General features: G+C 47.0%; 2 protein-coding genes and 1 pseudogene across 2 annotated transcripts; 1 reads left to right on the top strand and 2 right to left on the bottom strand.

The window, feature by feature from the left end:
* Positions 1-2198: 2198 nt before the first annotated feature.
* LOC144093724 (uncharacterized) lies at positions 2199-3505 on the bottom strand. Its single transcript, XM_077627388.1, has 2 exons — positions 3385-3505; positions 2199-2662 (listed from the first exon to the last, which is right to left on the bottom strand). Exons 1-2 carry the CDS (start codon positions 3394-3396, stop codon positions 2321-2323), a joined length of 354 nt encoding a protein of 117 aa, XP_077483514.1. The 5' UTR covers positions 3397-3505; the 3' UTR covers positions 2199-2320.
* A 1992-nt stretch (positions 3506-5497) lies between these two features.
* On the top strand, positions 5498-6994 carry LOC144114965 (uncharacterized; annotated as a pseudogene).
* A 22671-nt stretch (positions 6995-29665) lies between these two features.
* LOC144114958 (uncharacterized) lies at positions 29666-65938 on the bottom strand. Its single transcript, XM_077649031.1, has 4 exons — positions 65843-65938; positions 62891-63055; positions 33924-34425; positions 29666-29772 (listed from the first exon to the last, which is right to left on the bottom strand). Exons 1-3 carry the CDS (start codon positions 65936-65938, stop codon positions 33934-33936), a joined length of 753 nt encoding a protein of 250 aa, XP_077505157.1. The 3' UTR covers positions 29666-29772; positions 33924-33933.
* Between the last annotated feature and the right edge of the window lie 6151 nt (positions 65939-72089).

Raw genomic sequence — 72089 nt, 5'->3', positions numbered from 1 at the left:
AAGTTAATGAAACGATGAGAGTTGTTTTACTTGCCGGATTACTGGACCGCTGGAAAAATCACTGGAAGCATTTGGTGAGGAAAAGAAATAGGCAGCTTACGAAAATGTGAAACTGAGATAAAATTGGAGCGGATGACAAATATTATCTGTGGTTTTAATTCCCCGAACCTTTATTTGACCTACGAGAAGAAGCGTAACTAAGCATTCCGGAGTAATTTGAACCACGTAGCGGTCCGTGACGCACGCGCTGCCACTGCACGGCACGCGAGTCATTTTACATTTCGCTTCTATGTTAATGCGGCTGCCGCGGCTGGAATAGAATCTGCAGCTTAGTGCTCAGCAGCAGAACGCTTCACCCACTGAGCCACCGGGAGTGAAATGTGGAAAAGCATAGTTAAAGGCGTAACTTAGCTCCCTCCGAATTTCATGGATTCCATTCCGTGTTGAGGCAGAGAAGCTAATTATTGTTATGCAGTTTCAGTCCCTAATGCAGCGCAATGTATAATAAGATAACCATAATATGCTTGAAATGAACTGCAGGAAAAATGTGCCCCCCCCCCCCCCCCCCCCCCCCCAAAGAAGGCAGGGCTTTGTCGCTTGGCGCTGGGCATGTGACACAGCGAAATTTTTTAGTTTCGCTTTGAGGCCGAACCAGAAATACCCAAATTCGAAGCTCATTTGTAGACCTCGTTCATAATCTCATTCATGCGTTCGTGTCAACGTGCCGGTATTCGTGCTATGCACAGTCGCGTTCAACGGTACACCTGGATGGCCCACAAATCAAGTTACATCGCGCTACAAGGACGAACTTTGTTCGACATGTGACGTAAGCACAGTGATCCCAAGAGTGAGACAGGACTTATGCGCCTCGATCACGACTTTCTTTTTATGAGGTATCAGGTAAAGCCAGCTAACAGGGGCGATGAAAGTATGTGGGCCACTCATGGCCGGCCTCAGCAGGGCACTCCATATACGCTGTGACATCGACCAATAAGCTCAAGGGATAATTTTGTTCGGGCTTATGGGGAAGAGAGAGAGTGCGTGTGTGTGTGTGTGGGGGGGGGGGGGGGGGAATGCTCCTAGCTTTTTTGTGCTTTAATGTACGACGGGCCTGTCTGGAACCAACCTGTCTTGTTAGAAAGGCGTAGCATTCTTCACAGAATGCCTTTAGGTTTTCGCACGTGCGGTATAATTATTTCAGAAAGGGAATTATTCTCCTGCAACTGTCATAGATGCCTCTCTTTTCAGGGTAACTTACGGCGACACCAATGGTATCGACAATTGCTGAGCGAGACGGAAGTTATTTTTATGGTATGGTATGGTAGGGCTCCGGGTTAATTAGGCCTTCTGGGGTTCTTTAACTGGTGTCAGCATCGCACAACACGCAGGCGCCTTTTGCGTTTCACTTCAACCTAAATACGGCTGCCGCAGCCGGAGTCGAACTCGCGACTTGAGATCAGCCCCCGGAGGCCAATAGCATGATATCACTTCTTGCAGTTCTGTCCGCTCAAGGCATTTTGCATGAGGACAACTTCTGTTTCCTCCTGCTTTCCCTTCCCTCGCCTCCCCGCATCCCTTTTTCATGCATATGAGTTCCTTGCAGTAATATTTCGCGCCATTGGTGTGCCTTCTTTGACAGGTGCTACTGGAATACCGCAATACGCTAATTGATGTGAAATAGATAAGGCCTAACTGTGAACCCACATCTATATGACTATGATTTCAAATCAATACGTACGCAGGCCTTTCTTGCATGTCCTGTCCATCTCCTTTGCTGCCTGACACAGTGGTTCGTTCCCTGCACAAACGCAGTTCAGTAGTTTCATATAAAAAGCCATATCTTCGGTTGCATAAGTGCGGCTGAACACAGAATTTCTTTGCTTCCTAAACTTGTAAAGTACTTGTTAAATTAGACCGGACTGTGGATTTATTTTTAGTTTTCGGCTTATACAGACAAACAGCCTCCGAAGAATATTATGCTCAGTCTGATTTTCTTTTTTTTTTGTGAACGTCTCACAATGGTAAGTATTGGATGTGAGAGCATAAAGCTACCAGACGAAACGACTGTAAATCGGGTATGCCATCTCCCTCTTCACAAAATGACGCGCCATTAACAGCGGCACCTAATGTTTCCAGAGAGGCGAGAAATAAAGAAGGAAAGGATTTGAAATGAGACATGTGCAACGCATTGGGTACAACTTTTCAGTCTTTATTTAAAAGCCGCAGCGTTTGTACAAAATTTACAGAGAGAAGATAACAGGTGCCGGTGTTTGTGGCTTGTCATCTTGCTCCTTGCCGTTAAAAGCACGATATCCAGCACTCAGCCCTTCCAACCGTAACCGCCGTATCCGCCGAAGCCTCCGTACCCTCCGCCGAAGCCGCCACCGAAGCCGCCGTATCCTCCTCCGTATCCTCCTCCGTATCCTCCTCCGTAGTGGCCGCCGACCAGGTGAGCTCCGTGGCTAAGCCTGTTCACGTGGTGCACAGTCTTCACAAGGAAGGAGGGTCCGGGAACGGTCTTGGTGTAGCCCAGGCCATGGCCATAGCCGCCGCCGAAGCCACCGCCATATCCGAGTCCGAAGCCGCCGCCGTAGCCACCGTAGCCACCGTAGCCACCGGCAAGGCAGACACCGGCCAGGCAGCAGACAAGGAGGGCGACAACCTGGAAGAAACCACAGAGCACGGGACATATTAGCAAACTCTGTACACCCGCGACTGCATGCCGTGGTGTGGCCCATTTCATTTTTTAAATATATTTTTGGCTCTTGAGCAACTCTTGTGAATGCGTCACACGAGATATCAGCGCCGGACCACAAGACTGTTAATGTCACATGCTACAACTTCCCTTGGGTAAGCTTGATTATGACTATGCAGACGAGTCAGCCGACCTCTAAACGGGTAATCGGCTGTGGACATTTAACTGGCTGCTGTGCTGCAGCAAGAGCGAGACGTTACTGAACACTGAGTCCAGCCCGTCAGTGACACCCAGGTAACTTGCTTCCCAGCTCCATTCCCAAATCGATTAGATGCAAATCATCAACTTCACGCCCATCCCATGCAATGGTAGATCTTAATACTGAACATATGCACAAAGCTATAGTTTGGCACGAGCACCAGGTCACGTTATTAAATTTAAGCCCTGCAGTCCGAGTGAACAATGACAGCTGAGGAGTCACTGCTTTGCTCACCGAGGACGTGCAAAGGCGCACTATATACGAGCAAGAAAACGATAGAGCAATAAAGGCGGCTCCTGGGCTGCCGGGTGAACGCGCTTGCTAAGTTGGCCAGCGGACACGGCGATAGAGCGGCGGGAAAAGCCGCGCTCTTCGCCGCACCCGAAGCCGGGTCCCGCGCACTCCTGGGCGGCTATAGCTGCGCACTTACCAGGGTCCTCATGGTTCGGCTTGCGCTTAGCTCTGAAGTGCTAAGGATGGAGTGATGCTGTCCGTTTCCTCGGCGCCGCTTATATACCCCGGAGAGGCCGGAAACGCCCGCCCCATTAAAGCGTGTCCCCTCCCTACTCCGTTTTCTCCTCGGACCCAAATTCTGCTCCACTTCTCGCCGCTTCCTACCGTTTCATTGATATGAGCCACTCGTGGACAAGCGCTAATATGAAAAGTAATTTGTCGCTGTGCGGCTGCCGCCGGAGCTAGGAAACCGGTAGGGCGACTTTTTTCTCCCCGGCATTGTATGAAAGGTGCTGGTGTGGCGAAACAAACAGAGACAAAAATTAACGCACCTAATTTCTGCCGGTCACCTTTCTCTCTCCGAGACAAGCATCGATGCTCCACAAAGTGAAGTGCTCAGAGTCACGTGCAAAATCACTCCTGTATTTCCTGCCCCGCTGCCGATGCCTCGGCGGCGGTTTGGCTACCGGCGCTTATCGGCCACAGCTGGCGGCTTCGCTTGGTCGCCCGCGTTCGCACGCGCCGGCCGCTGTCCACCGCTGCGTGGGTTGTTTTCTTTTTTTTCCCCGTGGTCGCGCGGTGTCAACACGACGCAAATGAGCGTTTCGGTGTGGAAGCACAAGATCGGCACAAGCGTTTCGTTTGCTTGTGCCGATCACAGCAACTGTTGCGCATTGCATAAGGCGGCTACACAAAGGCGATTACATTGTTCAGGCTCCTTGTCACATCATTGTCCTCACCAACACGTAGCTTCTTTTGTGTTCTGTGCCAGGCTATTGCTGAGAAAAGTTGCATTGTGTGCGCTTTTCTAGATGTATGCGCTACTCGCAAATGGCAACTTGGCTGTGTTTTCTTTGCTCAGTTTTTTATCCAATTGTGAAGGGGGCGTTGTGTAGGAATATATTTATGGCGGACCAGCTCAGTGATCATGTGATGTTTATGTAAATTGGGCCGAAAACTTCTTGAAATGCTTTTTTTTATTGTTAACAATATATCTGTGTCTTGAACTTGCGTCGTTGACAAAGCGTTCGTTCGGATTGGACTGTACCTAACTAATGGTAGTGGTTCTTGTTGCGCTAGGCGTATAGGAGGAGATACGGACAACGAGGTGAAACTCTTGAGTTCTAGTTTGAGGAAATTTGCATTCACGCTATGCTTCTAGGGCTGCTTACGCTCCGTGAAACCTTGTGGCACGCAACACATTAAGACGGGCAGATTATTTCTCAAGGCCGCTTCAGCTCGCTACACGCGTAACAGACCTCTCAGTTCGCTCACGCGTAGCATTCTCTCGAAAGACGCGGATGCTTCTTTTTAGCGTGCGTATTCAAGGCGCCTCAAGCGTTCATTCCAGTAGCGTTTCATGTCAGCCGCCTCCAAAAATGTTGCCTCTGTTTAACTGCGTTAAGCCGACTACGTGCATCGAGAATTAAGGTTTAATGTAAAAATAAAAATTTCGGCGCACCAATATTTGTCACGGTGCACAAAGTAAAACAATAGATGGCACTTATTTCAGCAGTAATCAAGTTTCCGGCCTCTATGAGAACACGTTATCAGGAGTATGTTTTAATACTTCCCTTAGTTCTTTCAAAGCGGTCTGTCTCCGGTTCATCATAAAGTAAACTACGCTATATTACATGCACCCTAGGGTAGTTTTTGACAGCCCGCGTGGCTGCACCGGGGTAATTTAGAAGAATAAACAACGAATCCGCGAAGGCATCCCGCGCACGCCTACCGCGGGGGCTCGAAGTTTAGGTACTCCCAGTCTGGGTGTGGGGCGTTGAAGTCACCTCCGACTAAAATCGGACCCTTAAAGCCGTACTCGCGTAAATGCAATGCTAGAAAAACAGCTACCAATATCAATATGTTTATTTTACAGACTGAGCTAGTGGGTTTCATGACTATAAAGCTGCTTGTGCAGCTTGACTGAGCCTAGGTAACCCCTACATGCCGTAGCACACGAGTGGCGTAGAAAAATGTCCAAATGTCACAAGTTGAATAGTTGCCTTTAATAGGGCGGCGCGGTGGCTCAGTAATTTCTGCTTCCGGCCACGGTCGTGAAAGGACGCAGGATGGCTGGCTTTTCGTGAGCTATGATAACGGCCGATGCTGGCCGCGGAACATCGTTTTTGGGCGGTTTGAAAAACTACAGGATTGTTCTGCCGCCCCTGCCTACCGGAGAAGGACTGAAAACAGTGGCTGTTCTTCTCTGCGACACCGCTGGAAGGCCTTACAGGATTGAGGGTTGCGCCAGCCGATGGAAGAAGCCGGCGTCATCGAACAGCTGGGCAGTATCGGAGCATACCAGATGTCGCACGTCTGGTTAGTAAACTTCCGCAGCGAAGAGGCCAAGAAAAAATGGCCTGGCTTAGCTAAGGTTAAGCCTAAGATGCGAAGCATAATAGATTTGTGAAAAGGATTCGGTATCGCCTGCCCGTAAGTCAGGCTTGTCTCTTCGTTGTTTAGCAATCTCCTGGAGGAGCGGGAGTTAGCCTTGGTGGTCGCGGCCGCGCGGCGACCGCGCGAGTTGAGCCCCGTCTCTCCTCAGCTGGCGTGACGTCAGACCACGTGCTCGGCTGCAGCGCCCCTAGCGGGAGGAGCGGGAGTTAGCCTTGGTGGTCGCGGCCGCGCGGCGACCGCGCGAGTTGAGCCCCGTCTCTCCTCGGCTGTCGTGACGTCAGACAACGTGCTCGGCTGCAGCGCCCCTAGCGGGAGGAGCGGGAGTTAGCCTTGGTGGTCGCGGCCGCGCCAGGCTGGGCTATGGTTGAGCTAAGTAGTGTCCCTATTATGCTTCGCATAAAACCTGCTCGACGCTGGGCATAACACTATTAAAGGGAAGCCTTGCGTAGTTTTTGACCCTGAAAGGCACGAAAGGCGGCTGAAGGTGCACTGGTGCGCCTTCACCGTAAGCAACGAAACTCTGAGGCGGGCGTTCACTGAGTACGGCGAAGTGAAAGAAGTCTCGAGCGATAGATGGAAGACCGGCGGGTTTGAAAACGCTCACTCGACTACTCGAGTTGTGCGGCTAACCAGGGTTCTACGAGAAGGTGCAAGCCTCGAGCGCCTACCCCATCAGACGCGTATCGGGAAAGGGACACTGTTAGTCGTCGTGCCTGGGCGTGCGCCGATACGTCTCCGCTGCCGCAACACAGGCCACATTAGGCGTGACTGCAAGGTGCCCAGGTGCAGCCAGTGCCACGCGTACGGGCACGAAGTCGTACGCTCGTGCGGCTGGACGAGGAACACTCGGCGAAAACAGTGAGCAGCGTATGGACGAGGATGAAGCTGAGCAGGCCGCCTCCAACCCAGTGGTCGAGACCCTAACGGCTGCATTGAAGCGCGACGACAAGGAAAACGACACGCCATCGACTGCTGATCCAACGCTCAGCCCACCCGAGTCGGCAGTCACGAACAAGGTTACCGAGCAACCGCAGGATATCCCACGCCCCGCTGAAAAAGGCAACGGGGAATCCATGGAGGTCGACCCTGCTGCTGCTAAACGGCGCCGCGAAGACGTCGATGCAATGAGCCCGGAGCAAAGGCAACGTCTGCTACAAATCCAACGGTATGCCGGCGAGGTGAAAAAGTAGCATGTCACCAGCGGGTAACGATCGTCGTCGCTTCCTCGCGACGACAACTCAAAGTCCTAATAATGGCAGGACGACACTACACGGCGCGACGTTGTGCGTACAAACGTAAGCGCCGTACTGGTGGCCTGGTCTTGCTAAGCGATGGCGGCTTTGAAAAGACACCTCGTCGTAGCCACGATCAATGTCAGACGTCTTTCATTCAGGAGGACGCAAAATCATCTGTTACGACTCGTGACTAAGCAGGTATTATTTATTGTAGAAACCAAAATCGAGAGTCAAGACCAGACCGACATTATGGTGCGTCCGTTCAGCAGCCGATACGATTTTTGCGTGTCTCATGCGGTGGGTACTTCGGCAGGGTGCATGCTTTTGATCCGCCAGTCTCTGGGAGCGATTGTGGAAAGAGTCCAGACTTGCATTTTCGGTCTTTGGATTCTCTGTGACATGACATTTGCTGGTTTAAAATGGCGCGTCATCTGTGTTTACGCGCACACTAACGTGGAAGAGAGGCGAAAGCCTTTTGAGACAGTTGGAAACTATTGTGATAGAGACCATCTGGTCGTCTGTCATGGCGATTTCAACTGAGTAATCAAGGCACGCGGCAAGACTAGTTCGACTTCCTCTAGAGATGCGAGTACTGCCTGTTTGAGTGACGTAACTGATCTCTGTCATCTCGAAGATGTGGGCGATTGTTTCGGGTGTGGTTCTGGTGTTCGTTTTACCCATTTCCAGGGAAGGAGTCACGCACGTTTGGATCGGGCGTACGTATGTGCCGAACTGATACCATTCTGCGGTGAATACCTCGTACAACCAGTGCCGTTTAGTGACCATCGTCCTGTTGTCTTCCATGTAGGAAAAATAGAAGGGACGAAAAGCAAATTCGAGTGGGAAAACTAGAAACTTAATGAAAATCTGCTGAAAGATGATATCTTTACAGAACGTGCAGCGTCGGCGAAACGCGAACTGCAAATCGAGGACAATTAACTTTTAGGAGTGAAGTTGGGAAGATTTAAGCAGGCAACGAAAATGACAGCCAATGAACGATCGCGCGATACAGAGTAAAAACAAAGAGTGAAGGAAAATAGGCTTAGAGATGGCTTGAGCTTTTTGACAGCGCAAGAGGGCAAGCAGCCAGAAGCATGCATCGAATAAATTCGCTCCGTTAAGAGGAAACTAGAGGCAATAGATACGGAGCGGTATCAAGGAGCGATCCTGAGGGTGAGGGCACAACGCTTGATAGCGGGCGAAATGTCCACGAAACGTGCTCTCAGCTTGGAAAAGAGGCATGCCCACAAGAATTACATACTGAAAATAGAGTAGAACGGAGCAATTTACTCCGATTGAGCAAATATAGAGAGGGCCTTTTATGAATATTATAGCGGGGATTTTTGGTTACACGAAAATAAGAACCGAAGACTTTAAAACCCATTTCCTGTCTTTAATGCTGATGCTCAGTGATGAAACGAAAAAACGGTTAGAAGTGGCTATTTCATCCGAAGAAGTGCGGAAAGAAATAAAAGGCCTCCGCCCTGGAAAGTCTCCACGACCAGATGGGCTAGTAGCATCGCTCTATAAGGCATTCGAGAATGATTTTGTGCAAGTTTTGGCTACGTTGTTCAATGAGGCTTATGACAAGGATATGCTTCCCCCGTCATTTCCAACAGCCCACACAATTTTAATACCAAAAAGCGGTGATGAAACTAGACTGTGACAAGTTACCGCTTACCGACCAATATAACTGACGAATGTACATTTTAAGATCTTCATGAAAATTCTGGCTAAACGACTGCAAACTGTTATGCAAGAATTAGTAGGGCCACATCATACCTGTGTATTAAAGGCCACACTATATATACCAACATTCCCACAGCCCGGTCTGTGCTCGAGTGTTGCGACGATAAAAGCATCGCAATGCTCCAGCTTGACCTAGAGAAAGCCTTTGATAGGGTGCCAAATTACCTCTCGTTCGCTCTGTTAGAGCACGTGAATCTAGGATCAGTCATTTTCCAGGGCATAACCATGGCGTACAGGTGATGCAGGACGCGGTTGATAGTGAATAACGGGGTGGGTGCGCGCATCCGAGTGCAATGCTCTGAGCGTCAAGATTGCCCCCTGTCACCATTGGTATTTTGTCTGTATATTGAACCCTTTTGTTTGAGCATAATTCAAAGCAGCAGTGTTCATAGTTTCCGTCTGCACGCGGCGGAGGTTCCCGTTCTTACGTATGCAGATGACATTGCGGTATTTTGTGCCGACTACGAAAGCGTTCGTGCTGTGGTTGAAACAGTGAAAAACTTTTGTTCTGTGAACTGGGCTAAATGTTTGGGGTTGTGGCACAGCGACTGGCCCACATCCCCAACAATTTTCGTGAACATGCCTTGGACAGTAACCCCCATAAGGTATTTAGGAGTGCCGCTGGAGAATTGTAGCGACAGTGTGCCATATTGGAAACGCGAAGTTGCTGAAGTCCGTGAGAAGGCCGAAAGGCTAAAAGGCTTCAGTTGGTCTATTTTCGCGCGTACTACAATATGTAACATAATTTTTGTAACAAAGCTTTGGTATGTTATGCAAGCAATTCATTGTTCTCGAGTCAATGTGCAGAGGTTGCACCGGGTTTTTGTGGTTTTTGTATGGGGAAGCACCTGGGAGCGGACACGGCGAACCATTCTGTTTCATCGTGTCCGCTCTGGAGGAGTAGGTTTGACGGATTTGTATTTGGGCCAGTTTTTGAATCAATTTATGTTCTTTCGGGACGTGAATGACCCCTTTCTGCGAACTGTTTGTCAAGTTAGGCTGGGTAGGGTCTTGCCAAATTTAGTTGTTAGTTCGGGGACTATACAAGGGGGCATTTTCGGCTTCCTTAGAGAGGTGTACGTGGCAGGTCGCGTCTTGCAAAAGAGATTTTCAATGGAATATTTTTCAGCTGTATCGCGAAAGGAACTTTATAAGGACCTTTGTGATGTCTTTCTTCCGGTCCCATTGTGCAGGTCTTTGTACTGTGCAGGTTCATGGCAGACAGTTCTAAAACGAGTGAAAAGTATGGCTGTACCAGGTGGAGTTCAAAGTTTCTTTTTTAAGCTCCATACGAACACTCTTGAAGTCCAGACGTATCTAGAAGAGGAGGTTTTTTTTTTGTGCCTTGGGGAAATCACTGTTTCATATGCCGAAACCCGGAAACTATTGAACACGTCTTCTTAGATTTTTGGGAAGACTTTTTCTTTTGGGACATTCTACAGCGCACGATTAAAAAGGGCTTACCCGTGGATGCTTTTGGAATCATATTTTTGCCTCTTGACAATGAAGACAGGGTTCCTTTCGACATGATCATGATATTGGGCGTGCACAGTATTTGGCGATCCAGAATGGCAGTCAGACATGCAAACATTGACGCGAGTCCGATAAGAGAGTATTTTCGTGAATCTGTTGGAAGAGTTATTGAAGGCCACAAGATACAAGACCCAATGCTTAAGTGGTTTCCGAGAATAGAAGCTTTGTTATACATGCGCTAGTTTTAATGTGTTCTCGTAACCCCAAGTGCTGGTGACGTTGTTTTTGCATCTGTGTTGTGTTGTTCGCGTGGATTAGTTTGTAAACGACGTTCTGAAGTCGGCAATAGTAGAAAATAAAGCCGCGGTGACTCAGTGGTTATGGCACTCGGCTGCTGACGCGAAAGACGCGTGTTCGATCCCGGCCGCGGCCGTCGAATTTCGGTGGAGGCGAATTTCCAGAAGCCCGTGTACTGTGCGATGTCAGTGCACGTTAAGGAACCCCAGGCGGTCGAGAATATCCGCAGCCCTCCACTACGGCGTCTCTCATAGCCTGAGTCGCTTTAGGACGTTAAACCCCCATAATACATAATAAACTGTAAGCATATTTCAGAAGTATGCGCATTGACGTCAATTAATCTTTTGCTGAATACACAGAAAAAATAAACAAAACATAGACACTGTGATGAAGAAATAGGCGAAAATATAAATAGCAATGAAGTAAACGTCCAACCATCTATAAACGAAAACAGGAAGTCATATTGCGGGAAAATCTATAAGCGTACCTGTATTTTGTTATACCCCACAAACCTGGCTCACCCCAATTCACAGTGTGCCCACACGAGATAATGCTAAGCGTTGCAGATCGACAATGGAGGCGGCCCAACAATGGTCAAGCGGTCATATATACCGCGTCAAAGGGAGACAGGGGCCACGGTATGCTCTCACACGTGATAGCGACTGCGCAGTGCATGCTATACGTGAAGTATGCTGTCCTAGGTGGCGTGTTAACGTTTTTCAATACAGACGAACTAATCTTGTAGAGCTGACGGTCACGTACGGATACCAGGAGTTGTGTTTTTGGCGACTATACCCGCACCGATAGACTTGACTAGAAATATAATTGCGTGAACTTTGACGGCTTTACTTTTTAATGACAACTTCCGCACTTGTTCTCAGCTTCAGAAGCAGCACTGGCAGCGGCCACTTCTTGAATTAAGGTCTTCAGGCAGTTAAACAAACGCGGTGGTGAAGTGGCTTCCGTACGTCAAGTCAATCATCCATGCGTAGCGTGCAAGGCCCGTGCAATTGACCGGGACTGGAACAGAACGACCGTGCCAGCCGACTCTGAGACTTATCAGGGTCAAGTTTAACCGACAATCTCTCTTTCGCTCGTGTGGAGTCGCTATCTTTCTTCGCACATGGCCATTATAGCGACGTTTGCTCTGATGACTTGTTTTCTGAACGCTGGTAATTCTCAAGTGCCGGCCAAACAATTTTCACTTTACGCTACGTGTTCAGACTTTATAAAAAGCCAATCTTGTTAGCACAGGCATATTTTCTTCTCAGCCACGGGTTCGTTAAAGGAAGCACACATTGTTTCTTTGTTTCCAGCAAATTTCGAATCAAACGCGCTTGGCAGAAAAATGAAAACAAAGAAAAAAACTACTTCGTTAAGTGAGCAAATTTACGAGATGTGGGAATTCGTTTTTCGTGTTTAAGGGGTGTGGTGACGGGGATTAACGTCCCAAGTGCGGTAGAAGCTTTTACCTGCTGGAAAGCATTGTTTCCCTACCGCAAGTACACCCCGGCTCGCAACTGAACTATCAGAGCCGGTACAAAAGGATACAGGTCAGGACGAGCATTGCTCTAACTAATCGGTGAAGCGCTGACTTCGGCTTCAGTATGTGTCTTTATGAAATAGTTCCTAAAAACGAGACTCGGTGGGCGCAATAAACGCAGTCAGGTGAAACATGTGTCGCCACGTTGAAAATCGCGCCTAGAAAGGCGGCGAAAGCTGCAAAATGTCGACAGTGGTACCGTTTTAACAATGTCTGACCAAGGTCACTGTGTTTCATCGGTGCATTGATTTATTGTGGTGCAAAAATTGCCACCGGCGTCTTATAAAGCAAACGCAGCACAACTAGGTCAAACTTTTGTTTTTAGTAAAAAATGGCTTATGTGGCTCTTTCTAGGTGTGCTTACAATTGTGCGGCACCAATAGACACATTCCGTGATGAAAAAACTGCATTTCAAATTTTTCTGCTACTCGATTCAAACTTATAAAGTTTACCCCGAAAAGAACTTCATGGTCACGGATTTGAAGTGAACCATAGAGTAGCCTAGCCGCTGGAATCCGCGCCAAAAACACAGTGTAGCCGCACAACACCTTATTTGCAACATCCGCCGCTGATGGCGATACCAGTGTTTAATTTTCTTGCCATTTTATGTCTTAGGAAAGGTCTGTATTCACAAAAAGTAACACATTTGCCGTTACTTGGCTGTAATCTATCGGTGCACATCAACTTCAATTAGTCCTCAGCGTCCGTTTAATTTAATATCCTACGGAGATGAACCGGGCAAATTTTTCTGAACTCAGGCGATTACTCTAAAACATACATTTTGTTTGCATTTGCGGTCTTCGCTATCCTACTCTGTATATTTTATTCGCTTTCATCGAAACGTGTTCTGACCCCTTTATCAGGAAAACACGTCACTGGTGCTCCACTAACTTGTGATGCACTTCAATGCATGCAGGAGGTATATTTTTTTATTCCAGGGTTCAAGCAACGCTTCAAGCGCGTAGTTAAAACTGCATTTATTGGCTACGGTAGAACGTACCGTATTGACACTGCACTTGCCATAATCTTAGAGACTTTGAAGTACTAGCTTTATTTTTATAGCGAGAGATACACTGGGCTACCAGTCAAGCATTTCGCGGTACATGGGAGAGGAAAGTTGTGCGCATGCGCCGTTACCATGTCAGCCGAAGAGGAGCAAAGTGCGGCGTGCGCTTCGCCGTCGCCGGCCACGCTCCCGCTCCACCGTCAAAGCCGAGCGTGACGTCACGCGGATGAGCAATTGTGCGCATGCGCCGAAACCATGGTATTCAGAGAGATCCCACAGCTGTGCCGCGTTCTTCGTCGCCGCCTCGCCGCACTCCGCTCTATCACCCGAACCCCGCGTCGCATGTGCAGGATTGCGTATAAAAGGCGGAGATGTATTGGGCGTCTGTATCACAACGTTTGACATGCATGCAGAGAAGGAGAGTCTAGCCGCTGCTAAACGGCGGTATAGAAAAACGCTGGAGTCTGTGTGTACGTGAAACAAGGTATCACCGCTGTCAGACATCTTCCTTCGATCGCGGTGAACAGTGGTGAAGCCTCCTGTGTTTGGCTTCTGGAAAGCGGCCTTTTCATCCAAGGAGTCTACGTGGCAGCGGGAACATCTGTCAAGCAGACGATTGATGGGGTTTCCTCGTGTATACCAGCCTGCGGCACGGTTTCACAGTTCTGCGTAACTTTGGGTGATTTCAACAGGAAACAGGAGTCTCTTAGTCAGTGTATGAAAGAAAAGTTTGACTTTAATTTAGCTTCGGACCCTCACGTCCAGACTACACAATGGGGAACTACTATAGAGCTTGTATAATAAAGAGGCTCTACCAAATCGAAATACTGTATCGACAAAATTGAGACCGCTACATGCTACTTCGCATATCATCGGGCAGTCTCGTCTCTGTCAAGCAAAATGAATAAAAGATGTGTATACCCAATGTCTCACATTGCTAAACATACAGTGACCACAACAAGCTCAGCCAGGGAAACGACCTCTAGCTGCGTGTATCCTGGCATAGCCGAGCTAAGCCACTGCTAATTTTTTTAACTTCAGCGCCAACTTGAGCGGCAGTTTTCTACTTCAGTTTGCCAGATAATGAACTGATCTCCCGTTGACTGAAATATATGATGTAAACCGCACAAAAATGCTCCATTGGAAATCAACTTTCTGGAGCACTGATTCTTTTTCTTTTAAGCAAGCCATTCAAGCGATGCGCTTGTAGTCATTAAACTGCATCCTTTATGTTGATTGTATTCATCCCTCTTTCTGCAAGTTTGGACATGGCAAATGAATGAGTGAGGTGCGTAGCTTGGACACTAATTTATTTATTTATTTCCAGAAACCCCCAATGGCCCTCACTAGGAGGGTATTACATAGGGGGGTGGCAAAAACGGAAACATGAAAAACTGAACAGTGAACAAAACTAGAAAAGCAGAACCGCTGAACAGGTAACAAATATCAAAATGTGGCGGAAGAACCCGCAAAAAGAACATAATGGCAACAAATAAACCATGCGAAACATAAAAATCAAAACTCATTAGGGTGAACTGAACAGAACTAGTAGAATTAGATATCACTTTCGCTTTTTAAAAGTTCATGAAACACTGTCGGATTAATTTCATTTGCAATTGTAGAAGACAGCCTGTTCCAGTCAATAATAGTTTTGGGAAGGAAAGATTCAGCAAAATCTAAAGTATGGCATGTGATATATACGTTGGATTTTGAAACGATGGTCACGACATAGGAAGGCTACTGACGATGACAAAAAAAATCGTCACTAATCAAGGTATGATGAAAAATTTTGTGAAAAAGTGCTAAGCGAGCAAGTTTGCGACGATGGGAAAGGTTATCAAGTTTAGGACGAGCTTTTAGTGACGTGACACTAGTGAAACGTTGGTAATCTGAAAAAATTAAACTAGCAGCACGGTTTTTTAGGGATGTGATGTTATCTAAGAGGTAGGCTTTGTCCACGTCCCTTGTGGCTGAAGCGTACTCAATTTTAGGTATAATAAGGTAGTGCAGGCAATTTTTCGCAGCGGCGCAGGAGAATGCCGAAGGTTGTCTTTCAGGAGGCTAAGAGATGACCATAGTTAAAAAACATTCCAGCAAGCATGCCGCGAACAGCGGTAGATTTTGGAGTCATATATACAGCTCTCTCCAGAGACCCCTCGGCAAGGCCGCATCTACTTGGTGCCACCATTCCAACCCGGCGATATAAAGTTGAACGCTCCTGCACCGAAGAGAGTCAAGAACTTTCATTTGTCCGCGTTTGTGCGACCGTTCCCAACGAAGGAAGAACACAGGAGCAATGTCCATCGCGGATGTAAGCAGCCGACAAGAGATGCTTGCAGGGGGGTGAGTGCGTGACCGAAGCGGGAAGCGAAATCCCTCCACTTATATGCCTGTAACTCCATAATAAGTTTTTTTTTGTAATTATTCCGGCCGCGCATTCGTTTGGTGGCGCCACGCAACGGCCGAAGTGAAACCAAAATTTGCAAAACTAAAGCTGGAAAGAACGTGCGGTAAGCAACACGAAGGGAATTTCATTTCGGGGTCATCGGAAGCTTGCCGCTCTTTTTTACCCAAGGCAGATGTTCAAGTCATTCAGCGTTTAGTTCAAAAAAGTAAAGGTCAGAAGCAAGATTAAAGAAGAGATTGATGCCAGGTCGATGACGCAACTGCCACATAAAAAAAAGAACACTTTTTCAAACCGAAGTAGGGGATGTGAAACTGTGCTTGAAAGATAGCCTACCATAACTGTGCTTGAGTTTGAGAAAGTATAATTTCAGGATTATTATCGGGGCTTGGAAACATTTCTTGTTTTCGAACTACATTTTTGTTAATATTAGCAAGAGCAACCCCGTAACTTACAAAATCACTGAAAACCGTTGACGTTTCTTTCTCATCACTTCGTTCCAAAAAGGGACGCAGAGAGGGGGGTAGGAATAATGCTGTTCTCAAACAAAAGTCGGAGCAAAAAGCGCAATACACTGCCACTTCCGTTAGACCGAATCACTAAAAATACTGGATTTCCAAACATGCGCGGCCGAAGAATGCTTCTGAGCACGACAGCTGCGAAAACATGAGAAAACAAGGGGAGTAGAGGCAGAGAATGATTTTACGTGGCAATTGGAGGAGAGGAGGAGTCTGTGTCGCGGGTGGAGCCCGTGGGGGAGGGGGGCGGGGGGAAGCTGCAGTGCGCACACCAAAGCGGCCGCTACGCTGCCTCGCTTCGTGTGCGCGCAGGAATGGAGGCGCCAAGTAGAAAGAAAAAAGACGACGACTGCGCTTTCGCTTTCTGTGAGATACGTGGAGGGGAAGAAAAGAGATATGTCTCGCTCGTGAGGCCGACGAGAGCGCTTTTGACCGGCAACTCCACCCACCCGTGCGTCCAATGCACTTGTGCAACCAAGTAGCAAAAAGTAAAACGCGTGAAAAAAATGCGGCAGAAATCAAGGAAAAGCTGCGGAGGGGGGAGGGGGGAGGAGGCCCGGAGAACAAAAAAATGCACCAAATGCCTGCGTCATGTTTATATAGAGCATCGCGCCAGCAAAGTCTTGGATGGCCAGCAATTTCCGCGCCCGCGCGCGCCCCGCAACGCATTCTGTCGGCCGGCGGCAGTCTTGTCCCAGTGTGAACCGGACCGTCATAGTTTTAGATAGTTAATTTGGGCGTAACGACCCGCAGCAGCCCACCGAAGCGTGGCGGGCGCCTGCGGATTAATCTTGAATTTAGATCACCCCTGCGGGAGCCCCAAGACTCCCTCGTGTCGAAATCTCACGCGCCACCAGCACGTGCGGTAATTCGCCTCGAGCCCGCTTCCGGCCGCTCGCCTGCCGACCATTAACCGCCGGTGGCCAACCGTTGCTGCGAGGTTATTTGCGCCGCGCTCTCCGGTTGCCGCGGTGGGACCACGGGAGGGAGAATCCGAGGCTCGGAGAGTGGCTTGGCACGCGTGCAGCGGCGGTGTAAACACTTAACTGACGTCCTCGTACAAAACCGCAGGAAAGAACATTAGTAGGAGAGAAAGTCACTGTGGTAACAAGTGAGAGGAAATGAAGATAAAAATTAATTTCCATTGTGAAACCAGCGACACGGAGCGATCTGCGCCGCAGTGCACGCTCAACGAATATTTTCGGCTTGAAGCAGCGCAGTCATTATACGAGGTAGTTTAGCGTACATCTTTACTCGTTTCAGGACGGTTACGGTTTATAACGCGAATTATCTAGCGTCAGCCGGCTTGTAATCGCAAAGAAATGGAGACTTATTAGAGCTGATTTATTAGAGCTGGTGCACTAATATAGCACCGCAACCGTGGCCTAGTGATTAGTGCATCCGCATCATATTCGAGAGACGCTGGGAGATGCGGGTGAAGCCGGGTATGCTGGGTATGCTGGGTGGGAGGGGCTGGGCTACCGGTGTCTGGAGGTGAATTTTCACCAGTGGGCTACGGGGACGGTGCCCATCGCGGCATGACATTTGAGCGACAATCGTCGGAGCTCCGCACTAGAACCCACATCTTGGTGACAGATCCCTACAAACCCTGATCCTAACCTGCACTCACAGTTATTTTTTTTCCTAACGAATGCCATGATACGTACTCCTGGTACGCCAACGGTTCAACACTCTTCCACATCTCATGATGCTGTAACGGTAAACCACCGCACCTAAAAACACCACACGCATCGTTCGAGCCGTTGGAGGCAGCACTATCCAGCAATGATCCGGAATATCAGCGCAACCTCAGTGAGTCGGTGAAGCGCGCAGCGGCAGCCACCGGCGTTCTGAAATAAGAATGCCTGCCACCGACTCTTCAAGCCCTCTATTTCGCTCAGTAACAGTCTTCATTCAATCAATCAATCAATCAATCAATCAATCAATCAATCAATCAATCAATCAATCAATCAATCAATCAATCAATCAATCAATCAATCAATCAATCAGGGATTTAATCTCCACCATCTTCAATCATTACTGGTTATCTTCATCGTTTCAATCCCAGCGATACGAAGAAATCTAGGCATATTAACGTGATAGCATTAAGGGTCCCGGCGTCGTTGGCGGCGAGTGAAAAATCCCGATGGAAGCAAAAAACAAAATTCAGGAACAGGTCAAACAATAATCGTATTGACTCCAAATTTCTCAAAGAGGTTCTTGTAACCAAAGGAAACTAACTGAGCTGTAAAAAAGTGGGTTATTTTTGTTTGGGTGGTTATCGAACTCAGGAACATCAGACTGCGAGAGAGGCACGCTAACCATAGGCCACGAAGGGCCTCTTTTTTCTTTTTGCAGGGAAGTGCAACACTGACAGGCTTCTCGCATTTCTTAACCAGGCCTCATCTCTCGAGACCGTCATGCACAGTCACACCAGCGCCCTGCTATCAATCAGGCCTCCCATCTGAACTCCGGGAACCACACAGATGCATCGAGTAAAGGCAGCCAGACAGGAGGTCGATCCTGCGCAGCATATATAGCCCCCGCATCAAATCAAACTCCTCTCTGACCAGAGGCTTTGATGAACGTGTCAGCTTTGTATCATGTATCATGTGTCAGCGATCTGTATCATGCGGCTCCTCCAAAGTCTAAGCAGTCCCACGAGCACAAAATGATCACATAGAACCTTAGAATCCCCCATGGTAGGCAAAAATATTATTTTATTCGGCGTGACCGCAATGTTCTTAATTTTAGAGAGTTCGTTGAAGTGGGTCCCCAAAAAACAGGGCATCGAGACAAAACACAACACCATAATCAATTGTCTCGGGCTGCTGACACAGGCGACAGTTTACCTACCATGGCGGAAACGTCCCCATAGCATGAAGCCACTTTTTGGCAAGTAAGGTCGACGTGTGAAGTTTAAAAATAGTTTTTGCGGCCGAGAGAACACACATTTGTTGCACCCGCTTTAATACACTGTTGAATCAATCAAGCAAAGCAACTTTATTTCGCAACATTACGAGGCGAAAAGGTTGGCCGGAGAAAAAGCCGCTACACTGCAGGTTGACTGGGATCCAGCCACCCGTCAGCAATGAAAACGAAAATACATTCAACAATTATATAGCACTATGCCAGACATAATAAAAAAGGAACATATCAGAAACAAAACGCGCCGTCATAAGTACATACTGATATACAGAAATTAACCGCACCAACAAATGATCTAAAAGGCGACAGCCATTTTAGCAGATATCACAGTTAGCACATAGTAAAACATACTAAAGCAGTAGAAGGTTCAACAGGCGAGAGAATAGAAAGAGATGTTCGTTATGACATACATGACGAATGCCAACATTCACCGAAACCAAGGAGCATAGGGGATGTCTTTTTTTAAGTTTGTGGTTTTTCATCAATGGAAGCAGTAAAAGTAGAACAAAAGCGCATAGTAAAAAGAAAGCTTAAATGCACATCTTAGAAATAAATGGTAGTGTGTTAGAAATACCGCACATAATACAATTATGGAATCTTATTCCATACACTTATACACAAACAAGTGTTTTTATTCATTTCTATTACGTAAATAAACTTATTATGTATTTTCTTGTTAACGTTGTGATGTCAATATTTAGTGTGTCATGGTTGTTTAACGTTGTTGGCATTGTATGCTGAATTCCCTGTCGGCCGTAGAGTGTGCGCGCAAAACGAACATGCCAAGGTAGTTGACATCGACAAGAATATGTTGTAGAGGTGTGCTCAAGTTTTGTAATGTCTAGAAATGCGTGGAATCTGCCTTGAACAGCTTTGCTATAAGAACATAATAGTGTATAAGTGTACATGTCATGAACTTGAATGCTGAGAGGCGAGATAACGTCTCAGTCAGAACTTTATTCATCTGTTTTCTGGAGAGACTGTATAGGTACGGTAAGGAAATATATATAGTTCCTTAAAGAAAACGCACAAAGGCCACTCTCGTCTATGACCTGTGGTCGCATACAGAATAGGCAAGTGGGAGCTTAATCGCCTGTTAAACACAGCTGCAAGGAAGAGATGGTTTGCCGTTTTAGAAAAGCAAAACCTTAAAACAAGCTTCACAGGGCGCTGCGGGAGACTACGAGGCTAGATTTTTTTTTCCTTAGAACAAGCTGATCGACAAACAAGTGTTGAAGACCAACTCCATAAGACTGTAGGGGGAGAAGTAAATTGTCTCGACGCATATGTTTCCACTGAGAGCCCCACAGACAAGTCGCGAAATTCTATTCATCTCCTGTACTTTTTCCTTGCACAATGCAACACTCGCATAACGTAAATAAGCTTCGATACCAAGAAGATTTTGCATACTTGTGCTCTTGAAAACATAGACATCTCCCTACCTATCCGAGCCAGAGGTTCGTTGCCTGACGGACGAGATTCAACAACCCCAGTCAGGCCCAGTATTGCTATACTGATGCAAGGGAACCCCCAGATACTGTAAGTCTTCGGAGTCCCACCTGATGCCTCCAAAAAGGCTTGGTTTTGTACCTCAGTGTCCTAGCCAAAACCGATTTTTGATTTATCCTGGTAAAAAGCCGCACGCTATCTGCCACGAAACAGCTCGGTCGCATGCAAAACCATTAACTCACTCTTTTTATAAGAACAGAAAGGGGCAACGTCGTCGGCATAAACCAAGATATTCAAGTCGTGATAGCGAAAAGCCAAGAATACATGTGTTTTGATGATACTAGGGCAAAAAGCTTCTAGATATAAAGCAAATAACAAAAGCGATAGCGGGCAGCCCTATCCAACCGATGATTTAAATGGAATAGGTTTCCTAAACTTTTGATTAATGATCGGTCTTGTAGTGGACGCTTTATAACATAGTTCTAAGCCTTTAAGCAAGACATCACCAATGTTTGTACTCTCCTCCTCCTCCTCCTCCTCCTCCTCCTCCTCCTCCTCCTCCTCCTCATCTTCCTCCAAGACTCTAAACAAATAGCCACAACGCGCATTGCTAAAAGCTTTAGCCAGATTAACCTAAATAAGGGCCACTTCGCTAATCCCATTTCACACTGTCTGCAACACCGAACGTGCGATATGCATATGGTTTTATATACTACGGCCTTTGATTCCACGAACTTGGTGCGGCCCTAATAAATCTAATGCCCAGCTACAGATTAGAAGAAAGAACCTGCGCAAATATCTTGTAATCCACGTTGCCAAAGGATATCGGACTATACCATTCAATAGTTTGCAACCGATTTGCATGTATACTTTCCAGAATTAGAATGGTGTGACCAATATAGAACGTGGGGGTGGGGGGGACCCACGTCATAAGCAGCCCTGAAAACTTCCAACAAGGCAGGTTCTAGGTGAGGCTTGAAAGTTTTATAGAACTCACTACTTAGACCATTCGAGCCAGGAGACTTCTGAACCTGTAGAGCAGAAATAGCCGATTTGACCTCGAATAAAGCAATACGCCCCTCAAAAACAGCTCGCTGCTCATCTTCAAGTCGAGGAAACGCTTCTTTGAACTGGCTGAAATCTGACCGACTAATCTGGTTACTACTACTCCCAAAGAGCCTCATGTAATAGTAAAGAAAGCACCAAGAATACCTACCGTCTCAATGCATGTACAGCTTCCATAACCAATTTATTAACCCCATAATCCATAAAAGTACCTAATTAAGGCAACCTGATATTTTTATGGGTTGAGCAGTTATAAATGTGATTTAATACGGTTGTTGTCACTAAGATACGATCCAAGGTCAATTCCTTCCAGTTCATGCAGTTCATTTAGGGTGCGTCTCCATTCACGAAGGTGAAGACGCTTCAGGAATGAGGTCCGTGATGATGCTTTAATATCCAAATTCATAACCTCCTGCTTAAATAGATACCATCTTTGAAAGACTGGGAGACCTGCACGTGCCCCTGTGTTTTTGAAGCAAGCAGCTGCAGCGCACAGAAAATGTTCATCTGAGAGGAGTGAATTATTTAGCTTCCATAGCTCTCCCCGTGGTCGGAGTAAACGCCTAGTGTACCTTCCTCGCTAGGGAGACACCGTGCAGTGGTTGCTGAAAAATATCGGCCTCACCCAATAGGCATGCACGCTAGTTAACGTGCCAGCAGAAACGAAGATCCTGTCAAGTCGAGCATTCGGATAGGATTGGAAATGCGTGAAATGTATACTCTCGCTCTTTAGTCGCCAATGCCGACAGGGTTGTGTTCACAAACTAAGTCAGCGAGAACAGCAGAACTGGGGGCCTAACGTCCATTATACTGTGATCCATTCTCATTGTTACAACCACAACTGAAATCTCGCAGCAGTAAAATTTCCTAGACGCACAGCCTGGACGCAAATCCACTGCTTCCTCAGCTGCCTTCAAGCCATCGGCAACGAGCTTTCCTATGGCGCGAGATCTGTCACCATAGGCCTCGAAGGCTGTTTGGTTCGAGCTGACTAAAGGTGGGCCCACTGAAGACATTGCGGTCGTTGAGTTAGTGAACTGTGTTAGAGACATGTTGAGATGCTTACATGAGTAGTTATGAGTATGCTAGTTTGGAATTAAGTCATTGTGTGAGAGAAAACGCTATCGCGTTCTACTCTTACAGGTTAAGCTTAAGGTCGCCCATACTTTTACAGTTGATATATGAGGGCGGGTGCGCTAGCCACTGGCTGACGTAGTGGCGGCCCCGGATGTTTTTTAGAAGTGCTGGGAGGTGCTAGGTGCTGGTGGGCAGGTGCACTGTGCGCAGCCAGTGGGAGGCTGCCCACCCACCGCACGGTAGGTGCCCTGCGGCGCGCTGCGCGGGTGCCACCAACGCTACATTTTTGAGCGACGAACTTAACAGCTAACGCTGTAAAAAAAAATTCTCAGGTCTCCCTAAAAGTAGCAGCAAATTTCAAAGCTAGCTGGTTGCTTGATCCCAATCCCCTGGGACGTCACTGATGAATAAGCCGGTTAGGCGTTGAGCTGCCACTGAAATTCGCATCGTCTTTGGAAAGTTTATCGCTGACCGAACACGCGCAGCGTAACCAGTTGGCGTTGAACTGACGCTGAAATGTTCTAGTGGCACCATCACGGTTTGCCTCTCTCTTGCGTTCGGCGGCCTCGGCTTCGCGGGCCAACGCATCCTGATCCTGGCGAAGTTGCCTGACCCCTCTCACATCGAAAACTCGCATGCTAGGATCGCAGTTGACGCTTCTGTTCCGCTTCATGGGCTTGCAACTCCGGATCTTCTCGTAGTCGTCGCTCGCGATCGAGGTGACGCTCGCGAAGTTGTTCCGTCGACCCATCTTTGCCACGGTAGCAAACGAACGAGCGAAGGAGAGCCCAAGGCGTCAACTAACACGCCCTACGAGCCGTGGGAAGCTGACGTCATCAAAGCGCACGGCTTCGATTTTTGCCGGGATAAGAAGTAGCGCCCAACGTCCCACAGTTAGCTAGAGAACTTAAAAAATAAACACACTGAAGACGCCACTTCAGAGAGCGCTAGCGTCCGAGGTTTTCCTCCTGTTTTATATTTCATGACGCCAGCGGTCATGGAATCGGCGCTGTCCTTCTGAGCGGCAATCTGGGTCTGACCGTGTCATCGCCTACGCTAGCCGCCTCCTCTCTACATCAGACCGCAATTACTCCATCACGGAACGCGAGTGCTTGACCCTTGTGTGAGCCGTTGGAAAATTTCGCCCGTATTTGCATGGCCGCCCTTTTACGGTTGTCACCGACCCCCATGCGCTCTCCTGGCTCTCAACCATTCTGGCAGTGACTGCACCGCCGACCTGTTCTCGCTCTCTGCTAGTGCTTACGACTCAACTCCTCCCCATCAGACCCTGCTCTGCGCCGGTTTGTGCTGCATCATGACACTCTATATCGCAGAAGCCTGAACCCCGCCGGCCCCTACCTCCTGCTCGTTGTGCGGAAGCACCTGCGCACCGATGTCCTCCACGAGCTCCATGACCTCCCCACTGCTGGACACCTAGGTGTCTCGCGTACTTAACACCCGCGTGCGTCGTCGCTTCTTTTGGCCCCGCCTCTACCAGTCCGTACGCCGCTATGTTCATGCCTGCGACCAGTGACAGCGCCCGAAACGTTCTGCTACTCTCTCAGCGGGTAGACTCGAACCTGTTGATGTGCCCCTTGAACCTTTCTGTCGTGTTGGCTTGGATCTTCTGGGTCCGTTTCCTGAGTCCATCTCCGGAAACAGATGGATTTCCGTTGCCACCGATTATGCCACTCGTTACGCAATCCCGCGGGCCCTCCCCACCAGTACTGCTACTGACGTTGCCGACTTTCTCCTGTACGACCTCATCATCCGTCATGGTGCACCCCGCCAACTTCTCACCTACCGCGGCCGTTGCTTTCTGTCTAAAGTTGTCGACGACATTCTCCGTTCCTGCTCGACTAAACATAAGCTGACCACCACCTATCCTCCCCAAACCAACGGCCTCATAGAGCGCCTCAACCGCACTCTCACGGATATGCTCGCAATGTACGTTTCCCCGAACCATCGGGTCTGGGATATCGCCCTTCCATGCGTGGCTTTCGCCTACAACTCTTCCCGTCATGACACTGCCGGTTACTCACCGTTCTATATTTTGTACGGCCGCGAGCCCCAATTACCTTTGGACACGCTGCTTCCGACATCTACTTCACAGCCTTCAGAATACGCACAAGACGCAATTGCCCGGGCCGACCACGCCCGCCAGCTGGCGCGATCCCGGCTACAAGCATTGCAGGCCTCACAGCAGGACTACGACGACCACCGCCGTCGCATGGTCACTTTCTCCCCTGGAGCCCTCCTCTTGCTTTGGTCGCCATCATACCGCGTGGGGTTTTGCGAAAAACTTTTGTACCGGTACGTTGGCCCATATCGTGTGCTCCGCCAGGTCTCCGCTGTCACCTACGTGATCGCCCCGGCATTCCCCGGGGACCACCTCCCATGCACCTCAGCGTGACGTTGTCCACGTCTCTTGCCTCAAGCCTTACCTCTCTCCATCCCTTGCCACGCCCTAATCTACACCGAGACGGTGTTTTTGTGACCGGGGGCCGTGCAACGGATATTCTTGGTGAAGACGAGGTGAACGAAGTGTCTCGGAGGTGCGCTCTGGGCTTGGGTGCTCTGTGCTCTATGCAGGCCCTGTGCTCTTGACCTGTATGCTGTGCCCGGGGTGTTCTTGCATAGTTCCCGCCTTGGACCACGTAACAATATCATTGTAGCTCCTACGATCGGGCACGGAAAGCGGTTTTACTACGAGCAATTGAGTCTTGAAACATCTAGTCAATTTAGCCTAGCTACTATAGCGTCACTCTGACTGCGTACGAGCGGAAATAATCTTAAGCTGGTGGCTTTCGGACACTTTTTTTCTGGGCATGTAAAGAAACGCGCAGGATAAATCTTCATTCACAGAGATGCGCCATTTGAGGAACGGAGGTTCCTTTTGGGCTGAGCAAAACTTTGTAGTTGAAACTTTTTCCTTATCCTTAGGGATGTAAAACTTTATTAGCCTATATTAACTAAGCAACTTGAGCAATATGATGTAAATTACCCTTCCTTGCGTTATGCAACAATCAACATATAGCTGCTTCATGCGTGCAAGAGGCTCCAGTTTTTTAATCACTTGGCGCACGTTGCGTGCGATACCTTGTATAATTAATAATGAAGGTTTTCATCCCAAAGCAACATCCGTGGTATAAACGAAGTCGTACTTGCGGGATGGGGATTAACCTCGGTACTCAGCAATTCTTCAGCGTGCACAGAAAATTACTGCTCACTTTCTCCGTGCAGGAGCGCTCTTGCGATTCGACTCCATGGTAATACACCTGCCGCGGCATATAATGAGCCGGCAACCTCCTTCTCGGTAGGAAAATGCCGCAGCCGCTTAGCCACCGACGCTGGTACCAGAGAATTATGACAACGCAAGCCTCTTTCGATATTACTTGGCTCCCATGCACTGACAATCACAATATCGAGAAAGGCAACAGCCACGACCTCGGTCATTCAGGAATCATTACTAAGGTTTGAAAGCTTTCATATTCCTTCTCCTCGCAAATTTATTGCCTCATAGGGTCTCCTGGTGCGCTAACATCGCGAGGCTTTTTACAGCGATAGCTGTTAAGTGCCCGTTACTGGGATTCCCGTCGGGTCGGTGTAGTTGTAGCAGTAGTGGTAGTAGTCTGCGTAACCGAGGGGTGTTTTGCCATGGGAACCATAGAGAGGGTGGTTCCCGTGGAAGGAGGACAGTATCGCGAGAGCGGAGGAATTACCAAACAGGTGGTGGTTACCGCGGAAAATGCGTTCACGTTCAATGAAGAGGGTATGACGAAAGCGTAGGAATGCGTAACCGGAGAATGCACGGTACCACGGAAGGAGCAGGGTACAGCGTGAGCGTAGCGAGGCGCAGTCATAGGGTCTGTGCTGCGGGAATCCCCACGAGCGTAGTTTTCCGGAAGGAGGAGGGTATGGCAAGAGCATAAGAATGCGCAACTGGAGAGTGGTTAGCACGGGAGCCGTCCGGAAGGTGGTTACTGTTCAAGGAGGAGGGTGTGGCGAGAGCAGAACGCCCAACCAGAAGATGGGTACCGCGAAAGGAGAGGGGCATGTCGAGAGCGTAGGAGCGCGTAACCGGAGAGTGGTTACCACGAGCCACCCGAGGGGTGGTTACCGTTGGGTGGTTACCGGGCCCTGCGGCCGCTGGTCTCTACGTCGGCAGAACTTTTAATAAATGTGGCTGTGGTCGCCTACTAGGCGACCTCTACAAGACCTCAGAAAAGCCACGCGTAGGCAGTAACAATGGTATCAGGGGTGTTATAAAAGGTGCAGACAGAACTAGAATTGCCGGATTTTTAAAGCGTTTTTTAGGTTCGGCTTACACTTAGGACAAACTTACACAGGCTTGAGATACTGCAGAAAGAAGCCCTGCGCTGCATAGAAAACTTGCAGCTGATGAACCGTACATAACCATTTTTCTCAAAGCGCAAGCTGTTTAAGATAAACGAAATATTTCAATTAAAACTAGCAATCCATACTAATAAAATCTGGAGGACGCTTAAGCTTCGCCTTTAAGAGTGGAAAGCAAACAGCGTGTTCCAGCGCTGCCAGGGAGTCCACGGAACGCCATCGCCCCGTTCGGCGTGACGCCTTGCCCGTTGGAAACACCTTTGAAAGCATTCATCTTTTTCAATTGTTTCAGTTCATTAAATGATCAATTACACACTATAAATTTTATTAATTAGCGTCATCAAGCATTTTTCATTCTGCGCAATTTGACACCTTTGAACACCTCTTTTTCCATTTTTTTTCATTTTTTCATTTTTTAATTTAACAATTAATCACAACGATTTCATTACCTCGTCATCTGCTATCACACAGCAATAAATCATCAATAACTAGAGCCACAAATTACCATTACATGATTTTGTTTACGCAGCCCCCGATTATTTTCGTCATGCGGTACCGACTGGTACGCCGACGGCTTTTCGACCGAACGAGCTGTATATGCTGTCGCGTAATAAAATTACCCGTGATTAGGGTCCCTTTTTTACTTCATATCGGCACAGTAACAAATAATAAGATTTTAGCACTTTACAAATGCCTTCGTGGGGAACTAACTACGGTTCTCCGAAACTTGCTTACCTAATAACTCTATTTCTAAATTAACATCCAAACATTGCGAAATTTGTACACGAGCCTGGTTCCCGTCACAACTTGAGGAATAATTTAAAGAATTACTTTTTTCACTTCGTCTTCCAAAAGAACTTTTGGTGTATTTTGCCGCGTAGAAATATTCATTACCTCCTTGCTTGCTTTTCTTGTAGCGATGAATAAGTATACGCTGGTGTTGCCTACTTTCCTGCCTCATGCATAAATTTTTATTCTTGCGTAGGTTATGCATGATGTATTTACAATTGTGCATCTATGTAAGCCAGCTGAGAAATGTACGGTGGCAGGGCCTCCTCGGGCTACAGCCATTTGCCTTTTGTTCCGTCACCTTGGACCTTGCGTGTCTTAATAAAATTTCAGTCAATTAAACTCAATCAATCTGCCACATCCGGAGATCCCTGTAGCAGGTGGTAGGCAGCCACGCTGCCAATGCCAACATGCCCAAATTTCCTAGACATTACAGCTGGCGCCATCTGTCGGCCGAGAATGGCGAATACCGAGCAACTAAATGGGAATACTTTCATCGGTAATTATAAGAAAACTAGGAGCTCCCGTGGAATGGCGCGTGGAGAAGTTGATATTAATCGCTTACTCTTTTTACGCGCTGCAGAATCTGACTTATAAGTTGCTTCCCACGCTCAAAGCAAAATGTTTTCATGGCCATAGGAAATCAGCGGAATGTCACAAACATTCCGAACTCCCGATGCAATTTTCGGCGTCCAGGGCCATGCAGCTCGCGGTGGCAGCCGCTTGAACTAGAAGCGCTTGTCCAGATTTCTTGGGCTTGGATAGGCTTCCGACTGTGACATAGCTTTGCGTTTACGTGACGACGATAGAGAAGAGGACACAAACAGCATGACAAGGGATCGAGCCTATCGCCTAAAGTTTTGACGTAAGCGCAGACCTCATTCAGAGTGGTGGACCAACTAGGCCGCCAAAATATGAGGCTTCTGATGTCAAAGCGCCTCATCTGAGCTTTATCGGGCACTGGAGGTGTCGTGCAACTGTTGGTCTGACCTAGCTTATGACTGCCTTGGCAGCTCTGAGCGCGTTTCTGCATTGCGCTCCTGTTCTGAGGAGCCTTGCTGACTATTTTCTTGCTTACTATGGTCCCATCTACAGCCCCGTATTAATTATGTGGCCGCTTATCGGAACGAGATAAGAGATATAAGTAGTGGAGATTGCTTGCAAATAGGCAGATATTTTTTTTTTTTTTTGCTTTTCTCATTGATCGTGCCGCTACCTCCTTCCGGCAAGTCGCTTTATCAAAACGAAAAACGTAGTATGGTTATGGTCTGCTCGTGGTCGAGGTTCTCTGATGCAGCCTTCCACCAAGCCTGTAAGGTACACCATCGGTGATTATAACACCCAACCCACTCCATTTATTTTTTTTTAAAATTTACGAAACGGGATCAAAAAGCCGGCGGCCACCGTCCGGCGTTGTCCCGAAAAATCCTGATTGGCTGGCGGCAGTGGCGTCAACAATGATGTCACAAAAGCGGAAAAATTCTTTTAGCTAGAGGGACGTGCCGTCACCAGCCCGGCAGAGACTTCACCAGACCAGATTCAGTTGTGTGAAGCCTTCACCTGCCGACTGTGGCAGGTGGCCGGTGGTGTGCTGGAAGAGCATTGGCCGAGAAGAGCAATCTAGGTGTCACAAGCCCCACCAGCCAGCTCCGGCAAATGCGTCAGCAGCTTCGAATTTGGGGTCCCTGTGTTTTTCTACGATATACCAACAAGAAAGACAGAAACAGTACTTGAGAAACGGTGCCCCAAACGTATGTCAGAAAATTTGAAACGCACGGCGCATTGCTTACGCAGAAAGCTGCGAAGGCCAGTGACAGGACGCGTGGACAAAATCGGGACGAAAGGCAAAAGTAGACTGTTCATAAAAATAATTTATTGTACATAATACTTGGCTGGAACTTTGTGCTAACAAGGAAGCGATCACGTCCCCGTGTTCCTTCGCCTTGAGCAGCCTCCTTCACGACTTGACGCTTGACTGTACACCGCTGAGATTGATTCGCGCCATCGTTGAAGTCGATGCAGCCCCTTCCAGCCTTTGGCGAAGGTTTAACTAGAAAAGGAATACTATTTCCAAGTGTCCTGAAAAAAAAAAGTGGCACTACGTGAAGTTCTGTAACGCTGACGTTCAGTGAACGTCTTAGTGTTTCTTTGAGTTGTGGATCCTTATCAGCAAAAGCCACTGATAATAATAGTGTTAGTAAATGCCCTTTATTGGCTGAGGAATCATCGACGGGATAAAACTACTTTTTTGCGCAACAAATTGGTTGTTTATTATGAAAAGTTCACTGATAATTGAATTTGAGTAAATTAACTGGTGTAGCTGATAATTCAGGAAAGTGAAAGGATGAAGAAGCAAGGAAATGCAAAAACATTCGGGAACATGCTACTGAAGTACATAAAAGTTTGCTTTGGACGTCTGCTTTTGTTGGGTTTCACAAAAGAAGTCATAAACTGGCAAGATGATGCTAGGCACGCAATGGTCGAAAGCGCATGCACACTCAGTCGCCAACAAATGCAATGCAAAGTAAGATGCTCATGCTTGCGCGGTGAGCCCAGAAGTAGCCTTTTAAAACTTTGCGCGAGCACGATCAGAAGCAGCTCTCGCAGCGCAGTAACAGGCGCGAACGTGTGGCTGCACTGGTCAAGACATACTGCGCCGGTTGAAGTGCAGCAGTTATCCACCAAGTGGCTTACTACACACCCGAACTTTCAATCTGTGAACACACGCAATGTGCATCACACAACATGAGGCACCTCGAGGTGCCATGGGATGCGGTGGTGCTAGCGCTTCATGGCAAGGAGAGCTCCACGATATCTGCAGACAAGCCTGTTGGGTGCATTTGCAAACAAAAGCGAGAACGCGCGATCCGGAAGGCCGGCACGTTGCCGCTGGCCTCCAAGACTGGAGTGGGACAGTGCCTTGCGGGCAAGTTTGAGTTTTGCAGCTCTTGCGCTGTAACCTGGCGCAGTCCTGGTAGCTTCGCCTCCTCCTACCCTCCTCCTCTGCCCTTTCTTGCACTACTTTCTCTTCCAGACAGCGTATGGCGGTCTTTACTCCGTTCACTGGCCAGAAGCCAAATAACTGATTACAGCGTGGCAAGTGTTTCCGATACCTTTTTTCCAAAGCAGTTACAGGCACTAGTTAGAGGCCTTCGTTCATGACGCGTTTGAAAGCTCGAATATCCCGCCAAGACCTCTTGCACGCACTGCGCTAGCTATTTAATAATCAGTGCGCAGTTATTTTTGTTTTCGTTTCCGTTCCTTATCTAGTTTTAGCAAGTAGTGAGAAGAACTATGTTCTCAGTACAAATGCACTGTACTGTGCGGGGAGCAGTTTCGAGGACTTTTTGCTGTGGATTGAAAAATGATGCTGCTGATACACGGAACTGCACAGCCAAACTTTCGAATTCATGCCTATTTACGTTATGAGATGACATTTAAAGAAAGCCTTTATTCGTGCAAAGCTCTGCCCCTATAAAGCACAACACTTTTATCTCGTCGCACTTCGTTTTTCGAAGTATCGCCTAAGAGTTCAGCGCGTCGCAGGTAAGGATTTTATTATTTATACTAATTTTAAGAAGGTTCTGCAAATATAACTTGAGCGCTTTTGAAATCTCTGTCTTTGTTTGCCTGATGACTTGTGGCGTTAATGCAGGAACGCGTTCTGTACTCATTTTTCGCAGCACACTGTGTACAAAACTCGTACTCTGCTGTGTGAGCATGAAGAGGCCAATTTTATTTCTCCTTAGTTAAAGCTGCAGAGGCACTGGTGGCAAAGAGCGCGGTTTCGGAAAACGAAGGTTGGCTGTTTTTTTTTTCGCTTTTGTGCGTCATATGTCAACACGAGCTCCTATATAGAGGTAAGTTCCCACTTTTAGCAAAATAACAGTAGAAGTAAAAGCAAAAAAAATGAAATTGATTAAAAGTGAGAAAGAAATTAGTGCAATACGTAAAGTTTCTAGGTGTGTGGCATTTTAACAGCATCCTCCAAGCACAGACGGAAAGATTGCAAAGTGCGTAATTTTCGTGGGATGAACAAGAAATCAAATAATAACACATAGAGCGAGCAGGTTTGACTCAGAAAATTGACAGAACAATAAAGAACACAACAATGTTTTGCAGTGGTATCTACAGCAGCCTGTTTAGTGCGAACTGACGTGATAAATGGGCTGTTCCCTAACAAAACCTATGCAACAAGCTTGAGTGACGTTCTGCGAGGCAATATTCTGAGAACATCTCTTACGTCACGAACGGAGCTCTTGCATTTTGTAACGGCACTCTTCATCTCAAGTAGGCGTGAAAGTTTTACGCCTGCAAGCTTCGCTTGCTCTGCCCTGGCTTTTTCATTGTTGTCTTCAAGTAGCAAGGGAGGTTGTTTTCTGAAATTACACCGCACTTGCTTGTTCCGATGAGTACACATTAAACCATGCGTGGTACAGGCAGACAATGAGAGCTCATTTACTGCCTAACCAAGGTTACGTTAGAGCTGCTTCTCACGCTCTTGACACACATCCAGATAGCTTTGTGTTTCAATGTGACTAGCCTGTGTATTACTTATGTTGCAACTTGCCATTTTCAAGGGAAAACATTACTGCCGCGTGAGGGTGTAACTGACCGCGAGAACAATGAAGGAAAGAAAACCAGCTCACACATTGAGCACTGTAGCAGTGTTTGGTTTATGACTACCTCATCAACCAGATTCATAAATATGTGCAGAATAGCATCCCTTGTCACTAGAGTTTTACCTCATGAGTTCCAACACTTCTGCCATTCGGTGCACCTATCGAAACTGGGTTATCAGTTGACACGCTCCCATTTGACTCAGTAAGGTGCTGCAGTTTCAGAATGCCATAGTGGCCTACGAACATCGTGTGGCAACACGCTGGCTTTAGAAGGTTGAAAACATTTAGCTTTTTTTAGCTTTCCATTGCCAGAGTACGTTGTCACCTTCCTGGTTGTCATAATGTTTTTACGAAACACCACGGCAAAGCTTTGTAGGCCGCCTATAGATGACGCGTCGTGACGCCGTTCCGATGAGGGGAGACTGCCTTCTATTAGGAGGGAGTTCAGCGTCATTCAGAAATCCTCGGCGCATGGCACTGGGCATAGCTTAGCTAACGTGAACTTGCTTGTTATCCTGTAGGACACACTTTAAGAACCCATGGAACATGTATGTAAAAAAGGCATTTTTGTGCAAAACAAAATAGAGAGAATATCCTGTTCTCCCAACCTGTGTTCATTGTTTGCTTATCTTGATTAAAATAACACTTTTCAATTTCCTTTATGACGCTTCTAGAACAATAATCGCTTTTCGTAAGCAAAGGCCGTGGCATGGGGGCAGCTGGCGTCGCGGCGGCTCGGTCAGTCTAATCCACGCCCAGCACCTCTCACACTGGCTTGTTCCGTTCTTATATGAAAATACGAGGTAAGCTTCGTTACCAGTAAAAAAAATTTGGCAGTGGCTTAGCTCGGCTATGCCAGGATATACGTAGTGAAAGCTAAGGCATAGCTTGATTAGCCTTAGCTGGTTAGCCTTGGCTAGTTGTCACGTGGTTCGTAACGCGGTTGGTCACGCGACCAGTCACGTGGCTTGTCATGTGGTGCGGTGCGACCACGGTGGGAATGCGAGCACCGCGAAACTGCGAGTTCGTGGCCAATGTAGCTTTCGCTACAAAAAAAAAAAGCCCTCAAGCGGCCCTACTGGTATCTTTCTGAATATGCTCCTTGAATTCAAAAATAAAAAATGTAGTCTCTGTTTGATGAGCACAATAAAGAGAAATGAACAATGCATTCCTTTTGGAAGAAAAAGAAACCAAATAAAGAAGCATCATGATTGATATACATGACCCTTACTTTTGGAAAATGTGGTAGCGCAAACATTAAGAGAAAAATGACGCAGGGACGTCGATTTTCTCTTTTAATGTTGGCTCTTATAATACTTTAAATGTGTACAGTCGTGCGCAAAGATCGAGAGACCATGCGAATGGCGGTGATTGCGATTTTTTTATATAAATGTGCGCCTGGCAGAGGTGTATGGGCAGACAATTGCTAACATATTTGGTCATGCCCCCCCCCCCCATGAATATCTTGAAAAGAGACGCTGCACCTTGCGAAAGCACTGGTACACAGCTCTGCCGGTTCGCATGGTCTTTCCAGTTTGGCGCAGGAGTCTACGCCCCACCAACTACCACAACAGCATGCGTTTCTTTAGTAGGTCAGCTTAGCCTTACCTCCAGTCTTTCAGTGCCAGCCGCCTCCCTTAATTTTGATGATGCCGATCGTGCCTCCGTGGCCGCCTCCGAAACCGCCACCGCCGAAGCCTCCGCCGCCGAATCCGCCTCCAAATCCGCCACCGAAGCCTCCGCCGCCGAATCCTCCGCCGCCACTGTAGCCGAGGAGCTGGCCGCCACCATGCAGCTTGTTGACGTGGTGGATCGTCTTGACTAGGTACGACGGCCCGGCGACGATTTTGCCTCCTCCTCCGCCGAATCCACCGCCGAAACCCCCTCCGAAGCCCCCTCCGAATCCGCCACCGAAGCCCCCTCCGAAGCCACCCCCTCCGAAGCCACCGCCCCCATGGCTGATGGCTACACCCGAGACTGGAACGGCTGTGATACCCCCACCGTGGCCGCCTCCGAAGCCGCCACCGCCGAAGCCGCCACCGCCAAAGCCACCGCCGAAAACACCGGCTAGGGTAACGCCAGCGAGTGCACTGAAAACGCAGGTGAACGTCTGCAAAAAATCAAATAAAAAAGAAGCATTCTCATCAGCGGCGCCATGCATTAGACGATATAGTGCTCAGCATAAGCGTGGAACCTTTTCGTAGTGTCTTAAGAGGAAAATACACTTGACGGGCTTGACAGCCTAGAAATGGAAACGGTCTGCCTTTTCCCCTCTTCGGAAACAACGTAACACGTGGCTTTTATGTATGAATCAAATGCATACAGCCTTGGACGCAAGTTTGCGAGCCCAAGGGGGTTTGCTTCTACGCCCTGTAGTGATGCTGTGGTATCATTTGTGGAAGTCCTAGTGTTCGGAGGGTGAGGACCGGTGATCGTCTTGCCTTCTAGATGTTTGCAACGCTGGGGATGCATAACCAACCATACGGCGTGACTAGAAGGAAAACCCTTCCTTAGACTCTAAGCGTTTGACAAAGGCGGTACACGACCTGCACCGCTTATATGACCTACACTACACGGGTGAACAAAAATAGGCGCTTTAGTGCGCGGGCTGGGGACTTGGGATTCAGTTTTCACTCGCGTTACACTGTGGAAAAGTTAAGGGCACCGAAGGGCGAGATAGAAATAGTTAAAGAAGCTGCAGGTTGCTCGCAAAAAAGCGAATACTGCTGCCGCTATGTTAAGATCGGGGAAGCGCCAATTATTTGACCGACATAATGTGAATAACAGTCAACAACAGTAACGTAGTGAATGATTTGAGTTTGATGCAATTTGGCTTTAGATGGCGACGCGTCCTCAATTGTAATATAAGAGTCATCTTGAATTCAACACTACTCAGTCATTTCGGCCAAGGCTGCGCATTTCGTTAGAGCATCATCAGTGGCTTTTCGCGAGGTCTATAGTTCACTAGAAAAAATGACGTTGAGGAATGGTTCCTTTCACTAGTAATATTCAACACTTCCATATCACTCGTTCGTAGCAAACCGCAATAGCACTTCGTAATTCAGCGAAATAAAGTCACTCTTTTCCACCCTGACGGAAAGAAGCTGCGTCTTGCGGACGTCCTTGTAATGTCGTAATTGAGCAAAACTCCTGTCCCGAGCAAAATCTCACACTCTCCGTGTGTAGGGGCGACGCCGCAAGTCCAAACCACTCTGTCCTGGGCGTTACTTCGCACGCGCAGGAAGCGTGGAAAGCAGCAAGCGTGCAACATTTAAGGCACGTGCGTATGCAGTCGGGTACGGCGGCTCTCGGCGTGGCCATTTTACTCCGTTCTGGTTCACCCCCTACGTGATTCAAGGTAATGCCGCGCGGAAGGAAAACGGAAGTGGCGCCAAACCTGCTCCGCAAAACGGCGCTCGCAACAATTAATGCCGTGCCTCGATTTCGTGAAGACGGGCTCAGCACTACTTCCTCGAAGGGCGCGACGCCCAATGTGCGTGCTACCAAACGGCGTCGTTAACGCGTCGTTATAGACCGCGATATGACCCAGTTGCGTAAAAAGCGGCGGTCTAGTAAAAAGCGCGTCACTTTTCGGAGCGCGGCAAGGACGGTTTCCTGATGTAATCGAGCAGCGATGTGCACGGGCTGAAGGTATTAGCAGGGCTGGCTTCCTTCAGAAACTGTGTATTTTGCCCGTCGCAGTCTACTGCATAACCCTTTCTTCCCGTTTACCCGCGAAAGGGAGAGAACGAGCAATTTCCTGGCTGCAATTTAAAGCTTGTTCAGGTGAGCCGCAAGTGTTGGCACAGCGACTGTTAACAATGTAATTAGCTTCTATGATCTGGCACTGGCAAAGTTAAGGACTTTTATGGCGGAAAAATTCGCTGAAATAGACACTCCTCTTGCACTTGTTTGCCCCAATGTGCGTTCAGTAAGGAACTTGAAATGTTTACCATTCTAAAAAGTTTGCTTTTGTGCAAAAGACCACTATTCAATACGCAAAGATTTTTGAAGATTTTTTTATAAATAGACTAGCTGGCTTCGGTGCATCCACTTACTTTTCTTCACTGTTTTCCATCAAAGAAGTATTTTTCCTCTGTGTTCAACTTGAAAAGTTTAGAGAACTTTGCCGGTGCTGAAATTCTTATACGGGAAAGCCGAGATGACTCAAAGGCTTTTTTCACCGCTTCCTGTTTAAAATTCTGTCAGACCCTGTATTTCAATCTACCAGCGATGATAAAAACCTTTGAACCAAAGCTCTCGGCGTCGCATGCGCTCGGAAACGTATGCAGCGAGATTATTGCATTCACAAATCTATTAAAACGGTTGGGCCCATTTATTAACTACGTTATCAGAAATATATCGCAAAAAATATCCCAGAGTGCGTGGTGTGCCTTCATCATGCAATCTGCCGCCCCCTAATAACTAACCAGCTTCACGAAACGCTGTAAGCGTCGCACACACTTTTAGGGTCTCACAGTTATCCGTAATGCGCAAAGAACCAGTCACTATGCACCCAAAACTATGCGGTATTGAAACTGCTCTCCGATAAACCTGCCGCAACGAAATGGAGTCTCTCTCAGGGAAAAAGTATACGCTCGAAGAAAGGCGCGAGCGATCTGCTTTCGAGCCGAGCCTGTCCTTACCAGGGCCTTCATGATGCGCGTTCGGAGCGATCACCTGGAGGCGTCTAGCGCTCTTCGGATGACCAGGCACGCTTTTATATAGTACAGGAACCAGATCTCTTTCCCTTCCTGGCGCGTCTTGTTTTTTCCACCCCTGCTTTGAATAACGGGCACGCTTTGTCAATTCCCTTGCCCCCCGTCTGTCTCGGGCCCGGTGCTGCTCGCGTCTACGGTCGCCCTCGCCCTCACAGCAGGTCTCGGCTCCCCGAAGGAAGAAGAAGGGCTCGATCGTAACTTCCTTCTTGCCAGAAGATGACGCCCGGCCGCATCGGAGCAGCTCAGATGACAGCCTGGCGGGAGAGGCGCGCGGGCGAGGGCAAACCGCGGAAGCTTGTTGCTACTGCCCCGCCTGAAATTCGTTGCACTGCACGGCTACTACACCGCACGTGTTTTGCGTGCAACCAAACCACCCGGGAAGCAGAAGCAGCACGCGTTCCGTCTTTGTTGCGCCTTATTCTGGAACGCAATTCCTTCTCACTTCTGCGGACGGTCCCTTCGGTGCATTCGCTTTCGCCGGCTGCATATGCACGCTATAGGCGTCGGGGCAGCTGAAAGCGAGCCTCGTACACGGGCATCTCGGCTACCCTAGGTACTCTGTATTTTCTGCTTCCTTGTTGCAGCCTCTTGATTATTCATTCCCTTAGATGCCTTACGACGCGGGGCGTGGCCAGCAGCACCTCTCTGGGTTTTCGGCGTTCCTCTCCCGGCGTTCTCAAGCATCGGCTTCCCTGCGACGCGGCTGTTCAATGCGCAGTCTATCGGCGGCAGTCGCGCCTATATTATGACTCCAATTGTTGCGCCCGGAGCAGCGCTGGCCTGCGTCGTTGTTGCCCGTCTTTCTCCCCGCCGGCGGCAGGTGACGCAACGTCGCACGGCGTGGTGGAGCAGCAAAAAAAGGGGAGTGTGTTTAGCATGATCGAGTGGCCGCGGCACGCAGCCTCGAATGGGCACGTCGCGCCTTGGGCGGTTTCATTCTATAATAGAACCGTCCTATTTCCGACCCTTCGTTAAACGGCTGAGCGGCATGGGATATAACACGGTGTCCGTAGCGCAGATTTTTTTGTCTGCGTATCGCGCTTTTTTTTTCGATTTTGTGGGGTCCTTCTTCTCTTTTACTGCGTTCACCCTTGCCTAGGAGGCGCTGCAGCAACCCTGTCCGGCCTAGAGTGTGCCGTCGCCAGACGCCTCCCGGACAGCGCCACTCGCGGCTCAAGCACCTGCGCACCGCAAGAGTGGCTGCCCGGCATCGCGTGCGCGCAAAGCTGGCACCAGGCGTCTAGGAAGTGGCGGCGGGGCCCATTGCATAGCTCGCCCGTGTAATCGAAGCTAAATATCGCGACAACGTGACATCCTGGAAGGTGTGGGCGCGGCGATTAAGCGATCTGCAAAAAGAAAACGTGCGCGCCTGGCGTGGTAGCAGCTGCAGCGTCCGCCGGATTATGTTGATTGATGATGGGTGTTTCACGAAGAGCGGAGAGAGTGGATCGGGGAGAGAGCCGGCGATTCGGTGCCGTTATCTCGGGCAAGCAGGGTATTCTTCTCAGATTGGCATCTTTCCTGCTGTATTTGGGAGCCTGCGCGCCAGCGTATGACGTTCTTAGGCCGACGGGTTGCCTAAATTGTGATAAGTACGACAGCCCTGAAGGAATAAGTGTCTGATCGTGCTCCATTTTTTCCTTAAATAGCGTGGTTTTGCGCGCTAAAGCTTCATTAGGACTATGACGTACATCTGATGATGGATCCGCCGATGTCTCAGCCGACGAAGTTTTTTGCTTTTCGCCTTATTATCTAAGCAACTACACACGCACGCGCGCAGAGTAGCAGGTCACCACTTTACGCTGTCTTCGTTTTTTATCCAACCCGTTCAATTATAATGATAGTTTCCAATGGGGGCCTTCATCATTGTCGGGCTGATTTACTGACAGCTTTATCTGCAGATCTCCAGCACCCTGTAACGCGATGCCAATGAACCGCTGTTGTAATATCATACAATGTGCTGCAATGTATTTCAACTTCTAAATCTCCCGGCCGCGGCGGTCGAGTTTCGATGGAGGCGAAATTACAGAGACCCGTGTACTGTGCGATATCAGTGCACGTTAAAGAACCCCAGGTGGTCGAAATTTTCGGAGCCCTTCACTAAGTCGCTTTGGGATGTTAAGCCCCATAACCCATAACTTCTAAATCCAGGTTTCTAATCCAGGAAATGGTGTTCAGCCGTAAAACACCATTGCCGTTGAGTCACGCGACGAGTGCATGAGCTGTTAGCGACGTACTAGCATGCGGGACGTACTCGCATCACGGTTGCTCTGACGGATCAGCGATAAGTTCCGCCGTCAACAACCTTAAATCCGCCTCGTGCGGTAGGAGCCCATCTGTGGCCCCTTTTCTCAACGTGGGGTCAAAGACCCATTTCCCAAGCATTTAACCCTAAATAAGCCAAGCGCCAGCCAGGGGAAGGCTTGTACCCATTGTATCACCGGTGGGTACCCGGCGGCACTGGGGATCGAACCCCGCACCTCCCGCATGCGAGGCGGGCAGAAAAAAAAATATTTCAAGGACACCAATCAGCTAAAACGCCTGCAGGTGTAAAGGACATGCACGCTTCATCCGCTGGTATCAAGGCAACGATGCAATTTATTTCTTCACGCGGATACGCGTCCTGAAAACTTTTGTTGCCGGCTGTATCCGAAAGCGTCACGAACCGAATTTCTGTCATGCAGAAGCGTCGTACTTAGTTTGTTTCATTGATTTTATCGAAGCTTCTGAGAGACAATATTTCAGTTTATCATGTATTGGAATATTATCATCTTCAATGTGCGCTTATACAACTTGCAAATGAATCGTTTTCGGCAATGCTCTTGCACACAGCGTATAAACTTCGTAACGTAGTAGCGATGGCTTTCAATCTTGTTCCCCACACCACTGGAAGCTTATTTACCGATTTTCATACTTGTGTTTGAAGTCTAAAAACCTAGCTGACCAGTTCGGCACGGACACTTGCACTGGTGTAGTCAGTGAAGTGGCTAACTGCACCTACACTAAACACGAATACGCCTATATGGGAGTAAAAAGGGATTAAGTTGTCCGCCAGCGCATTCCCTTTTGGGGGCAGAGCATGCTGCCCAAGTTCAGGAGAAGATTTTGATCACTTAATATACAGAATGCTCATTCTTGGAAACGCAGGTATATTGTCGCTGCAAAGCATTGTAACTTGATGCTGTAAAAAATGGGGGGAGGTTTTTAAACGTGGCACCGAAGGTCTCCAAATTAGCAAATAGCGGATGTTGAGAATTGGGTTAAAATCTTCGTAACTGTTAGAACTTTGCATGTTTTAAAGAGAGAATTTGTTTCCGTTGCCAACCTTATGTGTTCCGTATTTTAAGGGATGAAAATCTACTCCAGGTCTTGGGCAGCATATCCTGCCCATAAAAGGGTGCGGGCAAGAGGTCAGCTTACTTACTTTTTACTGCTTTCCTGTGTAGAGTGTGCCTCTCATCGACACAGAGATGCATAATCAGGAACGTAGCGGAAAAAGAAATGCTGAATGTGGTTGGCATATTAGACTTCTTCGTCCTGAACCAATTAACTATTTTCTAGTCTTTTAATTAAGTTGTTACGGCATCGCGGAAGCCTTTTCGGAAACAATTTTGGCGTTGTGTTTTCGACCTACGACGGAGTGCACTCTATATAACTGTGAACACATTTAGGATACCTGTATCCCAGTAAAAATAAAACCAAGAAGACAGCGAGGACGGCGGCTACCGAATCACCCGTTTAGAAAATTGTACCCTGCGGCAGCCGCTAGGGTCTGGAACTGCTCGATAGTGTCGATAAGAGCAAAGCCTCCTGGGTCGTTCAGTCCAGGTATTGGTGCTCAGAAAGGCGTTCTCAAGAAACTGACTAGAAACAGTGCGTTTCTAATGTGAGGGTGGCTTATAAACCGAAATTTGATTGATAATGACGCATTTCTTCAATAAAAAATAATGAAACGCGTTTTCAAATTAAACTTTCCTGCGCGTTTGCTATCAAGTCTAGAATTTTGATGAGTTAAATTTATTTTTGTGTTGTTGATTTTTTTTGTTTACATTTGAGCGTATATTTCTTTCGAAGCAACTTCCGCACCTTGTGTCCTCATCTGGGGAGAAGCAGAAAATGGCAGCACTCGCAGTCCGCATTTGCGCTGTCTCAAGGTTTAGCGGCGATTGCTCCTAGACAAAGTCTCGGCCTCGCCACTGAGTGTTAACTACTCCCGGTATAAAATCTTTTTCTCCAACGATTCATTGTGGTCAGCATTTGGTGTGCGCGAAAGCCTTCATCACTTAATCCGCCGGGGAAGGCACCATATAGCAGCTGCTGCTCAAAACATCTGAAACTTTATTCGGCTTCTCGTTGCAGCAAATGGTGCATGTATGGTGCAGGCAGCTGAACGTAAGCGAATACTGGGCCTCCAGCGAAGGTGTGAAAAAAGTTGCTTTGCGCGCTTTGCGTGCAGCAGGGTCCTCATCAATAGGCTCTGCCGCAAAGGAACCTCGCGAACTCAAAAGGGCTCAGCCACTCTTCGTCAAAGCAAGGTTTACTAAGCTTTCCGACATAAACACCGCGCAGGCCGCCGCTTCGAATGGCACGCATGTACGAGTACACAGGGACGAGAGATGCACGGAGAAGTGGGGCAGAGTACACTCGCAAGTCCTTCTCAGGGCCGACCTCCCGAATAAACAGAATAAGCTGTAGCAGCGCTCGCGTATGTCGTTACCTTTCTTTTCGTACCGGTCTGTTTCCACTGCAGGCTAATAGTGAAGGTGTAGCACTACCACTGTTGCTCTCGCGATTTACAGTTCTTGACTTTTAATGTTTAAATAGCTTAAAGTTGATTTCAGTAATGCCACCAAATTTTGCAATGCACTTAACTTCGTTTCCTTCCAAAATTATGCGTATGCGTACGGCTCCATTCGCAAAAATCTAATCCAAATTTCACGTGCATGGTGGGCACGCCTTTCCAAAGGCTTAAAAAAGAAACTGGCGGCTCACGCAATTCGTTCATGATGACCCGAGCTAGATAACTTTTTTAATGACCCTCATTAGTGGCCATGATGCATTCGCGTGGTACTTATCACATATTTTTTAGCTTTTTTCGAAACTTATCCGCATTTCTACTCAGCAGAAAACATGGACGACCACGCTCTCGCATCGCGCTTCACATGCTGACGACGTGCATTCAAGCGCGTGTCTGCGGGAGTGCTAGAGGAAAAAAAAACAAAAAACAGGCACTTTGCAATTTCGGAACGCCCTCAACCTGCACAAATTAGCCGATTTGACGGCTGAAGTGAGAACGAAACCGCGCTCACCGGCCGCCTAGCAAGCACAACAGAGCGTGAATGCCGCTGAGAAGAGCTGGCGGTTTTGAACTTGCTGCGTACAACGGCCGCACGCACCCTGAGCGCGCAGAATGCGATGGCGAAATATTCAGCGCGCGTTTTTTCGTCTAGCCTTTTCTCTCCGTCCTCTGTTTTAATTATGAGAATTTTAGCATTCTTTGCTGCGCTCGTCGCGGTGCTTTCCTTGTATTTCGACGACTGTTGCCTATTGACGGCGAAATAGCGTTCTTCGGGAAAGTGCATAAATGCGTGACCAGCCGCAGTTGTGCGTGTCCGCACTAGGCGGCGTCGCGTGTACTTCGCCTTTATGCAATTTTTTTGCTTTTAAAAGCTTTGTTTCCGATAAAAATCACACACTTGCACTCATCAGTCTTTCATGACTAAGGATTTTTCTTTAGTGCCTCTCTCAAACTTTTGGCCCACACTCGCGAGCATCCTCTGTATAAGAGAGAGAGAGAGAGCGGGTGGAAGGCAAATTAAAAAATGTAAAGCGCTCAAATTGGATCAAACGTTTTGGAAGATGGTGCAATAAGAATGGCTGACTGAGTCTGTTTCTTTTTAGACATTAGCACGCGCTTATTCTTACTTAACCGCGTTTCGTGGCTGGCTGTCTTGTTTCAAGGTGGCAGTTACGAATGGCTGGCGTTCGCTTGCCTTGCGATCTGATCACGCAGCTCTCACACGTAAGATAGGTGCTGTGAATTCGGCGTCAGAGTGCTTGCCAGTCAGTTGTGTGTTATGGGGCACACACAGATCAATATTGGCGTTCAACGAGAAAGAAAGAACAACACAAGAATAAAATGAAAGCGAATCTGTGCATTACTGGATAGCTGCACTATCACAGGTTAGAATGATAAAACAAGAGGAAACGCTGTCTATTGTTGTCAACTGCAGACATCATGCAAATTATTTAATTGGTTGCATACTTTTCATTTTAGAGCTAACAAAGTCCTACACTGCTGTCTTATTTGCAATTTTATGTTCACATTCTTAAATGCAGTCAGCTCAACGGGAGTGGAGCTGTATGTGTCGAAGCAATCAGACGTTCTTCCACGCTGCATTTGATATCAATGGAAGCAAGTATAAATTCGTCCTCTATTCAGCACTCTTCAAATTCCTTTCTTTTGCGTGATCTTGATTACAAGCCCCGCATTCAGGTCATGTATTTCATATCCGCATGCAGCCTAAACGCAAGAGCCGACTGACGGTTTATTTCAATGCGACATACTCTATTTAACCAGCGTTCAGGGTGAACTCCACAGTCGAATATGTGGCATAAACCTTGCTTAAACTGAAAATGCCGCACGCCTGAGTAGCCCGATATGGCACACATCTAGATATTCCAAGTAGCTCGCTGGTGGCTGTTAGGGCGGCGCAATGTTTGCACCTCAATGACATGAGGTTAAGCCGTATTCTTCTGTACACTCACCCATTGCTGTACCTCCATTTATCAGTACCGGGGGCATTTGCAAATCTCAAACTTGTTCGTGAGCTATGAACCACATAGTGTCGTTGATTAATATCTTGGTGTGGACTAGACAGTTCTTAATCTTGAAACATTCATCAACGCTTCTTCTCTCGTCGTTCTGTTTCTTCGTCGTCTTCGTTTTTCGCGCTTTTTAATGTCGCAAGAAGAGACTGCCAGCTAATTTTCTCCCGTCATAAACGTGACAGTTCATGCACTTGGAGCTGTCGATCTTAAGGGAATGCGGGCATGACACCCATTTACTTGTTCTCGTCTGAAGCAATCCAACTTGTAGTCAACGTGCCTCCTTTCCTTCGAGGCAGCTGGAAGCCAAAGCTGCCAAGCTTTAGTGCTGCGGGCTAAAGGCTAAAGGTACAAACCGAACAAATTCTGAAAGCAATAATTTGCTTTACATAGCTGCTCGGAGGTTGCCTGAAGACGACTGTACCATTACTTGCTCCTCTTCTTCGTTGGTGAGTTCAACGGGGTATTGGGTTGCAGTATGAGGTTCAATATTCGTGAACATGCAGCGTACTACATATCCATGCAACGCCATCGGACCCGGGAATAGATATATTTGCAGAATGGAATGTCTGATACGCTTGTGTTCGCTATTTCCCGACAGCTCTTAATTAAATGTGGTTCTGCAAGCTGGAACTTGTAGGAAACAACGTGTACTGATGAATGAGGGCTCACCACTCTAATCATAGTACGCTCAAAGTTAATCCGCGCTGAATTTGAGCCAGGCGCGAGTGAAACAATTTTTATTATATGCAGGGAGTGAAACCAAACAGTTTATCATTCGTAAAGTCATTCTGTGGGATTTCTCTCTTGCAACAGTGTCCGAACTCATCTATTAGAGAGACTAATAACCGAAGGGCTCCTTTATGGGAGCAAACATTGCAGACAGCCAATACTTCCTGTGCGTCACTTGATAAAGAGCAGTTATCAATAGTTAGCCATGCGTCAGAAAGGCCATTTTTTGTTTTGTTTTGTTTGAGGTCTAGCGGACTTGCCGCCGACAAAGGATAGTCGCACTGCTTTAGCATTAGCTGTTATGTGTTTCCACTGATTGGAAGCAACGCTGCCTTCTTCAGCGTCATGTGGGACTGCGCTCTTCGTCTTCACTCTCAGGGGCGTTCCGCTGGGATTGTGAGCTGTGCAGTTATTGCACACCTTGACAAGTATGGACACTACGCCCGCGTTCAGCCACTCTGCTATGCTGGGCCGGTGCGCTGAATGCGTTAAAATAGAGCACGTGGCTGCCGCGGAGGATCTCATTATCTCTCTCCCTCAGACGTTGGGCGGACTTGACTGGCAAGGAAGAGTGGTAGCCGACCCATAGGTCACGGCGTCTTGCGCTTAGTCTGTCAAAGCGTGGGACTGATGCTGCATATCGGACGGCAGAAGGTGCCCTTCAGTTGACCCTGAGGAAACGCTCGCGACGGATTCAGTCTGACCTGTGCTATATGCCTAACCCTCCATTATCTCTATAAAGTGGAATGCGCATTCTTAATGAGGCACCGAGGTCTCGAGAGAAAGACGCTTTTAGCCGCGTGCTCCCGAGTTGAGGCGGAAGAGGCAATGAATTTAAGATGAAGGAGACAAGTCGTGCCCAAACAGCGTATTTTCACCTACGCAGGGTCTTCGGGTTCGCCCATCTAGAAACGCAGAGGACCGGCCTGAATGAACTGCGCCCTTGCGGAGGATGTAAAGCTGACTACATAGTACCAGAACATGAAAAGTGCAACATTGTGCGTACGTTGATATATATATATATATATATATATATATATATATATATATATATATATATATATATATATATATATATATATATATATATATATATATATATATATATATATATATATATATATAGCAGCATACATAGGAGCTCTGGGCTAATTTGGGCTACTAATGTCAATGGCAGCGAGCTCATGAGTATACTTTACAAATGACCTAGTCGGAAAATGTCGCTGCACCAGATGGTCGTCAGTGTTATCGCTCTGCTTGAAAATAAACTTGTGCCCTTATTCTTGATTGCTACGTGGCTGGCAGGAGTGTGAGTGCTAGTCGATCGCCGCGACACTCTACGGTACCATTCATTGGACATTCAAATGAGTGCCCAAGAAAGTTTTCTTGAAGAAATTTTTTTTTTTAACTTGGCCTGCTTTCTTTAACACCACCAGCAGAATAGACTACTGAACTGGTTGGTCGGCGCTGTCAACGGTATGATGCAGTCAGAGAGACCACTAGAGAAGAGAGAGAGACGCAGACAAAGTGTCAGTCATGTGTTCACTTTCCTCATCTCTTCCGATCATTTCATCGGTTTTGAGCGACGGTAAAGCCTTATCTCACTTCAACATTCTTTCATGTGAAGTTAAACTCAAGCCTCAACCTTTCCATTGTAAGTCATTTCAGAGTCATGATTCGCACATGTAATCGTGCGACACATTGGGTAAGGATACGCTAAAAAAATCGCGAGTGAAGCGAAAATTCCCAAGAGGACTGAAGCGAGTGAACAAAAGTTCAGGCCAATGCAGAGCTAAATACATCAGTAAGATCGACTAAGATAAAGTTTCAAGCTATAAGAGGGGATATAGCAGGTTGGAGAGCATTCACTCCTGTAGGTACGATAAACTCGGGGCTTGGCATCGTCATGTACCACCATATACGGTGCAATTCTCTCTTCGCAAAACATGGGGGAAGAAATACACATGATTCCTGGTGTATACGTGAGCTCCACTCCTGCCTGAAGATGGAAGCGGACGTGAGTATAGCGGGAAGAGGAGCCTGTCGTGTCCGCGTGCTCACAGCACATTCAGATTCCGCCAGAAATTAAGTGTTGCGGTCACTACAGCGTGTAAATGGGTCAACGGGCTGGTCTCCGGGGCAGCTTGCGCCAGTAAAGTAACAGTGCGAAAAACACTACATATAAAAATCATATAGAGTTTCATCGTTTGTTATGAAATTTTCACCTCTGTGTTCGCTGACTGTAGCGGCTGCGTTGCCAAATTTAAATAGCTCAGACGATAAGCAAGTTTTTTTTTCTACCATCTCACTGCAGACATTCAAGGCTGCGACTTGCTGCACTGCTGAAATGCAGAACAATAAGTAAGTAAGCTTGGGATGTAATTGACATCCAGTTGCATGAGTGCGAGAAACCATGAAAAAACCATATTCATTATTACTATACACTTTCAACCAGAGATTTCTCATATTGATATCTGTCGGCAGCGCGAAACTATGTTGACTTGCAATCGAGTAAAGTGGCTTGCATTTTGGGGTCAACCTCTTAATCCAGCGGAACAGAAAACAATCCAATTTTGGCTTGTACTATCAAAGGTGCGGCTAGGGTGTGAAATAAGCGCAGGGAAAAGAAGAAAAATAATCTTTTTTTTCCTTCTCTGGAATAGGGAACGAAACCTCGTTCATTCACACGACGGCATTGCGTCCGCGTTGCAACTTATGAACCGATGAGAACGTTTCCCTCGAGTGATTTATTTATGGACCGGACTAAAATATCGGGCTGGTTGCAAATGTCGGTAAAATTCACAAAGCCTGCAGCGTAAGGAGAAAAGAACATCAATAAATTAAAAAGATCACGAACCAAGAGGCAATTACCTGTACGCGTGTTCCCTGAATACTGCGGGCCACTATAGGCCTTACTGAAATAGAATTGCCTTCAAAGGGAACGCCCTGCGTGTGCAGGAAGAAAACATGTGCGCAGGGCACGAGATGAATGTTAAAACGCTCATCTCCGTTCGCGGCGTGGCCGGCGATTGCTCGGCGCGCGAGCAAGCACACGCCCGAAATAGTAGTCGCAGTACGCAAAGGCCGAGAGCCGTGCCTTATGCACCGGCAAGATGTGGATCTACACAGCCATCGCTCAGCCACGAGTCATGCCGCGCGAACGTGCGAATTGATACGACAAACGCTGACGCGAAAACCATCTTGTTGCTCGCGAACAATACATTCGGTATTGTTGGTTAAGCGCTCGCGCTAAGAATAGTGCAGCGGTGACGGGTATTACTTGAGCACGTTGTGTTGTAAGACTTGTTTAGTAGTAACTTGTTTATAATCTTGGCTCTTGAAAGGAAAAAGAAAGCAATATTGAGGTGCCGCTTGTTTGGGAAGCCGGAAGAATACAAGCCAGAACATTTGCCTGCAAACGGAACTAGGGGCACGTATATGGTGGGCGTGAAAAAAAAGAAGGCAGCTTAGTAACAATTGTGCTATGACATTAAAATTGGGAGAATTTTTTTTTTTTGGAAACACCAGCGCCATTCAAGACTGGGGACGAAGACATGATGCAACGAGAACAAAGGTTGACTCGCCACTGAAATTTTTAATAATAGTTTTCGCTAAATTGCCCATTTGCGCAAGTTGAAACGTTCAAGGAGTTCATCTCTTACCTTTTGCAGTCTTAGCAGTTCAGTAGGTAGGCACATTAGCTTCTGTTATGTACTTTAGTGTTGTGTGAATGGTTTTTATAACAGCATAAATCAGCTGTAATGACACTATTTGATGGTGCTTATGCTTTACATAAAAAGGATTCGAATGGTTTAAAATCAGTTGTAAAATCAGTTAAAATCAGTTGGAAATATATTTGCGAAAAGATCGGTGTGTTTAATTCCACATAAAGATAAACGCGCCAATATCAATTTTCTTGTCCGTGTCCAGAAAAGAAAAAGATATCTATTGATTCTTGTTCTATAGATTGTATTCAGTTTACCAGAGTTGAAAAACATCAGTATATGCTCGCCGTTGAACTCCACTTGAACATGCACATTTATATAGCGTATGTTGACAGGATAATTCAGCACTAAGAAGCTTCAGACGGAATTTGAACAGAGCTATTCGAGAAAGTAAATGTCTGCCATATCGGTTTCTTGCTTGCAAGCCAAATGATTGATTATGAAAAATTTTGCGGAAAAACAAAAGCCTAAATCATGTCGGCAAGAACTACGAGAAATTATTTAGGTTAGTTCTCAGGTTGACATTTGTTATGTCCCGTCACTGCCACTCTCACTAAAGCGTTAGCCTTAAAAAGCCAGAATCAGTAGAAGTATATTTCTGCAGCCATTCATCATGAGTTAAATTTAACTAAACATAAGTACGCTTAAATGCTTATTAAGGAAATATTTAACCACAGCATAGCCTAACATTCCCAACACCTAACAACGATCACACTAGTTCCAAGCACAGCCTTTGTTTTTCAGGCTTATTGACGGGCACTTTTCACTGCCCAATATATTCGCGCATAGGTCAAACGAGCTCTGTGCTTTATTCGCACTTCAGATCGTCTCTGACATCCTTGCAGCGCGCTGTCCCGTGTGACTAAATACTGTCTTCATATTAGAAAAGAATGCCTGGAATAGGTTGTCCTGCATTTACAGGGCACACAAGGAGCTACAGTCGATACCAGGTAATCTCGGTATAGTAGGGAACGCAAGAACAGACTGGGATGTAACTCCCCTTGACTTTACGTCGCTTCTGCTTCTTGCATCCAAGATAGTTGCTGCCCAGTCTCTGAGCCAGGAGCTGATCTTTGATACGTAGTCGTCACCATTATTCTGTCCAGAGTTTACCCCACTTTGTAGCTTTCGGTCAACATCGGTGTTAGCTGTATTCCATAGATTCTCTCATCCTTCCACTCAGATAAGGATCTTATACAGGCAGCTTCTTTTATCACTGACATCTGTCTTCCTTGACTTTCTGTGACCAGTCATGAAAACGCGCTGAATGTGTACTTATAAGCTGCGTCAATTATGAATCATACAGGGCCGTTCTGATGCTAGTACTGAACTGCCTATATATAATAATATATATAATGTATAATTGGTGTTTGGGGGAAAGGAAGTGGCGCAGTATCTGTCTCATATATCGTTGCACACCTGAACCGCGCGGTAAGGAAAGGGATAAAGGAGGGAGTGAAAGAGAAGCGCGCTTGAAGACTATTTGGGCCGTAAAATGATGCACAAAGTACAGCCCTGAAGGGATGAATAATTTTCTGAAGTGAACGGATATTGTTTCTCAAAATTTATGGCTAATATTTTCTTTAAATAAGCTCCCAATTACGGTAGAATGTACAGCGTTCATTTTTTTCCCTCTTTCTCTCCCCTCATTTTTATGAGCATGCCTACATTGCTTTGGTTTGGTTGCGACTTCCAAGTGATCTATACTGTCCGTGTGCATGTGCAGTTTAGTTTTGTTCATCTGTGACCTCTGTAAATTCTAAATTGCGAGTTTAGTGACCCGAAGCGGAGCATGCGTTAGGAAGGACGCTGTATGTAAGGGCTACGGGTTAATTTAGACTACCCGGGGCTCTTTAACGTGCGCTGACATGGCACAGTACACGGGCGTTTTTTGTATTTCGGCTCCATGGAAATGCGTCCGCCGCTTCCTGGACTGAACACCTGACCATTGGATCAGCAGCCGAACGCCAAAGTTACCGAGCCACAGACGGGGTGGGTAAATGCTGTCACCTTCATATCACCAGTGTTGCTCATGTGCTCTTTGTCTTTGACTAAAGACTGTAGCGGGGACTCTTGTGTAAAGCAGGTATTTTGCGGGAAGGACGGTTTGGCTAATGGGTTATTTATTTATGCCAGCTCTTGCGCTGGACTGCTTTGAGGGCTTCATTTCAACACAAAAATTCATCACTTTCTTGACATTTAATGCCGTGGCCCTCAGAATTAGTTGCCAACATTCCCCATAACATTCAAATAAAAATTTTTAAATAGTTCGCTCTTCAAACTCTACTTCACTTTTGTGAATTTTTGCCTGTATTTTTGAAATTGTGATTTCTTATTGATCTGTGTTCGTTACATATTTATTTGCTAATAAACTTCAATGTGGTACATTTGACATTGACCTTGTTTCCCCGTTCATCAGAATGCTATGGTAGCTGTTTCGTTCCTTTGCTGAGGCCGTCCTCTTCTGACCGGTCTTTTTTTACTTGTGTTACGCATTCTCTTTTTGCTCTGTAGCAACCCTGTGTATGTAGTTAGTATTAATATGAATAATTGTTTAAAATAAATATTTCCAATAGGCAATCAAAAACTGGAGGGGACACTTAAGCTCCGCCTTAAGAGCCTGACACGATGGGGTTAATAGGTTAATGCCAATATATGCTTAATTGGTCATTCTCCATTCTATACATTCATAGGTCGCTGGGAGTCCTCATATCACTACTGAAGCAGTGGTACAGCGGTTAAGCGATGCGACACTTCCCTGCGATGGCAAGTACTACCACTGTTTGGGCTTGCGAGACCCAGGTTGCTCTTCTAGAGGAACCTCGCGACCAATCATTTATTTAACTGTCACCTGCCACTGTAGTCAATTCGCTAACAATCCGATGAGAAGGTCGTTATAACGTCGCAAAGTCACGTGGCCTAAACGGCCCACCTACCCTTTAGGTTGCTTCTTTTGGGATATTTCGTGGATTTTTCGATCACGGCCAACGACACCGACGTTGACGATGATGCCGGCTTTTCTGCGACACGGGGCCCTTAGCGTTATGCGTCAATACACAGCTGCAAAAAAGGGGCTATAAACGTGCCCAAGTAACGCTTGTTGCTGGGCTAGTTGGTGCATAGATTTATGTACAAACGTTAGCGCAAAATAAGACGCATTCACAAGAAAGGTGGACAAGACAACGCGCTACTGACAACTGATTTTTATTGAAAGAAACACATAATATATAGGTTCTCCGTCACGCCACCTATCAGCTGCAGCAAACGTCAGAAAGATGAATAGGGTCATAAAAGCGATAAAAGACAAACACTAAAAACATGACTTAGTTAAAAACGATAAAAACGATAACTAAGTCATGTTTTTAGCGTTTGTGTTTTATCACTTTTATGGTCCTATTCATCTTTCTGACGTTTGCTGCAGCTGATAGGTGGCGTGACGGAGAACCTATATATTATGCGTTTCTTTCAATAAAAATCAGTTGTCAGTAGCGCGTTGTCTTGTCCACCTTTCTTGTGAATGTGTCTCATTTTGCGCTAACGTTTGTACATAGAAATAAACGTGCCACTGGTGCATTTTCGCTGACCTGAATGTACCACAACTAGCAAACGTTACGCGAATGCTCGGACCCATGTCTTGGACTGAATTTACCGCCGCGGGGCGCTGGGCGCCGGGCTTGTGACTACTGACTATAGCGCGGGGCTGCTATAGCATGCTGTGCAACCCAGCGGCCACGCTCGGCAGTGCTTGCTGCAGTCCGAGCCACTAGCTCGAGCATTCGTATGAAGCTTGCGGGCGCAGTACATACAAGTCATCATTTGCCAAACTTAGTTAGGTTTAGCGATAGTTCTTTTTGGAACTCTTTAGTAACATGACATGAGCGAGGCTACGAGCTATTTCTGCGCCTTCAATATCTTTCGCAAAGAGTGCGACCTACACCACGTATGGGGAATGGTTCATGCGTTCGTACGGAGGCAGATACGGGTGCGCAGCCAACTTTCGCATAATTGAGCGCGGAAGCTGTCATGTGTTTCCTTCTTGAGCGGGTCCAGCTGCCGGTGCCAATCTCTCCCTCCGCATAGCCTCCTTCCTCCGACATAATGGCTGCGCTGTAGCTGTCACGGTCTGGTTAGATGATAAGGGGTTTGGTTATCCTGTATGCATGAAACAACGTCCAGTAGATAGCCAAATCTGGCGCGTAGCAGGCCAGAATACACCGCACGAATGCTGATTAATTTTACGAACGAGCGAAGCAATGTGAGAGATGCGATAAAGCAACACAGAGGCCATGCACAAGATGGCAACTAACGAAAAAAACACCACCGATACAGGGCTGCTTCGGGAAGACAGTCGCACGCCGAAGCCGGATATGTCGTCTGCATCCAGCGAAAGCCACCGACATTGGTTTGAATGATTGTTCCGGTCGTCAGGGAGCTGGGCCGTACGAACAACGAACCCCACGCTGTCCTATTCTATATTCGGTGCTCTTCACTCACCGCTTATAATACACTTCTCATATAGTGTGTCACTGCGACATACTTTGACACGAGGAAGCATAGTCAGGATTAATTTTTTTCCGCTCCATGATTTTATCGAAATGAATGCTTTTTGAAGAGTCTATTAGGGGCAGTCAAAACCAGCGCTAAACTTTGAATGGGCTTTCGAATACGGCTTCTTCTTCACGGACGCTGTGATCCATGTGCCGTTGTGCAATCTCCTCAGGAGGGCATCTCCTGTGACGCGTTATACTACTTGGTGATACCTACTCGTTGTTAAATTAGCAACCGCGTAGGAATCAACCCGTTGCGAAGTGAAAAAAGCTGTCTAATCCGTGCTGCGCCTGGTCTGTGTCGTGTGTGTGCCGTACTTTTTTTTGCTTTCTTTTTACCATGCGTGCACAACGATCGCTGTCAGTAAAGACACCTTTATGCGCTTGTTTCGTTACGTTTTTTTTTCGGTGCGATGAGTAGCGGCATGTGGCAGCGAAAGTAGAGCACGTAGTTCGTGCTAGACACATCTGCGTGTCGTGAGAATACGTTGTCGACGCAGCTGCCGTTTTTGGTGGTCAGTTGGAGATGCTTGTTGACAATTATGACGTCGAAAAGCTCATCCATGAACACTACATTGTTTGCTTGGGGTCAAGCTAAGTCCTCGCACGTGACGACGGACGTGTCCAGTTTGCCACGTTTTGGCTTTGCTGTACTCCAGAAAGTCCTTAACGTGAAATCATTGGTGTCTGATCCGATGAGCCGAATTTGCCCCAGCAACAACTTTTTGCCTTTTCTGTCCACTTCTGCTTCTTTTTCTCCCTTTTTCATCGATGCGACAGACTTCTTTTCCTGGATGAAACTTAACTTTCAAATATTTTAGTGCTGTTTTCACATCTACATGTTGTGGTGTCATTTCTTGAACGTAAAGAGAAGCTGTCTACAGCTGGCTTCTAATTTTCAAAATACAGCCCCTGCAGTCTAAACGCTGTTAGAAATCAGTTTTCATTTTCACAAGCAGCAGAAAGCGCACACCCATTTTGAACTCGGCCACTGAGACTATAAAGACGTAAATCGTAGAGTTTAACGACCACAAGTGATGCATGTGCTGTGACGGACGCCGTAGTGGAAGGCTTCGGGTTAATTAATACCACCTGGGGTTCTTCAATGTGCGCTGACGTCGCACAGCACACGGTCGTTTTTCGTATTTCGTCTCCATCGAAATGCGGCTGCCACGTCCGGGATCTAACCCTCGACCTTGCGATCAGTAGCCGAACGCCAACCCCGTAAACCACCATAGCGGATACTGTTATTTTTCTATGTCACTTAAGTTTTGTACGTTTGGCGGTAACCAGGTGCACGTGCGCAAAACTTTGACTCCGCTTAACATCAATAACGTTAATTTATGCTGATTTAGCGGTGGGACCGGACGAATCAGCAATATAAGCCGAGCATGGTGGCGTTGCCGGATTTGATTCCTTACTTGCTTTTTGTCGTAAAACACAACTGCGCTTGTTCGAGAAAATGAAAGCTCGCTGTCGAGGAGGCATGAGTAATTTTCTTTCCCACACGAGGAAGTAAAATGTCACGCGGCTTGGCAAAAAAGGAGAACAGCGCAAACACAGGACGAGGTAGAGACGGACGACACAGGCGCTGACTAACAAATGAATGTTATTCGAAGATGTGCAAACAATAAGTAGTCTTGAGGCGAGTTGCCAGTTGATCAGTCGGCGTCAGGGGCGGTGTAAAAGGCCGAACAAAGTCAAGAAATTTGCACAATTCATAAAAGCGATAAAGTACAATTCATAAAAGCGATAAAATTCTACAATTAATAAAATGGGTAAAATTTCAACAAGGAACGTTGGTATGAGGCTGTGGGGAGAGTGACAAATGAAAACTGGAAACAGCAATATATTTGGCGAAAAATGGACCGTGAATCTTAGGGATTGGACGTTCGGTAAAACTACCAGCAAGCAACGAACTCAGGTTCCTTGACATGGCCCTCACAATAACATTGGATCACAGGAAGTACGCGCCACGCTCGATAAGGCACCTCCTACCCTACTCTTCAGCGCACTCGAAGCTGATGAAGCGCAGCATTTTCAAATCAGCTCTTAGGAGCGCACATCTAAGATTGTACACCTCGAGCGGGGTTCCCCAAGTCGCTCCTCTCTAGCTTAGCGGAAAAATTACTACAAGAGCTGCGCCAAACACATCGCACTAACAGCAACTCAGATCATGCCGGAACAGTGGTAATTCTGTACATCCACAAAGTAAGCCATAGCTCAAGAAGATAGCCGGTGAACTGAGAGTTCGGGTAGCCTTTTCGGCTCCCAACAAATTAGCAGGCCTGTGCAAAAAGTTAACGAAGACGTTCAGCCCTAAAGCAAATGCACGATAGACTTCCATTTTTGAGCCCATGCGTGACCTCCGTCGTCTACGAGATACCGCTGCCATGTGGCGTATCCTACATTGCACAGACAAGAAGATGCATCAACGACCGTCTGCGGGAGTATTCCAACTCACTCAAGACTGGCACAGGCAGCAACTTCTCTGTTCATCGCCAGAAATGCCTTCGACAGGACGAATATTTTAAGGCGATATCCCGATAAACGCACACGAGAAATTCATGAAGCATAACTGATTTTAAACCGTGGCGCGACGCGTGCCAGCACTCCGTCCACAGACCTACTAACCAAAGAGACAGCATATCTGGATATTCCTTCCTTCCCTCCTTAGAACATTTTTATCCTGCAACCTAATCTTTTAACCACTTATCTCTTTTACTCTCTTTTAGCCCCTTTTGCCGAACCTCCAATCCACAATATTCACGGTCCATTTTCGCCACATATCTTGTTGTTTCCAGTTCTCACTTTTCACTCCCCCAGTCTCATACCATCCTCCCTTTTTGAAATTTCATCGCTTTTATGAAGTATAGCTTTATCTCGTTTATGAAAGGCATAATTTTGTCACTTTTATGAACTGTGTAACTTTATCGCTTTTATTCGGCCCTTTACATCGCCCCTGGTGTTGACAGATAACCTGGTCACTCTCCTGAAGACTAATTATTGTGTGCACATATTTGAACAAAGTTCAGCTGTTAGTCTGCGCCTGCTTCGTTTGTCTCTGCCTCGTCCTGTGTTTGCACTGCTCGTCTTTTTTGTCATGTTGCCCTAACTAGCCCGCAGCAGCACACTCATGCGACTTCAGTGATAATTTCCAAAAACTTTCAGCATGAGTGCTGTAGCTTTATTTAAGATCAACTGTTACAGCTTATGACGAGGCGAAGCACATAGGCTAAAAGAAAAGGAAAAAACACGAGAAAGACATCCATTGCGAGGCCAACCCCGAACGGCCAGGATGAACGTGACTGCCCCGCTGCTTTTTGGAAGGTCAGAAAGCCGACAAACATGCCTGAGTGTGCTCTCGGAAATTGTTTTGTTTACTCTAAAAAAGTTTGCTCTAAAAAGAGTGGAAAACACGTTGCAGGCATTGCTGTGCAGCTCTGCCTGCCACGTGCTTACTATTCATATCGAAGAACAAACGCGGAGCATGATCGTTGGAAGACTCGCTGCTGTGCAGTTCACGAACCATTATTGAATTAGGTGCAGCTCGTCGTGAAGCAGCAGAAGTCCTACAAAGGAAGGTTAATTCTAACGAGCGTTCATCGCATGGCCTAGCTCTTTTCACTCTGGCTAATGAGGTAAGATTGAACTAATGGGATGCAATTGCTTTGCACCATGAAGGTCAGAAGCCCGTAATTTGCAGTCGACGCCATAATCTTGTATCGACATTAGACAAAGGCTTTAGAAAATTGGTTCCGTGTTTAATTGGCATAGAACAGGAAGATTTTATTTCTTTAGCATTTCAATGGCCTAAAAAACTGGCGCTCTATTGATTTTAATATTGTCATTATTGTTTTCGCTCGCTCCATAAATGGTTAGCCGGAGGTATTTCTGGATTGGGGCACTCTGCTTGCCGAAGGGGTTATAACGACGAAACAAAACGCTTCGATAAATCCAATTAGCGTTCAGTGTCCATCCATCAGGGTTCGCCCGCGTCACTCTACGCGCCATGCCCCGCAATCCTGATATCCACCGAAGGAAGAACCACTATGGTGATGTCCATGCGAAAACGTACAGTATGTCCAACTGCTAAAATTATATTCGCTCTTTTCATTCAAATGCTATATTTGGCAACATCGGCATAATAGGTCGGCGGTGACATCATGTGACTAAGTGCGGTTGAAAACACTAGACCTCCACCAAAATAGGAATTTAGAGCAGACTTGCCATTCTCCTTTCTTTTTGATTTTGTGCTCCTCTAGTAATTCTGCAGCGGTGGACACTTGCATTGGTTTCAGGTGTGATGGGAAAATATATCGAACTTTCCGAGATATGCAGAAAGCAGAGCTCTGACAGGCTCTGGAGCTGATCGTCCTACACGTGGCCCGAATACATCTGACCTAGTTCTGAGCTACGTTCCGATACCATTGTAGACATTGCATATTTTGGTGACCTTATCGACCACAAGTTAATGCAGTTACCCCATAGCGCCCATAGGAACTCCGGTAGCGACATTAAGAAGATACGGGATTACAACAAGGCCAGCTATTCTTAAATTAACACCGATTCTCGATATCTTTTTTCCCACACTCCTGCCAAACTTACTTTCTAGAACGGTTCAAGAAAACTGGTTTATGTTCAGGGATAAGATCAGCGAGTTGGTCGACTTGTACGTCCCGTTAGTCCGTGTGAGAAACGATAAGCCAAATCCTTCACTTAATCAATCCATCAGAAAATGTAGAAATAAAAAAGGAACGTTCACACATCAAAGCCTCATTGACTTGCAATCAGTCCGACTGGAAGTACGAAGAGTTTGTGAAATCATTCTGTGCTGCTATACGCCACGCTAAGGAAAAGTACGATAGGGGACAAAATTCCCCAGGACACGCGACCGGCAACCAACGCGTGTAGATTTGTCATCAGCCGGCGGTTGCAAACCACACTTCCAGAGGTGAAAGTTGCTCTTGTGTTTTCTTTTGTGTGCTAGTGAAATAAACGGAACATTGGCACACTTTCCACCTATGCGCCAAGATAGGCGGTAGCGCGTCCTGGCGACTTTTCTTGGCCGCACTCTTTGAATCGCTCGCGCCAGGCGCTAAAGGCAGCGTTCGACCGATTTTCTTCGCCAGACACGTCCAGCCGCCTTCACCTTTTTCCTTGCAACCGCCTAATGTTGTGTTTGGCTATCTGTCAACCGCCGCTGTTCTGGTGTCATATTCTCCTAGCATTCGAGATATAGAAAATGCTGGCTGCCATGTGTGTGTAGCGTGGATCTAATCCGTTAAACCATTGTTCAGTAGTATAGAACGCCCCAGCGACCGGGTTACCTCAGGGGCCCACTGATCACCTAAGAGAATTGTCCAAGACCTTAACGCGTTTTTATTCCACTTGCGTCGCAACGCTTTTGCCAGTTTCAAGCTCGAGTTCTGCGAACGCACCCTGATACTCACAACGAAGACAGATTTTGCTGCTGTTTTATCGAGGACCTGAATCGAGCATTACTCGGGCACTGGAAGCATTGCAAAGCGCGAGTCCCAGCCTTCGTGAACCCACTTTTTCAAAGCAGACCTGAATAAAAAGTATCATTCAGAAATGCGTACGATCTGCAAATTAAATCGTCATAAACGGTCGCTCCTCGCGACTCCACAAGGCCATGTGCTATTATTGCAGTTTCTTTCACTGTCATAGTAGTATCTGCTTCAGCACTTTTATGAAAGTGGGCATGCAGTTCTACTGACTATTGTAGCGTGCTCATCCACAAAAGCGAGATGTGGACAGTGTCGCGCACTATTGAGCTGGAACAGGGTGGGAGGCGATTTACGCTAAAAAATTGTGATCCACAATTTTGTGGCAATTCGCGTGAGAAATACGCAATCGATATGACGAATTTTCATTTTATTTATTCTTTCATATGCATCGGCGAAGTCAGCAGAGAAATTTAGTTGATCGCCATAGGACGAGTTGCACATCAGTCTGTCGAAAAGCAAGCGATCCGCGCCAACTGTGACGTTTATGTGGTTAAAAAACCCGATGGATAGAGCCTGACACACGATATATAATCCATCAATAGCTTCATGGGATTAGATGCATGCTAACCAATGCAAAGTGCTGCTACTTTTCTGTTTCACACGTTCACGTCATTGTTAGGCCATAGGGTGCAACATATTGAGTACAACATTTATTACCAGTAACGACCGCCTTCAGTGTGCCGGTTTGTGATGTAGCGGTCTGTGTTCGTTTAATGCCGTGTGGTACCGGGTTCGAATCTCACTTTTGGTGTTTTCTGATGCGTGTGTCTTCGACGATAATTTGCAAATATGAGAGCACGTGTGCATTTTGTGCGTTAACGGCGATAACTGACCGCTGGTGGTCCTGATAGTTATGATGATGATGATGATGTCCTCAGGCTTAATGGCACATAGCCATGACGGGGGATTGGCCAGCGGGCACTGCTGATACAAACGCACTCATGGGTAAGGAGTAGAGTAATTTGATAATTTTGTGACCTGGTCTGGAAATAAAAGAAAATCGTTGTTTTTTTTCTTTCTACAGAAAATTCGCCTGTCAGCTGTATAAACGTGGCGCTGCTGAGCGAGCAGACAGCTCAGTAATCGTAAAACCTTCTGACATTTTCGACCTCATAAAACGTGCCGCTGAATTGCAAGGCCGCTTAGACTCTCGGCTAAGGGTACGAAGCTTCCTATTTATACCATTGACCAGCTAGTCCAGACCGCAGCGCCAGTTGCTGCTGGAGGAAGGCCAATTGCAGCATCGTGTCTTTGTCGTGGCAACGTCATTAGTACAAAAAAACTTCATTCCCGACCGGGATTCGAAACACCGCTAGCAAAAACAAAGCAGATCGTTTCCCGGTGATTCAACCAGATGGGCCATTGCCGCAGCATGTTGGGCCGCGTGGATGTGCACTGATGAATCCTTTCTAAACAGCACTTCTCCTGTCGCCAAGGGCGCTGAAATATTTACAACCGATAGTAGCCGCTGCTTACTAACCCTGTGACGGCCTCACAGAAACTGCGCCGCATAAAAAAAGAGGCCGCTGACGCTGCGCGCCACACACACAAAAACTTTGAGGTGTCCTAAATTTGTCCCCGAATCCCGCGCCGACATCGCGCGTGCTATATTCTGCAGTTGACTACGAGCGTATAGACCATAGATGAGCCTATAATTTGTAGCTAGACTAGCGCGCAGTAGACTCACTGCTGAAGTTTCTCGTGCTCCAGTAGCTGCATGCGATGCCATCTGTAGAACGACACTGAAGTATGCCTGCGTAATCGTTGAGTTTTGCTTCTGCTTTTTCTATCATTGCCCTATACGTGACCCGATGTAAGGAAAGTTTCACCTTGTGGCGGCTGACCTGCCTATGGTCTCCTTATCAAAGAAATCAATTCAAAATCGTTGAATCAAAAATAGAGGTTCCATAATAGATTAATACAATGTTCCTGCAAGAGGGGATTTCTATACGCTTTACATGAACTGAACTTTTTCTCCCACATACCAGGCGGAATTTAAAGAAAGAACTATAGCCACATACCAGGCGGAATATAACGTGACGTCCATTTGTACACAACAAAATTAAATAGCCTAGGGAGCTGTTCTTGACGAGAACATGGTTGCTATGAACATCAATAAGGCCACCAAATACGGTTTTACAACTGAAGTAATACTGATCCGCCAGATAAATAATGAAACGGAAGTGTCTTTTGTGATAATCGAAGTTTATTGTACAGAATGTGAATGCAGGTCCTTTTGTCTCATGATTCTTTGACGGAATAGCGTCAACCAGAGGACGATGATGTGGGAAGATATGTGGCCATCCGTTAATGACAGCTTTCAGCATGTCTTGTGAAACATTTGATCTCCAAAGCAAGGCTTGCATTCTTCTCCACTGGTGCGAAGGATGATGGGAAGACATCACCTGCTGCGGCAAGGACCGAAAAGACAAACCTTTAAGGGCAAAAATTCTACTCTTATGCTGATAATTAATTTCACATCCACGTAACCAAGGTAATAGGACCACTGCAGCAGAAAAATACGCGATTAGTTTTGAAATTGTGTGTGTAATTTAAAAGGTTCGCTTTCGACAGCAGCGAAGTTTTTAAGCTAATGCAGCGAGACGGGGCAGAAAAACACACCAAATATAAAGCCAGTGTGAAGATTAGTGCGCTTGAAAACTAAATTTGTAAAAGATTCAGCTTTTGTTGTAAAGCGCATAAGACTTCAATTTTCAATCTGATAAATGGAAAATAAACACGTTCAAAAACGAACGTGGGTCAGTTTGTGAAAATAACTGCAGTGCTAAAGAAGGAAGGGAGCTTTAAATTCATTTGCAGGTATCTGCGCTAGGCGAGAAAAAAAAAGTAAACCACTTCTGCAAACCACACACTTTTGTTTCTCATAAAAATTTAGGCGTCAAACACATCCATTGAAGCTTCATGTTTATGTGAGCTATGGTGTCAGTTGTAATTGACGTTCTGTGATGGCATGCTGGGAAACTTTTCACTCAAGAAGGCATTCAAAACAAAGATGTGAAGTTAAGTAGGCTTTTCATTATTTCTGTGTACATACCAGCCTTGTATGCTTCACAGAATCAAGTAACGTACTGAGAGCCACACGTTGCACACGTACGTTGAGAATTATGTATTTACGCACTGAACCGCCATGTTCGACGAGGTATTCGTAGGCAGTATTCACTCTTCTTTCACCCTAACAGCGTTTAATGTGACCGAAACGCCCTTTTGCGGTAAAAATTCGGGTTTTAAGTGTTTTAGTTCGGATCACCTTATTTCTTGTCGTGTCATGCTGAGAACTACACAGAAGAACGCGTTCCTTATCTTCTCTCTATGGTCTGCCATCTCGACGTTACAAACCGTACGCGGCAGCGAAAGCTGACGATACAAGACACTTCCAAACAAACGGCATGCATCAGGCTTTTATGCTGAAATCATCAACCTTACACACTTTCGAATGTTTCAGTTATACTAACACCGTTCTCAAAATCAGCGCTGAAATAAGACTTTTAAACTATGACGTTCGTACTGCCTCAGCCATCTTTTGTTTCCTTTTTTCTTGTTAAAGAATACGCACTTCAGCTATAATTCACTGTACCTGTGCGCTTTCTGTGAGGCCAAAATTTCTACATAGTCGCTGTAGTCGTGTTCGCTGCTCAGCTGATCCTCCAGCACCTATTTCATGCCTAGTCTATGGTAAAAGTGCTTCCAGGAAGGAACAGCGTGCTGCTTTCATACACTCTACATCTGCGCTAGCATACTTTCACAAAAGAATTGCTCGATAGGCTGGAACTGCTACCAGACGAATTGTTTGAATTCTGCCTGATTAACACAGAAGCAAGACAAAAGAACATGGCGAGGCGAATGCTGCTCCCAGTGCCTCTTGCCTCTTGCCTGCGTCCTTTCTTAAATTGGCACTGAAAGTTTCAAGAAATGGGTACTTTGGCTTAGGGTAGAGCTTAGCAGCGCGTCGCATGAAACAGATGCAGACTGTTTTATTTTGGACATCCTGCACATGAAGCGCCGAAGGGCGTGTTTTAATCAATGGCCTATTACGGCCCGTGTTCTGAACTGACTGAGACGAAGCGTTCTTGTGCTTTTCTCTGCGTACCTGGTATTTGTGCCGGCACAAGAGAACAATACGCTCTAGAAGGACATGCTACAAGACCAAATGTGCGTTCTTAGTTAGGCCTAAAACTTGCGCATAACCCTTTGGACGCTATATATGTTTTTTTTATTTACGAATGCGTCGTCGAAGTGATTAAAACGTTACCACACAGTTGCCAGTCTAAACCTTTAGTTATTTTTGCAAAAACGAAGCTTTTTTTCGTCAGTGTTCGTGACTGCGCACTTGCGTTCGAGCATGTCAGCGAATAAAGTCGGCATGCTGGCTCCTGTAAGTGACGAAGTTGCTCCCAGGCTTACCATTGCTGCAGGTATGAGGTGTCACCAAGCCGTTCCGTGCAGGTGCCCTCCGTGGTCCAGCTTGCTCACGTGGTGGACGGTTTTGATGAGGAAAGAGGGACCAGGCACCTCCTTGTAGTACCCATCATGCCCGTGACCTCCGTAGCCATGGTAGTCGTGATCGTCGAAGCCGTAGTCGTGGTAACCTCCTGGCAGGGCCAAGCAGGTGAAGTGTACGAGGACGCAGGCCAAAATCTAAAAGAGAAAAGAGAATATATTTTAACGAGCACACACAGACGAGCCATGGTCACTGAGCATGGCGCGAACAATGAGCTCAAAATGGCATCGTAAAAAAGAGGACGCCACTGCTTAGAACTGTCCAGAACATACTCCGAATGCCGGCAATACCATAGGGCTGTGCTCTCAAGGCAGATAAGGTAGTTTGTAGCCGTGTGCGACTCTCTATGGTTAATTTTCTTATTTGCTTCTCGATTTCAATTGTTAGTTGCTTTAGCTGATTCGCGCGTCCCTAAATGGCACAGTTTCTGAACCCTAGAGCACTAAACTCAGCATAGCATATACGCAGTCGCAAAGTTTTAAACCGCGAAAACATAGGGCAAAAGGTAAGCGAGAACGAAGGCCGGCACTAACTTTTGATTTCCTCGTATGACACCAACTAATTCCCTAAAAAGCACAGCGTCATTGTGAAAACTCGACAATTTTTTGACGAACACATTTTTGAAATCCAATTCTAACAAAATAAAACACAGAATATATCGATGTGCGCTGTTTGCGACGGGAGTTCGTTACGTTAGAATTCAATCCAATCAGGACTTCGCAGCGCAGCTTCACTCCGCTTCTCTATGCTTGCTATAATTTTACAAATATCGTAGCTTAGAACGCAAGAGTAAGAGAATCGGAAGTAGCAACGCTTTCAATACCTTGTCTAGATTTTGGCTCCCGAAGAAAATAAACGAAAAACCATGGCGTAGTGCGATTAATGCCTTGTTAAGAAAAAGCGGAAAAATTTCACCTTTCCAGCTTTCGCAAAGGAAGAGTATATTTTCTTAGCAGCATCTGTATTGTTTATATTGCGAAGCTTGCGAGGGAGTTCGCCCGTCGAATTTCCTGCTCAAAGCACTTACCAGCCCCGAATCAGGTACGCAGTAAACTCGCAGCTTATTCCAAGACTGTACTGCACCTAGCAGCTATTTCTTTACTTCACACAAATTTACAACTCGTCACACCGCAACTGTGGTGCTCTTTCATGTCAGCTATCGAATGCGACAAACAATATTCCTTAAAAAAGTGAGCTTTCTAGCGCGTCCTACGACTTTGTCATGTGTGCGTATTTCGTCATCCGCCAATATGGTTTATTCTGGGTTTCTAACGTCATGTGCATCTTTGACAATGACAAACATATGTATACATGTATATGTCGTCTTGCTATCCCTTCCGCGCTTTTATGACAAATCCTGGTGTTTCAACGTGACAGTTTTAAAAAATTTCTTCATGCCTATAGAACAAACCGTTAGCCTTCCGCGTTGAAAAACTAACTCTCTTTCTTGAGGCCTGACTAAACCACGCAAGGTGGGAAAAATTTGAGCAGTAATTACGAAAGGTGACTTGAAGGCATCTCTAGAATTAGTAGAAGGGTTAAGTGGAAAGCTTAAGAAGAGATTGTAAAGTTAGAACGTCCACTTTTCAAAGCGGTCGTGATGACTGGCATCAAGCTCAAATGTGATATTCTCAGCAGGTTTTCCGGAAAAAGGGAAACAAATGCTTTAGCATTGTTGAGAACTCAGTGCTTTGCGATAATATATGCGAAATAAAATAATATTTGGCTTAGAAAACTTTACTCTCATAGGTATTACACAAGTTTTAAGACAGGTTTCATTGCAAAGACTTTCATTGACGCAAAGCTGCGGCATTTTTACTTATGTCTGAGATTATAACTATCCTTCCGTAGCACCGCTACCGAAGAAAGCAAAACGTTTAAATAAATTTTGCAGCCTCCTTACGTTGATGGCTGTAAATGGAAGAAGAGGTGCAACAAGCCAGAATATTTCTCTCAAAAGACACACAAAAAAGGATTTGAACTGAGATTGCCGGATATTTTCATCAAACGTGATCATGGGGTGACACGAGTCTTAACTAGGGATTGCTCTTGAAAGCAGGCCGAACCTTTCGCAGCCTTTTAAGTCTTTCGTGTCCATGAGAACCGTTGACAAAGTCGCGAGATGCCATACATGATAGGTTATGCCCTTTTGAGAAGAGAGTAATGAATTTAGGCGCCGTCCAAGGAGTGTGCACTGTGTGCACTGTGTGCACTGTCAAACGTTAAAAATATCTCATTAAATTGCCCTTATGTGAAATATATGCTTACATCAGGTCAAGATCTGACTTCCTGGAGGCGTTTTATGGTGTGTACAATATGAACACGCGGGATGACATTGCTGTAAAGTCAGTCGCCTCGAACCGCCCCAGCACTCATCGGATGTCGAATTTCAGAAGATTCATATTGGAAATCACAAAATTTTTTTCATAGTTAAAATTGTTGCTCCAACTGCGAGTCCTCTTTCTGTCATACATCCTAATGTAATGAATGGCGCAATAAGGTAGATATATGAAAATTTTCTATCGAAAGTCATTGTACCCATAGGATTCAATGCACCCCTGTTGGCACTGCGTGTGCTAGATACGTGCCAATATAAAGTTCATCAGAAAAGAAAAGCAGCCGGTCCAGCGTGTAAGAATTCATTGCTGCATTGTGACCCCCGAAGAACTGTTGAAGACTTCTCCAAACTATTTTATACCTGTTACTAATACAGTACCTCGCATCGAGCTGATATGCCTGTTCGGAAGGTATTCTTGGCCGAAGTTTGTACTTCCGAGCAAATGCGCGAAGTGGACACGACAAACATGCCGATCGCTTGCTTGCGTAGCAGGAATGCGTGCACGAAACGACTGGTCGTGCTAGCCGCAAACGTCTGAGCTTAAACTGCAAGGGCGCGCGGATGCTCCCATTTGAGTCGCACAGACCCGCGGGGGAAGCGTGGCGCGCGACTCGACACCGACGAACAGCCGGGCTGGCCAGACGCGCTCACGCTTCGCCGCTTTATTGAGGCGTTCATGCATATCAGCGCTTTGCGTTTTCGCGCAGGCTAAAAACAGGTTGCCCTTAATGGTCGCCGTAAAGAGAACTTTTCATTTGGTAACTACGCCGGGCAAATGCGTCTGAACGCGTGCCGTCGACGACGACTCGATGCTATGTATAGTTCTGTTTCTTGACGCTTAAAGCATGATGTTCGAGCTATTGTTTTTGGCAGGAAAGTGCAGTGCCTTCGTCCAAGCATAAATATTTATGAGCTCGACCGAAGACCTGTTCACAGGTTGGCTTTTTCTCTCATCGATGGTTAAAGATATCGCAAAAATACTTTCCTGTACGCTCCAGAGAGGAAGCGTGGCGTAATTGCGGGCGCCCCGATTCGGGCGGTCGCAGGGGCTAAGTACCCGATGCCAGCTTTGGCGTAGTCGCAGTGTGGTTTCCGCTCCTATCGCGCATCATAACGGAGTGGCAAATGTTTACAACGCGCGCCTGACTTCTCCAAAAAGCAACACGGCATATTACGTGGTGCATCAAATCAGGAATATAGTCAGTCACCTTTGTGTTCTAGGCAAGATTACAACTGGTAACTGTTACTCTAATGCGATGAAATGTTTCTTCAACCTCACACAACTGAAAGCGTTGTAAAAACGACGTCATTTCACTAGCAAGGTGTGCGCTTTAGACAGCCCACTTTCCCAGCTGAAACATGGACACTAATACACTGTTACGAAAGGAATAAATGGTAGAGGAAAGGTAGGAGATGGGATTCCTGACAGCACAAAATAAATTGAATAAACTGAATTGAAGAAGAACCTGAGTCCGCTTGCTTAGTCCGCTAGCGGACCGAAGCTCCCCTCCCGCCCCGTAAAGAAAAACGTGTGCGAGTGGGGCACACGGACAGCTATTTGTAGTCTTTCCCATGGCTCAGAGGCGCTTTTGGTTTTGTTCGCTGTGATGCTTCGCTTTTTGCTTATTGACTATTATTAATGCCACGTTCTAATGTTTACACAGTGGTATCGTTAAACAGTACCAAGAAATAAATAAAAAGAAAAAATAATATACTGCGTACGCCCTAACTGAGAGTTTACATACGCACATTGAACGCTAGAAAGGTTATGTTATTGATAGGGACGAACAGAGCGGGAAAGAAAGTTCTAAATTGAACAGGACGGGATATTGCCCGGGTGTACAACGATCCACATGCTGCTTTGCGAAAGGAGTGCGGCTAAAAAGAACAAGGCCCATAGAAGAGAGCGGCATGCTATAAAACAAAATAAAAATACGTAAAAAACACTGGTGACATCAAATTTGGAAATGCAACGTGGCTCTAAAAAGACAGTTGGAAGTTTGAATGCTGACAGTGTCCTCGAGTTGTTGAAAGCGTATGAATGATTGCACGTGACGTCACGGGGGCCGTGATGAAAAACCAGGCATGGGTTCCACAGTGCTGATCAGAGTGAGTAGCGACAAGCGAATCAGACAAACTGGCACAGTTTCACCGTGCTCCTGGTCTGACAACATGGCGGTGGATGTGACGTCAGTGCAAGCCATTTGCAGCGCAGCCGTCCTCACAATAGTACATAAGGCACAAGAAGACACGCCTGTCAACATTTCCAAAGATGAATTTTAGCTTCTTTGTCCACATTCAAGTGAAAAAAAAGGAACACACTACGCAGAGAGCGAGTACTCAACAATGAACATTCACAATGGCAGCCGATGGCGCCGTTGTATACTGACAACAGCACATTCGCTATGGGAAAAGCTGTCCGTAAAAACTAGAAAGCCTGCAGCGAAATAATTCGGCTGTAGTGCCCGTCATGTCGGTTAAAATATAAAGAAGAGGCATAGCCAACAGAGAGCGGTTGGATGCTTGAGCTCCAAGGTATAAACTAGTGCGTTCAGAGAAGCAAGCATGCGGTCAGAGCTACTCACCAAAAGCTTCATTTTGACTAGGTGTATCGTTGGTACGCAGCTGAAAATGGTTTCCCAGCGAGGAGCCAGGGCCGCTTTTATATCGCCACCCGCGCTTCCCTGTGCGCCCGCGCGACGCTCTCGGCGCTCAGCTCGGAGGTGGTCTGCCGGGCGGTGTCAGTCTGTTTGCGACACCCTCAACCTGGGCCTCATTCGGCTCGCACTCGCATCTCCGCTCTGAATCGCTTTCCTTTCGTTGTCTTTATTCCGAGATCATTAAAAGCTCACGCCTGGGCTGCTTTCGTTGTTCGAGTCGTTCTTTGCACGGCATCGCCATGCTCGATTGTTCATTTTACTTCTGGGCGAGCCTCTATCGAGAAGCGGCAGATCGAGGGAAGGAGCAGCTATCACTGTCCCGATCGCCTCTGCTGCCAAGTCGGCCCGCTAGATATCCATCGTCCAACCTGCGTCCCCGAAAATAGAAGCCGCTGCGTTCGTTCGTCCCTGTTCTGTCGTTTAATAAGCGTCCACATTATGCCGCCCTCTTGGTGTTCCGCTTCGTGAATGCACTCAGTACGGTCGTTGTCGCCTGTAAACATAGGCTTAGTAGAACACCTTACCTACCTTCCCTGTACGGGAGCAAACAAGAGCAAACGAGGAAGCTTTCGACCGCCTTGCAGCGGAGAGAAAAGAAAACCAAAACTAACGCAATTACTTAGCTCCGACATCGATGAGCTGTGCGAATGTGGAATAGTATTATCACCGGGCTCGTACAGAAACTCGGTTCAGCGTTTGACCCGGTAAGGCGTACAGGTTTCGCTTCGTGAGGATTCTTATACCTGCCGTTTCAGTCCTGCATTTTCGTGACGCCTGGTCCGCGTCGATTAGAAGTTTCACGAAGACTGCTAGCCGGTGGCTGAGAAGCTAGACTTTTTTTTTCTCGACAATAGTAGTCACTGCTCTATCTTACGCTCTCCCACGCTAGTCTTCCCCCCTGTTCCGCTCAAGCAGTGAGATGACAGGGCACCTTTAAAGACACTACATAGATAGCGACATGCTACGGGGGATGGGTGAAAACATTTTTGTTTCTTTTCTTCATGAGAAGGAGCATTATACGGCAGCATTCACCAGCCATGTCAGCAGCTCGCTCTATGACGTCACCACCACTCCCCATTGGTAGCGCACATTGCAAAGAGTAAACATGCAAAGACGTCCATAGAGACTCCATTGCGAAGCGAGCGTTGTCGCTGGCATTGAAAGAGAGAAGGCCTTGATCCTGTTAACGAAAAACAGCTCATTTTCATTCCCTTATTTTCATCACGTTTCTTAGTCTAGTTTTCTCCCCATCGTTTCGTTTACTTCCCATTTGTGTATTTGTTTCATTTCTCGCACAGCTGGTAGCCAGTAGCTGCGATCCTTTTCGCTCTGTTCTGTTCGGGCGCTGCTGGTCGCCACGTGTAGCACGCAGATGGCCGGCTTCCGCATCCTGGTCCTCTGCCCCTGTCCCGCTTCGACAGGCAATGAGGGAATCCCTTGGTCGCATCGTGCAGTCAACTCTTTACCGAAGTCAACCCCTTGTGCCCTGCGGTTTCGCCTCTCGCTGCCAAAAGAGACGTCAGTGAAACAAATTCGTCTAGCAAAACTTACAAAAGCAACCACAGTTGCACTATAGAGTTCCTCCTACCGCACAGCGCAATTCATCAGTAGCGCTAGAAATCACACAGTTTCAAAAGTAAGGAAAAATCATTTTTATGATACTGATAGTCATGTTGGTTGAACGCCGTATTATTGACGCATCATTTTTTCATGTCTACAGACCGAGCACGAATATTTGCCTGTAATATGGTGTCTGTTTCTCTGCCTGAGACATCCTGGTTTGTTGACGTGGGTTGACTCGTCGACGACTGTTTTCTCGGTTAAGCTTAGCATCCGAAATGTCTTTTGCTGATGGCGCAAGTGGAAAGTTGCCATTGAACCGGGAATGTGGGACTTCGGATAGTTTGGTGGTGCCGTTGCTGCTCACTGTCATGTTGGAATTGCTGTCACAGTGATCAGTACGGATTGTGCCAAGCTCAGCATGTTATCGGATACGGGCTCAGCAATTCATCTCACGTAAGAACGACGCGTATGTGGAGAAATTGATCCCTTGATCATTCGCACATTCGGGAGATGCATAGAAGCACACAAGCATACTGCTAGATATCGGAACGGGTCAAAGCTAGGCCAGCAAATGCCGAAAAAGTGTTCATGTAAGCGATCTGACATGATATGGTCCTTCCTGGATGACACTGCAAGCCAGCGTGGATCACTGATGCGCTGATCTTCACCGCTTCTGAGCGACATTGTGGATCTCCAGATCCGAAGCGGTCGCGAAGTCAGGACCACCCTGCTTAAGGAAGAGAAGAAAAAAAAACACTAGCAAAGCAAACTTCCCCAAGCATCCTCCGCCGTCTCCGCAAACTGCTTTCACTCGCAGAAATCATTTTTTGCATAATGCGCCTATTTTCTACGCCGACTTCGCGAAGATGTACGATCGGGCTTCATGACCAAGGCGCTTCCTCGTTGTTACTCGGTTCCAAAGGGGAGGATATAAATACACGCAACGGGGACCTTGATATATTCGTTTATCTCTACACTTCCCTCAGCAAAGGGGTGTCCACTGTATGCCCGCTTTCGGCGGGATTCATTGACCTGCGGCTTGTACATTCGTTGCTGCTCTGCACACCGGCCGTGTGACAAGCCCTCGCACTTTATCGTCCAGCGGACGGCGGTAGCTCATCCGCCCGTCGGGCCCTTCTAATCAAAGCTCGTCGGGGCCCGCCGCTGTCCACACAAAGCGGCGGTCCAGTTTCGCCCCCGTCCGGGCTGCGCGCGCGCGTCTGCGGCTGGCCATTTTCGCCGACCATTTCCGCGTTTTGAGCGAATGCGCCTCCGGACGCTGCCGGCGCCCCAACAGGCATGCCAATCCTTTCCGCGACCAGTGACGGCTCGGCGTGTCTCTGGCCAGATTTTCGCTCCGCTTTTAGAAGCTTTGCCTTTCGTACCGGCTGTAACAAATGTCGGCCGTTGCGGCTGCCCGGGAACACAAATCTAGTCTGGTATAGGCGGGGCCTTTGCGCCGTGCACGGCGCGTCCATAACGTGGTTCCTTGTTCTGTGTTCGCCCGGAATCTATCTTCAGCCGGGCCTTAACTCGGCATGAAGTGGTCACTGGGTACAATAGCGCGTACTTCGGAGAGAAGAAATCAACCGGGTCACTTCACTTGATTGTATACAGCATTGAAAAATGTTTTGCTGCTCATCCATGTCACGGCAGCAAATATCGACTTGCGTGACCCATTACATACCGTGGGACACAACCTCACTCAGTATAGGCAGCCGGTCATGAAATTCTGCGGCGTGTTTTTTCCGCACAACTTCTGCTACATAAATATACAGAGCAAGCTGAGGATCCTTCGTGCTAAAATGAATCGCGCTAAAACCACTTAAACCTGGCAATTTCTATAAATTTCATAAATAACCTGGCTCTAATCAAAGCAGGGGTATACGTTATGCAATAAAGTTATTTTGCTATCAGTTACTTCGTAGTTAGCTTCGAACTATGGCAGCTACAACGATAAATTTTCCTTAGTCTTGCGGCATAGCACCATCTGTATTCTAAGTACTGTGCAGCTGTTCGCGTTATGGATATGTTCATTTTTTTTAATATAGACTCATTGGCTGTCAGGCCTGAAGGTTTTTACGGGCGCTGGCCCGCTTTCTGGGGGCACCCGCTGGTGCGACAGGTTATGACAGTGTGGCACGACCATTCTTGAATGAAGTCCTTCATCATTGCTTCATGGCTTTCTTTTCTCTTTCCAATCGACATCCTTTCTTCCATTTCTTCAGTGCAGGGTAGACAAATGGAATCTTCTTTTGGATAAACTGCCTGCATTTCCCATTTCACTGCCTCTTTCCTTGTAACTGAATAAAAAAAAATATTTTCCTCTTATTGTTTTCGAGCAAGGAACGTCTGTGAGGCAGTCGAAGACTCTACTCCTCAGCTACAGCACTCAGTCAGCCGGCGCTAGACATCCTGATGGGTATGCGAACGGCTCATTCTCTTTATGTCAGAATACTTTGCTTCAATTCACCCATAGAAAGGTGTCATTTTCTAAATGTTTCAAAAGAGTTTCATTGAGTAAGCTTCTTTCCGGGCGTGGTTTGAGACATACGAACTGTTTCACCTAAGATGTTCTGCAATTTTTGAGTTAGAAGAGCTTTTTTTGTC

Source organism: Amblyomma americanum, chromosome 1, assembly GCF_052857255.1.
Source record: "Amblyomma americanum isolate KBUSLIRL-KWMA chromosome 1, ASM5285725v1, whole genome shotgun sequence".
NCBI lineage: Eukaryota > Metazoa > Arthropoda > Arachnida > Ixodida > Ixodidae > Amblyomma > Amblyomma americanum.
Note: the sequence above shows the minus strand (reverse complement) of the source record. Positions and strands in the feature narration are given on the sequence as shown.

Coding starts and splice junctions, on each gene's coding strand:
- LOC144114958 (XM_077649031.1), bottom strand. CDS start 65,938: ATGCATGAACGCCTCAATAAAGCGGCGAAGCGTGAGCGCGTCTGGCCA. Junction 63,056..65,842: donor GCGCCACGCTTCCCCCGCGG/GTCTGTGCGACT, acceptor TTTCTCTTTTAG/ATTTTGGCCTGCGTCCTCGT. Junction 34,426..62,890: donor TCATCAAAACCGTCCACCAC/GTGAGCAAGCTG, acceptor GATTTTTTGCAG/ACGTTCACCTGCGTTTTCAG.